This window comes from Conger conger, chromosome 4, assembly GCF_963514075.1.
Source record: "Conger conger chromosome 4, fConCon1.1, whole genome shotgun sequence".
Lineage (NCBI taxonomy): Eukaryota > Metazoa > Chordata > Actinopteri > Anguilliformes > Congridae > Conger > Conger conger.
This window is the reverse complement of record NC_083763.1, coordinates 31,514,406-31,586,494: the sequence shown is the minus strand read 5'-3', so window position 1 is coordinate 31,586,494 and position 72,089 is coordinate 31,514,406. Positions and strand designations below refer to the sequence as shown.

The following is a 72,089-nucleotide window of genomic DNA, read 5'->3' as shown; positions in this document are numbered from 1 at the left end:
TTTAGCCTTTTATAGAACGCCTCCATTGGGCAAAAGCATAATCAATCAGTCTGTCCTGATTTGATTCCAGTTAATCACTCAGCTTTTTCTCAGTGTTCCCAGCCAGGAAGTCACTTTTGAGTGCATACCAGAGGGTCCAGCTATATCAGACATATAACATTGAATTAAAAATGAATTGTATTGTTTAAAATGAATTTACAGCATTTTTCACTTGTATATTGCTCGCTAGTTGATTTGTGATTTGCTAATGCTAACCATTGATGCAATAATCGAATAAATCAAATGGGGTAACATCATGTATATGCTGATAAAACTGTCTGTTACTTCCTCCAGTAATAATGTAGGTGATGCACAGACGGATCATGATTCCAAGGGCCCCAGGGCATGAACTCCTTGAGTGCTTCTCCTTTACCAAAAAAAGCAGGGTTTATAAGAATTCAAAAAATGGTGTTTACTAAGACAGCAAGTGACTCCGGTCGGATATGCCCAGATTCTGGCCCTAAATCAGCTGGTACCGGCACAGATCCTGTTCGGAGTCACTTGCTATCCGGGTAAGAACTTGAGAAAAGATTGGGACATGGGCTTGTGATTATAGATGAGCCAATCAATTTCACTAGTGGGACATAACACTATACATTTATATATTTAGATTTTTTATGCAGAAAATGAACAATTTGGGTTATGCTAGGGTTACTGTCTGGATTAGGGAAATTGTACATATTAGAATTAAGAAAATTTCAGTGTTCAGAAGCTCTGGGAAAGGTTAGGATTAGATTAGTCAAAGGGTTAGTCTTTTGCTTGTTGTAAGCTATTCTTTTCACTAGTGGGATGTTACACTTTTGTAATTTGGTATTTTCTGTGAAATAGTTCTTACAAAATAAATGTACAGTGCTTTGTATTTATTTTATTCAACTGATATTTCAGTTATGGGCGGCATGGATGGTGCAGTGGGTAGCACTGCTACCTCACAGCAAGGAGGTCCTGGGTTCGAATCCCAGTCGGCCGGGGCCTCTCTGTGTGGAGTTCTCCCCTTGTTCGCACAGGTTTCCTCCCACAGTCCAAATACAGGTTAGGCTGATTAGTGAGTATAAATTCATATGAGTGTGTGTGTGTGCCCTCCATTGGACTGGCGACCGGTCCAGGGTGTATTCCTGCCTATCGCCCAACGTATGCTGCGATAGGCTCCAGTGACCCTGTTCAGGATAAGCAGGTTAAGATAAGATAATATTTCAGTTATTCTTCATTGATTTTAATTCAAGAATCAGATGATAACTCCAAGAGCTATACAGTAATTAGGTTTTTGGTTTCACCTGGAATTGGCTGGAAGTATCAATACTACAATTCACGTTCATGTTAAACCAAGGCCCTGACTCACTGTGGGCTTTAAGATCCTATGGTATTTCTTGAAAGACTTGCAGTGTTTATACCATGTCTAGGTCAAATGTCCACATCTGGCCATGTAATCATGGAGGCACAAGCCCTGGCATTCCCTTCCCACTTTGAATAGTCGGGTTGTCACTGTAAATGAGATTTGAGCTATCTGTTTACATACATAGCAGGCAATAAAGAAACAATAATCTTTTTTAATTTAATCTTACCACCTAAATGTTTACTAGCTGTGACGCACTTCTGGCCACAATATTGTTGAAGATATGAGCCATGAAAATTAAACTTAAGAGGCAGTTTGCTCTCTGTAATGCGGAGAATACCACACCATTACGATTGTTAATGTTAACCACTTTCTCTATTGCATTGGACAGAGCATGCTAGCTTAATATTATCCTTGCAGAAAGGCAAAAAAAAACTTGAAACTAGCAGTTTATACCACTTAGTATTAACTGTCTGTCTGAGATTAAGCCCCTGCATTTAAATTAAAAGCCTTCTTGATCACATGGCACCATTTGTGTACGTGCTTTCACATGTGTATTCAAGCATATGGTAATTACTGCCAGCAAATAGTCAAGCTGCAGCAGGAAACAGTGGCCCACACCCAAACAATGACCTTCCTTGTACCCCGTAACATCATTGTCAGGAGACCCATAGCACCACTATCATCAGGGATGTGAACAAACATTCGACTCATTTATGATGGATTTACGGTGAATTTCGTTCAGCTCACATTTGATAAATGAGGCCCAGTATATTCTACACACATTTCCCATTTTTACTGGGGTAGAAATATGAGGTGTCACATATGCCAAACTCATCCATCAATATGAGAAAGGTGTTACATGGGCAGCAAGAAAGGACAGAAGCATGCAATGTAACATTATATATTGTACTGAAGCAAAATAAATACAGATAAATATTGGGCATAGTGTTGCTACAGCAGTGACCGACTTCGGAAAGTAAACTGAAACCTGATTACTTGCCCAGGTCCTTTTTTCGTGTTTGCAAAGTCTATATCTGATTTTTAACATTCTTCTGTGTGTAACATTGCCAATGCTCAGAACTCTATTTTAAAAGTGGTTTCCTGTTTTGAGTTAATTTTTTTATGGGGTGGGGATGCGGGGGCAGACATAGTTTTCCTGTGTCATCAGCAATTTCTTTGACAGAGATTCCACAGAGGGGGTGGATGAGATGTGTGTGCATGTTCCCCATGATTCCTTTGACAGGGGCTCGAAATCCCCACAGAGGGGTCAAGGTTTCCCATCTGCCTCTTTTAAACCAGGCCCACCTCATCTTTCACTCCACTTCCTGCGCAGACAGGAAGTAAGCCACATGTGTTTGCTGGGTAGGATTTCCATGGGTGAGTGACTTTTAGATCCCTGCCCTTCCCAGAAGGACAAATGACATCAGAACAGCCTCCATCCCCACTCCCACACGCTCCAAACCAAAATAACCAGCTGCAATATGCTGGTCCTCTATGGCTCTTTTCCAGGGCACAAATGTGAGCTTTTCCTGAGCTTCCAGGATAAACAGACATATACTTGGGTCTGTGTTCTCCACCAGTATGGAGATCAAAAAGCCCTGCATCTTGTCTTAATGATGAAGGCAATGAAATGGGGGGAGGGGGTGGAGGAATGGTTTGAGTCGGGGAGTTGTCTGTTCTTTGGCGGGTTGATCTTGGCCCTCACGCAGTGGAGTCTGTTTGATGCAGTTTGCTCCCACACGGAGCCGCTGTGTGAAGCTTCGACCTTTGCCGGAAAACAGGCTCCCAGTCACTTTGAGCTTCAGGGGAATAATTTCCAGGTTTGTTCTATCTAAAGCTGGGTGGGGCAGTAGTGAAGAAACACAGCTTGTAACCCTACCATTGGGGGTTTGAATCTCTGATTGGACACAGCTGCGACAGCCCTGAGCAGAAAACCTGAAGTGATATAGTAAATATAATATCTGTTTAAAGATAGTAAATATAAAGAAATCTGCTGAAAATGCTAATTTAGTAAATATATCTTCTTGTCATTAACCCTTCAGAGCATATAAAAATATCAGCTTTTCAGTATTTCTGTTTTCTGAGCACTGTTGAAGGTGAAATGTTCAGGTGGAATTTGGTCAGTTCTCTTCTGGTAATGTTTCTATTTTTCATCTATTTTTCATAATTTAATACCCTTGTCCCTTAAACCAAAAAAAAAGAGAATGAAAAGAAAAAATTACTAAAGTTACAGGGCTGATGTTCTAGGGAGATATGCACGTTTTCATTAGGAGGAGGGACAGGGTTTCTGTTATTCTTTCCTGCATTTTCAGCCATGCCGAAGCAGAGCCAAAGTAAAAACCAACACTGCTTTATAGAAAATATTTTTAGTCAAAAGATTTGAATTTCTCAGTACTGGATGGATTTCTGTGAAGGGCCTTGTTTCAGGGAAGCACCACGTAGGAAAGGAGGAAACACAAGGAGGGGGACAGAAAAATAATTGTGGGTTATAGAGTGGGATTGGAAAGCAGGAAGAAAAAAGAAAATAAAAAGGGGAGGAAAAGGGCACTTGCAACTGGATATGCTATAAGAAGCAGATGTGTTTCTGTGGAGGTCTACAAAACACTATCACTCATTCATTCACTGCTCACTCATTCATTCACTCAATCATCCATCTGACCACCTGCTTGCTTATTCTCTCATGCACTCACTTATACATTAATTCAGTCAAATATACCGTACCTTCACTTCTCATCATATACACTTGCTGAGCACTTTATTAGGAAGTGGCTGTACACCTACTCTTTCATGCGATTATCTAATCGGCCAATTGTGTGGTAGCAGTACAATGCATAAAATTATGCAGATGTGGGTCAGGAGCGTCAGTTCATGTACACATCAACCATCAAAATGGGGAAGAAATGTGATCTCAGTGATTCCGATCGTGGCATGATAGTTGGTGCCAGATGGGCTGGTTTGACTATTTCTTTAACTGCTGATCTAAAAACATCCAGTGATCGGCAGTTCTGAGGACGGAAACGTCTTGTTGATGAGAGGTCAACGGAGAATGGCCAGACTGGTTCGAGCTGACAGAAAAGCTACGATAACGCAGATAACCATTCTGTACAATTGTGGTGAGCGGAAAAGCATTTCAGGATGCACAACACATTGAACCTTGAGCAGATGATCGCGTCGTGTTCCACCTCCGTCAGCCAAGAACAGAAAGCTGAGGCTGGAGTGGGCACAGGCTCACCAAAACTTTACAGTTGAACACTGGAAAAATGTAGCCTGGTCTGATGAATCTCGATTTCTGCTGAGGCATACAGATGGTAGGGCCAGAATTTGGCACCAACAGCATGAATCCATGGACCCAACCTTCCTTGTGTCAACAATCCAGGCTGGTGGCGGTGGTGTAATGGTGTGGGAAATGCTTTCTTGGCACAATCATCGCTTGAATGCCACAGCCTATTTGAATACTGTTGCTGACCATATGCATCCCTTCATGGCCACAATGTGCCCATCTTCTAATGGCTACTGCCAGCATGATAATGCACCATGTCACAAAGCAAAAGTAATCTCAAACTGGTTTCATGAACATGACAATGTTTTTCAGTGGCCTTCCCAGTCACTTGATCTGAATTTAATAGAACACCTTTGGGATGTGGTAGAATGGGAGATTTGCAGCATGAATGTGCAGCTGACAAATCTGCAGAAATTGTGTGCTGCAATCATGTCAACGTGGAACGGAATCTCAAAGGAATGTTTTCAACATCTTGTGGAATCCATGCCACAAAGAATTGAAGCTGGTTTGAGAGCAAAGGGAGTCTCTACCCAGTATTAGTATAGTGTTCCTAATAAAGTGTACCTGCATGCTTTTGCACTTATTTACTGTCTTACTTTCATTTATATACACCCTAAGTTACTTAGCTTTGTGCATGTATGCATGAGTGCGAGTGTGCGTGTGTGTGTGTGTTTGTGAGTGTGTGTGTGTGTGTGTGTGCGTGTGTGTGCATTCATGTTTGCAACTGTGCAAGCTCATCTGTGCAAGGACATGTGTTTGTGTGTGCGTGTGTGTGTGTGTGTGCATTCATGTTTGCAACTGTGCAAGCTCATCTGTGTGTGTGTGTGTGTGCGTGTCTGTGTGTGTGTGCACATATGTGTGTGCGTGTGTGTCTGTGTGTGTGCGTGTCTGTGTGTGAGAGAGCTTGTAGACCTTCACTAATCAGGTAGCATTCCGTGTCAAATTGGCAAAAAATCCTGAACATTCCAGCCCTCCCAATGGGCATTAGGTAGGGATTGCCATGACAAATGAGCCAAGACCTAACACAAAGACTAGCAGGCACTCAGCAGGCCCAATTCCTCTTGAGCCCGCTGCATCACAAAATCATAAAGTATAATTTTGCCAACAAAAGAAGATCGAATTAGTGTCCACTCGGGGATGCACACTCATGTATAGTACAATCATTTCAGTACCATCAAACACAAAAAGCATGCATAGAGTATATTGTAGTTATTTTGATCAAGTGGGAATTTAGTGTTTATGTAATAGTAGAAGTGTGTATGTTTGCATTGAGACAAACAAAAGTTGTTTTTTGCTCAGCTATCTGAGAGAGAATGTGCTTCCCTGAGAATTATAAGAATAAGAATGAGGCCAATTAAATTACATCAAGTTGTGTGCATATTTCCCTGTAGTGCCCATGAAAAAACGCTGCATTTAAATTCAATTAATTACTAAAAGAATGTCTGCTGAAAGCTGGAAGCACTAACATGTGTTTCTGCACCAACATCAGGGGCCTTCCTGCAAGGCCATGAAAGTGTCTCATATTACAGTCATACTCAGGTTAATTTCAGCTGGACACACTTGATGGGTGAATCAAATGCTGTCCCACAAAGCAGGAACTGTGAAGCATAGGGAAATGATGGCATCATTGTTTGAGTAGGAATAGGAGTCATGAGAACAACTGGAGTTAAGTCATAGTTGTTTCCACAGCAACAACTTGGAGCCAATTGGGTTCTATGAAAAACATTCATGGCCTGAGGGCAGCTAAAGGAAATGAAGCCAAGTCAAGTACAATCAGAACTGGGAGAAATAGTTCATTGCTTTGGATTCAAGTACCATCTGCACTCGACTGATCTCGCGTGGTGCAATTGAGTCAACCAAGAGGAGCAGAAGGTGAGATTTAGACTTTTTGATAGTATCCTCGGGTTCTAATACACCAGCTCAGTAAGGCATAGAAAAGTATTTGAATCCAAAACAATTCTATGAGTGCTGTATCAAGATACCTGTCTTTATTATGACTATAGACTATTGGTACAGTTCAAGGATATTCCTGGCTATTAGAGTTCAGTGGGAGTGAAACTGTTCCAAAATGTTCTGACTATGAGGCTGTCAGGATTCAGAACAGAGGAACCAATAGCAACCAGGAAGTAGACTGAATGAGAGTCTTTATTAAGCAGGCTTGTGGACAATGATACAAGCAAAAGGGTCACAGGCCAAAGTTTGTAAACAGGAAGGCAATCAGAACAGGCAGAGGTACAGAATGTTAATCCAATCAAAGTTTGGTGAAAACAGATCAAAACACAAGCAGAAGGATAATCCAAGAGGGGGAGGTCAGGGTTCACGAAACGGGTCAATACACAGAACAGAAAGGCAGAAAATGCTGGAAAGAATGGCAAAATCACATTACAATCTGGCCAAAGGAGAGAGGAAAACAGGGGGGTATATATACACAGACAAAATAAGCTGAAATGATGAACAGGTGTGAAAGCAAAGAACAGTTAACGAGACAAAGGTGAAACGAATAACAATATGACAACACTATGTAAAGAGAACAGGGACAAGAAATACAAAATACCCAAAGACAGGTGAATACAGAACATGGCAGGGGCAAGTTTAAACAGCTCTGGGGCACGTTTATACAGTGTCCAAAATGTTGGAAAACTGACTTGAAAAATGTGTGTCAATTAAATTGTTGAATCCATGATTTCTTACCATTTACATTTTTCATCTGATAATTGTCCTGTAGAAATGGTCTATATTGTCTCTATCGCTAATAATTGCATATGACAACATTAATATGTAATGAATGTCTCGAAATTCTTGTCAAAAGGGTTCAAGAATAGTAATCTTTTTTATTTTGCATATGACATTTTCAAGCTTGTGTTAAGAAAAGGGGGCAATAATTCAGGGGTTAATACATACCATAAAAACACCATACAATGTTGTCTGAATCCATTCACTGATTTACCTTTATAATCACCTTAATCACTCTACCAACCTTATCCTGTGGGAGTTTTAGTCTCCGGAAATCATCGTGAGGACCCCACCTTCTACATCATGAAGTCCCCTCAAGTTCCTGTGGTGTTGGGCAGACCCTGGCTTCTCTGACACAACCCTTAGATCGATTGAATTAAAGGGAGGTGGCACCCACCGACCTGACCAATGTTCCATCCCTGCGCCAAGTATTCAGCAAATGCTGAGCCTACTCCCTACAACTTCCTACAACTGCCTCATCAACCTGCTCCCGGGTACCACGCCCCCAGAGGTTGACTCTACTCCTTATCAGCACGTGAATCTGCCTCCATGGAGAAATATATTGTTGAATCCTTGGTCACCAGTCTCATCCGCCCCTATTCATTGTCCACCAGGGGTTTTTTTCATGGATAAGAAGGACAAATCACTCCATCCTCACATTGACTATTGTGGACTCACCACCAAAAGTTGTTATCCTCTGCCATTGATTTCCTCTGCCTTCTCCACCCTTCAGAAGAGCCTAACTACACCAAAACTCAACCTTTGAAATGCCTACCACCTGGTCAGAATCAAAGAAGGGGACGAATGGAAGATGGTCTTTAACACCCCCAGCGGTCACTACGAGTATCTCGTCATGCCTTTGGGCTGACTTCAGTCCACGGTCAACGACATTCTGTGGGACATGGTCTCTAGATTTATGTTTATGTGTACAATAGTCTGATCTTCTCCCCTTCCCTTGAAGAACTTGTTATTTAATGCCTGCTGGAAAATCGGCACAGGCAAGAAGTGTGAGTACAATTCCTTGGTTTTGTGGTCTCTAGGGGGCAGCTCAAGATGGATCCAGAAAAGACCAAAGCAGTGGTCGACTAGCCTGAACCCACCAATCGCAAGGAGCTGCAGCGGTTCCTCAGTTTTGCCAACTTCCACCAGAGGTTCATGCGCGGATACAGTTTGGTTTCCACCCCACTCACGTCCCTCACCTCTAAAGTCATCAGTCTGCTGTTTGCATGTCCCTGCCTCTTCCCCTATGCCTACCCCTATAGGTCGAGCCCTACATTGTGTCTCGTCTCAACCCTCCGGGCTGACCCCCACCTCCCCCACAGCTTATTGACGGTGGTTGACCCCCCTTACGCCGCCTTCTGAATGTTCAACGCCAAGGATAGGGTCACCAGATCCTTGTGGATTGGGAGGGTTATCAGAAGAACATTCTCTGATTCTCAAGAGTCACATCCTGCACCCCTAACTCATCTGTGATTTCCTCTGCCAGCACCCCTACCGGGCATCTAAGGCACAGGGCAACACCCCTGCTCCTGTCATATAGCCCATTACTCACCTGTGTCACATTATCTGTTTGCTATCACTCACACTTGTTTATCATTTGGTTAATTTGTCTGTGTATTTAAACCTGCCTGTTTGTTCAGTTCTTTGCCAGATTGTTATGTGTCTCAACTATACTGTTTGGGGTTCTTTCATGTTTTCATGTTCTGACCCGGTTTGTGTACCCTGACTTTGCTTTGTGGATTTCCACTTTCATTCATGTTTGAATTACCTGCTATCGGACCTTCTTCGACTTCCTGGATTACAGTATTTGGACTGTTTGTTTGGCCTGCTACCTGTGTTTGACTACTGCCTCTTCGACTATGAACTTGCTTATCTGCATTCTTTCTGTTTGCCGGTATTTAACCTTTGCCTGTATTGACCACAAAGTGTTTAATGAAAATACCTGCTTTGCCAAGAATTGGGTTCTGATTGGTTCCTTTCTCCATGTTCCTGACAATTACAGTTATTTACATTACTTTGAATATATATTTGGTTGGGCACCAATCAACTTGTCAAGTCTAGCAGTTACTATTGTGAGCCTCAACCTAAACCTAGTTTGACACAGTAATGAAACCCTTATAGCACACTATCACTACCTGCTCACTTGCAAAATATAGCTACAGGAAAGTCGCCTACCTGGGAAGCGCAGATTGGTCAAGCATTTGAAATAAATGACATTCAAACGTAAATTCGGGAGGAACTTACATTGGTTCAGTGGTTCACTGTTTTGCACGATCATTGCCAATTTTGTATTTGATCACACATGAAGGTAATCAGGGGAGATGGCATAATTATCAGTTCATGAAAATAGCTGGTATAATTACCTGTTTATATTGTGGGGAAACATTGTCTGCAAATGCACGATGCAGTGAGGAAAAGGTGGAATAAATGTGGACAATTAAAACAGAAGATCATTTCAGTATACTTTATTATTGTCAAATATTTGGCTACCACACAGAGTAAGGTCAGTAAATTGTTAACTGTGAAATAGGCTACAAAATCAGCTCAATCTTCCTGAAATTATGCGTTGGCTAACTATTTTCATAAAATTTTCAACAACGTAGCAAACTACTTAGCATTAATACAACAAGCTATATTACAGGATTATTCAACGAGTCCAGCAGAAGGGGAAGTGCAACCAATATGTGACTGTTTGCTCCTGAGGTGTCTCCCTGTCAGAAGCAGCAGAGGTAGGAGAAGGTGACCCAAACTTATGGCGCTGCTTGCCTGCAAAACCTCCCCCGTGCTCTCTGCTGCTCCGTCTCCATGGAAACCCCCTCTGCCTCGAGCCGAACCCGAGATGCTCTGTGTTTGAGGAGTCCAGGGCCATTAAACATGAATTAGGTTTCACTCCCTTCTTTTGTCTGCCTCGGGTATGATACGTGAAACCTGATTCCTCTCTGTCAAATTGTTTTGGTTTTTTTGGCTCAGAAACAAAAAAAATTCTTAGTGGACATAATCTACAGCTGGTTTGTGTCATAACTATATTACCCCCTCAAGGAGTGATGCTATATACAGTATGCATATATTACTAAATGTGAAATTCAGATTATGGTTGATTAAGAAATTTGAGTTGTCTTGAATAACAGCTCACACTGTGTTTTGTGTTGAAACAAGAAAAACATTGGTCATGGATCAGGAAACTTAACACAAGACCTCCAGAATCTAGAAAGAAAACTAGAATTTGCAATTCCTTTCCCTGCTTAAACATTTCTCATAACAGTCTTATTAATCATATTTGACTATATATATGCAGTTATATATATTATTATATATGTATTTACTTATACTTTTTTCTGGTTATGGTGAGAATAATAATAATAATAATAATAATAATAATAATAATAATAATAATAATAATAATATTTGTTTAATGCATAATTAGTTTTTTAAACTGTTTGTATTAAGTGAAAAGAAATTACAATGAATGAATATTAAATACATTTTAAATACTACTATTACTACTACTACTGCTAATAATAATAATAATAATAATAATAATAATAATAATAATAATAATAATATTTGTTTAATGCATAATTAGTTTTTTAAACTGTTTGTATTAAGTGAAAAGAAATTACAATGAATGAATATTAAATACATTTTAAATACTACTATTACTACTGCTAATAATAATAATAATAATAATAATAATAATAATAATAATAATAATAATATTGATTATTATTATTATTATTATTAATATAGTTGCTGTTGAAATAAATGCTTAAAGAAATAAATGAATAAATCAGTCCATATTGAATGGTTAATGAAATTGGAGTGGTTGTTGCAGATGGATACAGTAGGAGACATGAGGGAACAGCTGCCATTCATATTCTGATTTCACACAGCAGTGTGTGTGTGTGTGTGTGTGTGTGTGCGTGTGTATGTGAAAGCTGTATGGCCGTATGCTCAGAGATCTCTGCTGTGAGCTGCTGGAGATAATAAGATAATGTAGCTCAGTGTAAGGCTTCAAAATCTGCTGCTGATTGAGCTGCTTTTACTCCTCTGTCATTATGCCATGGTACAATACTCCCAACACCCCCAAAACACACATGCACACACACACACACAGTTGAGGAAGGGAAAATATTCTTTGAAAAAGGCCACATGCTGGCCAGCAGGATAGAGAAGTGAATCAACATTTCAATTCCTGGTGTATTGTTACAGTAGCTTTATTCAAGTCCACTAGCTGATTATGAGCTCCAAGGCCACCCAGGAGAAGGTGGTTACCCAGCACAGCTGCATTAAAACACACAGTACAGGTTTAGTAATGTCAAAATCCGCATTCCGCTGTTGATCGCAGTGGAGATTATTGATGGGGGATGGGGGATAAAGGGTGATATTAATCATAGAGATTGTTGCGGTTCGCTGTTGACAATTACAAAGGTACCAGCAATTGCATTTGGGGGTCAAAGCACCTCCCAGATCCAACCCTGCTGGTCTTTGATGAAGTTATATTTGGTTTTGAATTTTAAATTAAACAAATCAACATTCACAATGACTTGGTCGTATTCTTATTAGTTGAAACCTACTCATGGGGAAAGTTGTCACAAATGTCGGAAAGAGTCAAAATATGCCCCACTCTCCCATACTCAAGATGGCTACATTAACAATACCCAGCACAGCTTGATTAAAACACACAGTTCAGCTTCAATAATGTTCTTAGGACAGATAGATTAAAAACACAAAGCACAGCTTCAATGACATAAATAAAACACCCGGCTCAAGCATACATATGCACAGATCCTCTAATTGCTTTGTTAAACACTGGAAGATACAATCATTTTGGAACACAATGTTTCATTTATGTCTCATTGAGGGTTGATGTACTTGTCTTCCAAGCTTTATTGAAACAGAAGCCCTTCCAGCATTCACTCTCAATGACTCAGTAATTTTACCCTGACGAAAAACACAGTGCATACTTTATAATGAGATTGACAAACTACTGGGTTCACTAATTCAACACTGGATATGACTACACACTGTGTTGCCATAACACCACCCATCGAATTACACTTGAGTCATTTACTGTAGCCAGAGGCTAGAAGCTCTGTTATTCTCTTCACTCTGTTGTTTTATGCGTTCAAACAGTCAGGGAGCCTATAGCCTAGGCCTCCTATTAGTGCTTGCCAGCGGAGGTCATGTAGCAGCACCGGGGCCCGTGGTTTAGGAGGGCCCATGACTCTCTGTGTCTTATATCAGTTTGTCCGTTTTTTCATAGGTCTTTATATTCTAACTACTCACCGCAAAATGACACAAAGACTACATTTGTTTGAGTAGTGATGTTTTCTTTATATATCCTTAAATAAGCAAACTCGTCTCGGTCCTGGTTATTAGCTACACATTCTTTGTACAATATGTGATTGTGCTAAATTTATACTGTGTCTATTTTACAGAAAAAAGTTATAATGTGTAACCTATTCAATTAAATAACTTGTGGCAGGCTAATTCATGTGGTGTTAGTATTATATTCTGATATGAAAATAATTTAAGAGTGCTGCCGGAAAATATGTTTTGTCTTGATCATGTGTGGATAGCTAGTCTAATACGTAAAATATGCAGCGCCATTTAGCTTCATAGTGTGAAAATGCCATTGAAGGACAGAAGTGGGTCGCAGAAAAGAAAGGATAAAAAGGACCAGGAGGAAAAGGTTGCAAAACTACCTAAACTGGATGACTTTTTGAAAAAATTATCGCTCAACTGCTACCCTGTTCCCAGTAGCAGTTGCCCATCGCAATCACTGCACCCGACGACGGCGAAACCTTGCAGGTAAGATAGCAAGCTAGATATAACGTTAGCCTACTGTACTTTTTCAAGAGAAAATCCGGCTACATTTGGCTGAAAGGTGAAATTTTTCTAGCAACTGGGACGTAGCCATGCTATATCCAGGTAAACCCTGAGCTGTATTGGAGTTAACCTAGTCCGTCTATATGTAAAAACGTCCCTAGACGTCTAGATTCCAGTTTTGCTCTACTCAGTAACGTTAATGTGAGCTAAATACATTGCTCAAGTTTGCAATGATGGATTAACATTAGTCAAAGTCCGTAAATGTACTTGCATTCAAATTAGCCAAGGAAGCTGCTAATTCTCCCGTGAATTAGTTTTGTTCGTTTACTGTTGTAAACTTAGCGTTCGACCAATGTTAAGGGCTGTTTTTTAAACCCTTATGATATAGAAAGTATAAATTATATCGCTTAACAAAGAGGAAGCGACCAAATAGGTGTGTGGACGTTTGATTGGCAAGTTTGGTCCTTTAGTTTTATCAACTGCAGGAGGAGTTACGTCCATAATAAGAATAAGTACCTGCAATAAATATAAAAATACTGTATGCATTATACATTCATTCATATTTTATTGTAAAAAATTAATTCAGTGAATTAGGCATAAGAACACAGTAACAGTGAATTTATTGTGTTGTGCTTTTCCTCTGATATTGAAACATGAGTAGAATATAGGGCTAAGCTTTATTTATTTAAACATCCCAGCCATCGTTAGTTGACTTTTTGACTGGATGATTTGATTCTATGACCATCCTCATTGGTCCATGGTTCTGACTTGATTTATACAAATGTGCTAAAGTATCGCAAGTTATGTAGCCTGTTTCCCAATAACTAAAGTTACTCATGAGCCAAATAAAATCCAAAGTATTGTCTGTGAAATATCTTTCTAATGATGCTGTGTGTGTGTGTGTGTGTGTGTGTGTGTGTGTGTGTGTGTGTGAGTGCGTGCGTGCGTGCGTGCCTGGCCTTAGAGGAAGGGCCCATAAAAAAATCTTGAATCTGTGCTTTATTCATTATTCATTTGCATTTGTTCCTAAAAAATACATAAAATAAACGAATGTCCTCATTCCAAATACTAAATTTAATTTTGATTGGAGGAAAGGAATTATTTCCCTATGGTACCTCCCCTTAAAACTAAACTGCTGCAGCTAACATAATTTTCCAAACAAATGCTCAACAACTATATATAATTATACTGTATATATTAAAATGTTTTATCCTCAAATCTATCATAACCCAAAACTAAATCAACCCAAAACTCCTTCTCTGATCTCTCCATCTCTGCCTCAACCTCTGTCTCTGCCTCTGGTGTGTCCTCATCTGATTCACCCTCATCTGTCCTCTGTGCCTCAGTCAGTGAGCTGTGTCCTATTGTGTGCAGAAGGTAGAAAATATAGTTAGTGAGCCCCACTGTAATCTGCAGAGGACATCATACTGTAGCGATTGTAGCTAGTGACAGACCAAGCAGCACATTTGATTCATTGCACTTATGTATTAAGCTTTTTTTAATCAATCTCTAAGCAATATTTAAGTGTCTTGGGCCCAATATAAATGCCTTCCTGAATAATGTATGTATGGCACTTATAGTGGAAAAACAGTGCACATATTTAAACACTCACATTTGTTTACCTACAGGAACTACTGCACTCAAAAATATCACAGCGGTATTGAAAATACATTCTGAGTGACATATTCAGAAACACATACATGAACAAACAGGCATGTTTTGGCATTATCAGTTCTTTTGCAATTGCAAGAAAACAGGTGGGTCAAGCACCTCAGTCAATTAATTGCATCCATTGAAAAGACAGGAATCTTTTTGACAGAGCGTTTTTGCGTGTGTTTTTCACTCAATCCTTTTTTGAGTCACCTTTCCCAGTGTTTATATGCATCCCAAACTGAATAAACACTTAATTGAAATCCTAGGACTTCCTGAGCTAAGACAGCACACAAATAATACACAATGATTGCTTAAGTTAAACTGCATGTTTATTTCTCCATTTCTTAGTTAAGCAAAACAATTACAAAAAGAGGCACTTTAAAATTATCTTTGAAATGCTCTTCCACAAATGGCTCTTCAACTAAGGTATCATGTGTGGGGAACTCAGGAGGGTGGAGCAAATTGCAGGAACACAAAGATGCCAGGAGTGAGATCAAAAAAAAATTATTAAATAACAATAATCTTGGGAACTCGGGAAAACAAAACCCATGGAAATCTAGAAAGCTGAATATGAGGGGCTAATGGCAAACTCGGGAAGTACAAAGACTCAGCAGGGAACATACACACATGCAGACAATAACCTGAATTAACTAAATAGGTGCAAAATGATAATAACCTGATAATCACAAATAAAGCGCCAGCAGCAGCGGGGAGGAGGAGCAGGGAGCTTCAGGTGACAGGTGCATCTCCCTGGAGAAGGCCTGATAGTTAGAGCATGCGGGGGGCTTGTTGATGCTTAGATGCCATATGGCTGTGACCCAAGAAAGTGCTTTGCCCACAAGAAGGGGGATTATAAATGCCCCGGGTGCACGGTGGGATACGACACTGGCTAACTCAAGAGCCTGGGAACACTATACGAGGAAGCCCCGACATTCGCGTTGTACCTTTCCAGGGCCGGCAGTCGGGGCTCAGCAGATAACGGACTAGGGACAGTGGGAGGCAATGCTGGTGTGGGGGCAGAGTCCCTGCACTGCTCCACTGGGTGGCCTGGGTGAACGATTGAAGATTCTCCAGTATCTGTTGGAGGGTCTTCAGTTTCTGTGGTACTTCCATCCTGGGGGCTGGCTCCCTGCTGGGTCTCTAGCATGGGAGGGAAACTCCCAATTGCAGGACCCAATTGCAGGAACACATGAGGCCAGGAGTGAAATCGAAAACAATGATCTTTAATACGGTCGAGCAGAATAACACAAAAAATCCACAAAGGCAAAAACCAATACATTCCGGAAGCCAGGGGAAATAAAACACTCAGAAACCTAGCCGCCTGACTACAAGGCCCTGATGACAAACTCAAACAAAGGAAGGAAAGGAAGAACAAACAAAGACTCAGAACAGCACAGCAGGAGCAGGGAACGTATATACATACCGACACACATGCAGACAATAATCTAAATTAACTAAACATGTGCAAAATGAGGTGAACTAATAACCTAATTAAGACAAACAATGAACTCTAATGAGACAGGGAGACATGAGGGAAGATAGGCAGGAAGGACTCAGATGAACCCTTTCATAAGGTCTCTATGATAATGTCAAACATCACATGCAATTTGTGAGAACTATGAGCTACAGCACCCACAAATCATTGGGAAAATCCTGTTGGGAGTTGGCTGGAAAAGTGGGGGTTTCTCTTTATGTTATTGCCAAGAATTATTATCTTAAGTCATCCATTCTGAAAGGGTTTCCACTTTTGGCAGACATTAGTAACAAAAATAAGGAACCCAAAATGTGCCAAATCTTGATCTACCGTGTTTCCACAAGATCGACAAAATCAATTGGAGACATACTGTGTAGTGCAGCCTGCAAGTATTTCAGCAGTGAAACATTTTTGCAGCTTTGGCTCTGTGCTCTAGTGCATTGAATTCAAAATAAAACAATAACTTTGAAGTTAAAATGCTGACTTTAACCTTTCATTTGAGTGTTCTTACATCCATATTGGGTGAACAGTGTAGGAATCTTTGTAGTTGTTTTTGTACACAGTCCCCCCAATTTTTGGGGATCAAAAGTAATTGGACAATTGGTTGCTGAAAAATGTTTCTTGGACAGGTTTGTTAATCTTCATCATTAGTTCAAGCATAAAAGAGCCACAAAAAGGTCTAGAGTTGATTCTAGGAGTGTCATCTACTTTTGGAGTCTGTGGCTGTTGTCTCTCAACATGAGGACCAAAGAAGTGTTAATGCCAATAAAGCAGGCCGTCATTCAGCTGAAAAATCTGAATAAATCAATCAGACATAGCCAAAAAATTAGGTGTGTCAAAATCAATTGTTTGGTACATTGTCAAGAAGCAATGGTGAGCTCAGCAAAGGCACCAAACCTGGTTCACCACGGAAGACCACTGAAGACCGCAATAAGATGAGAGTAGTGGATGACAGAACAATCCTTCAAATTGTGAAACAGATACTGTTCAACAGATCTAGAACACTCTTCAGGATGTAGGCGTAGATGTGTCAAAGATGACCATCAAAGATGACTATGCCAGCATAACCTAACAAGATGCGAACACAAATGGCCAGGTTACAGTTAGCAACAACGCATGTTAAAAGGCATGTCGACTTCTTGAACAAAGTGTTATGGGCAGGTGAAACAAAGATCAACCTGTACCAGAGTGATGGAAAGAAGAAAGTGTATAGAAAAAAGGAACAGCGTATGATCCAAAGCATACCACCTCATCTGTCAAGCGTGGTGGAGGTAGCTTGAGCCATGTATGGCTGCCACAGAATGCCTCCCTATACATGATGATGCATTGCTCTCATCCTTCAAAGGGGCAGAATGATTTTGTCAGGGAATTGCTGTTCTTGAGATGCACTGAGGAAAATGTAATGGCTTTGACGGAATTTACTCAAGTAGACAAGAAGTCACTTTACTAATCCATACAATGGTTTGCAGTGCTGCCAAGTAAATGCTTGATGAATTTATCGGTCCATTAATTCAAAAGCTAAAGCTATAGTGGAGTGCAAACATTTGGGCACCCGTGGTTTAAATGTCTATTACAATTCATCTGTATCTGATCAAAGGCAATTCTGTCTAAACTCTAAATGGTACGGAGTTAAACATGAGACTTTTCTGCAAATTTTTAAGCAAAATAGCATTTTATTTTATTTGACTGTTTTTAAAAACATTTTTTAAAAAAGGAAAAGGTCAAAGGTTTGGGAACCATTTTGGATTATTCTTTGTTACTTTAAAAAAAATGGTGATTACTAAGGCCCAGACGTAGGTGGTTTACTCGATACGGCTGAAATTTGTATTCTGAAGTAATTCCATGCCTTCTCATGTATCCAACTGCAGTGGTTGTTCTGTCTGGTGTTAACAATCATGGGTTCCTCCAAATAGTTGTCCAAGGATTTCACAATGACGATGGTTTATTTCCACCAAAAAAGAAAAGGCTACAAAAACTCTCTAAATGTTTCAAGCTACCTATTTCCACTATCCAAAATATTATTAGAAAATGGAAGATAAATGGAACAGTTGAAGTCAAGGCAAGGTCTGGAAGACCAACAAATATTTGCCGAGACCTTGTGAGAAATGCTCTGAAGAACCCACACATCAGTGCAAAAGAGCTGCAAAAAAGACAAAACCACCAAAGAAGAGAAAAGGAGTGAATCCTTTGTAGAGAATAACACCTTGCCAACTGTGAAGCATGGAGGTGGATCCATTCTGCTTTGAGGTTGTGTGGCAGCTGGAGGCACAGGATATATTGTGCAAGTGGAAGGAATAATTCCAGCAACTATCAAGAAATTCTAGAGCCTAATGTCCAAAGGTCAGTCCAGACATTGAAGTTGAAGAGAGGTATTGCAGCAAGACAATAAAGTTCCTCCAGGAAAGACAGATGTGGGGGGCCATCAGTCTCAAATGCCGTACATGGAAGGAGGCCAAAGAATATTTCAGCTAGAGGTGTTCTAATTGAAAGACTCTTAGTTGGCTACAAGAAGCGTTTACAAGCTGTTATAGTTATGTTATATGTTATACAGGAATTACAAAGTACCAACTGACAGGGTTCCAAAACTGTTGCACAGGGCCTTTTTCCTTTTTTATTATTTTGAAACTGTAAAAAAAAATTAAATAAGTAATCTTGCTTTAAAATTTGAAGAAATGTGTCATGTTTAACATCTAGAGGTTAGGTTCGCTTCTGTTCACTGAGATATTATTAAAGGCTTTTTGACCAGGGGTGCCAACATTTTTTCCACGCTACTGTATGCTCATCTTATGGGGTCTCGCTCTCTCTCGCTCGCTCACTCGCTCTCTCTCGCCATTCACCTCTCCCTCTCCGAACAATGCCCTGTACTCGAATTATACGGATAGCTTTAATAACCGGTATCACTGACATCATAACGTCATTGACGTAGTTTCTCTGTTGAATTGGGGCATGCTGTTAAATAATGAATTTTGCTCGGATCACGTGGTCAAGCCTCTAAATAATTCAAAACGTTTTTACATCACGATACCCCCTGTCTGTACTTGCCCGGCTGGGATGCTCGCAAATACAGCACCGGGAATGGAGATTTAGCAGGGCCCCAACGACACTAATCCGCGCGGGGCAAAAGCGTGAGTGATTTTCTCCCACTATCCCTCCCCCCTCTCTCTGTCTTTATCATGGATTTTATTTTTTGCCGAGAAAATGGCGCATATGGATGCTCGCGAGTGTTAATAATAACAGTAGTAATGGTTTCCCGTATGAAACTACCTGCAATTGTTACGTGGGCTCAGTTTCCCCGCTTCGTCCGACGACGTGTCTTCAACTCCAGCAGTTAAAGTGCAAGACCGGATTCCACTATTAACTAGCTCGGAAACTAGCTCGGCATTTAGATGTATGTGCAAACTGTATGGTTATTGTTTCTATATGAGGGTAGTCGTTTATAACTGATAAACTGAGATGTTGGTACTGTATTTCATGAGGGCGCACGGTTCTCTCGTATTTCGCGAATCACGAAATTAAGCTATCTGATTAGTGAGTGATACCCATCAGTATTTATATGTAATACCATTCAATTATCTACTAAGTTCTTTCCTTTTGTGTATCAGACAGGACTAGGTCGGGTCTGTATTCCATTGCTTTTTAACTTAGACAAAGCAGTGTCGGTCGGACTCTTATTGGGATTAAATTTGATAGTGCGTCTGGCTTATAAATATTTCAAAACGTTGGTATAGCTCTGGAAAACAATTAGCCTACTTCTGTTCGTTTACTTCTGTAGCCATTTAAGTAGCAATAGTCTCACAGATAAACTTTATGGGAAAATACAATTGATCTTCAAAATGTAAGTCAGGCGCATCGACTGGATTCGAGTCAATTAAAAAATATTTAGAGGTCTGTGGGGCGAGTTTAGAGGGGCGAGTTTGATATTATCACGTTATCATTCCTAATCGGTTCTCAGAAATGACATGCTGGTGCAGTGGAGTTCATAGTCAGTGAATGAAAGTTGTTTGGACCGTTTTTGTACATTTGTACACTGTAAAGCGCGCAGCATTCGATTTCACTGTTGCCTCCTTGCTTCGATTTAAGCATTGAAGGAGCTAGCCGCGGTGCTGAAATTCGCGTCTTTCATACCAATTAAAACTCGTTTTGACGCTATTAGTAGACTTTTCGTGATATTACGTTTAATAATGAATATATATTTAAACTGAAAAGTCACAAGAACTGGTCTTTGCATTTAATGAAATAATAATTTACATATAGGTTTGTTGATTAAATAGCAACACACTAGGTCTTTTAGAAAGTTTTTGTTTTAAATATGGGTTGCATTCATTTTGACTATGAAAATGAACATAAGAAAAGTCTAATTCATTCTTATAATAAGAAGCACAGCAAATTCTATTTAATATAATAGCCTAACTATACTCTATTATCCCATTGTTTTCCATCGGCATGATTACATGACTAGAAATTAGCTGTTTTGCTTATACCATCTCTTTTCAGTTTATTTTCTGGTTATTGTATAGAAGCCACCTGTTTGTTTTTTCTTTAACAAATTTTCATTTGTATACTTATTTGGTGGATGAAAACATGCTATAATTTCAAGAATCCATCCATTACGATAACAGAGAGAATCGATTCCATCATACCTCTCAAGGGAACGCAAAGGAGAAATGCTTTAAAACCTTGGAGAAACGTTTGTTTGCATCTAAATATGCAGTTACATTGATTTTTACCAAATCATGTCATCATAACACATTTAGTATTATTTACTATTTTTTACAACATTAGACGTTAAAACCTATGTATGAACAGCCCATATGAACAGAGCAGTATAGTGACCCAAACCATTAAAAAGCTCTCAGAGGATTGTGTGCCCTGCAGCTTATTGATGAAGGAATATATCTAATGATTCTCTTAAACCATAAACCATGAAACCATGGTATAATCCGGAAACTAGAAGAAGCTTGAAGAGATAGGTTGACATGGAGTTTTTGTCGAAAGCAACACAGGGAAAGGAAAACTTGGCAAGTAATTTCTGGGTGTTCGCCATTGACACTGTATGTATTGCGGCCAGAGTGTAGTGTACTACTATGGCAAGTTTTTCTGTACCCCAGTAAAGTGATCATGAAAAAATAGTGACCACTATTACTGTCAAGCAATGTGTACCCCCCTTAATAGCTACAATTAAGGAGGGTGTCTACCGCAGGTGCTTATCAGGCAGCTATCGAATGTAAGGATGAATGGCTGAAGATTTCAGGGGTGTCAGTGTTAGGGGCCTGTGCCATAGCACAGCTTTAAGTCTAGCAATGCCCCTGCTGTAGCAGCTAGACAAAAGGGCTCAAAAGTGCCATAAAGAATTCCACACTTTCTACACTTTTATCCTAACAAATTACAGCTGGTTAGAGTAAGCAGGGGATAGTCCCCCCTCGGGATTATGAGATTAAGGGCCCTGCTCAAAGGCCCAACAGATGTGTGGGTTTTATTGTGGCATGAACCACCGTCCTTGCGGGTCCCAGTCATGTGCCTTAACCACTAGAGTACAGATTGCCCTAACTTAACTCAACTTTCATTTTCTATTGAATGAGAAGCATCAATTGTACAGCACTTTGGATACAAAGCGCACTCACACACCAACAGCGATTGGCTGCCATGCAAGGCACCAACCAGCTCGTCAGGACCATTTGGGAGTTAGGTGTCTTGCTCAGGGACACTTCGACACAGCCAGGGCGGGATTGAACCGGCAACCTTCCGACTGCCAGACGACTGCTCTTGTCGCCTGAGCCAATGTCGCCTATTCCATGGTGCAACGATAGTCCCCATACACAGGCATTGAACCTGGGACTTGGAGTTTCAATCCCAGTTCCCAAACTGCGATTCCAAAACGCCACTTATTTGGTGTAGGCAGTTGGAGTGAATGCCTATTGTGGACATAAACAATATCTGTACATGTCCTATGATAAGATAAGACCCCCAAGGAATGGAGTCTGCCTCAGCATATCTGAAGCTGATATGCTTTTATCTGACAGTCTATTTGGTGTGATGATACAGCAGCTGGCAGTGACAGCACAGGTGCAGTAAAGGGGTGCAATGATTTACCATTAAAAATGTTTTGAAGTTATGGTGGTGCTGTAGCAAAGCTGTTAGAAAACAACACTCTAATAATGTCATAATTAATCAATGTTCCCGGAAATCTTATGGGGATTTTTTTTCATACGAGCAGTAATTAGTTCTAAGCATTTCATAATTAATATGATGCCAGTTGTTCTAAAGTTATTGCCAATGGGAAAGTCTTAAAAATGTTTCAGTTGAAGATGTGGTGCCTTGAGAGAGATTTAGGGAAAAAATACAAACATCAGGAACTCACAGGAGAGACTTCACTGACCTGAAGAGCACCCAATTAGTTCTATGTCCGAGATTAGGAGGGCCATTTTGATGATTCACGCTTCCGTTAGTTCTGTTGTATGTCCTGTCCTTCAGCCTCGACCATGCTGTGGACACCACTGCCAGTTGCTACAGCAGCAGAGCCTTTGCTTTGTATCTGACTAGTGATCCTATAACCCCCCCCCCCCCCCCCCCCCAGTTCTATTGTCAGATGCAGGCAGGGCTGAGGCTGAGTCACTGGCTGCTTTTTTGAAATATGACCGCCCACACCCTACCCCTCCCCTAAGCAATGACGTCAATACCTTGTGTGCACAGAAAGGGCTAATGCAATCAATGTCTCTTCATCAGTCAAGGCCATCTGCATTTCAATCAGTAGCCTATTAGACACCCAGGCCAGAGGGGAACAACTGCATCCCACGCATGCGGGACCACCCTGATTGGTTGCGCAGAACAGCGGTTGAGATGGATGACATGGGCATGTTTAGCACAAACCGTTTCCTTTTTTTATTTATTCTGTCAAGGACAATTATAATGGGAAGCTGTTGTGTTCGTTGAATAATGTTTGGCAACAACAGTGTCAGGCTTTGATATACACATTTTGAATGCTGCTTTGGTTTGAATGGGGAGCTTTGTTTTTTGAGAGTAATTTTGCTGTTGACGAATACAGTATGTGTTTGTTTTGATTCTATTGAAGACCACAGTGGAAATTCATATTTTCAACATGCTTTTTTTGTATACAGTTCAAGTATACAGTGGGCTCAAGAAATACAGAATATGCACAAAATGTGCTGTAAAATAATACAGTTATTGACATAAGCTTTATTTTCCAACATGTGTAAAGTAGTACGATCCTTGGGCTACTTATGGCCTCCCTCACTATCTTCCTTACCATCCTTGGGGATTATATGTACTTGTATCCTCTTCCTGGCGTCCTCTTCCTTATGTTCCTTCCTCCATGTTGTTTATTATATGCAGCCTTTTTTCTTCATTTTTATTAAGGGTGCAAATAATTCTGGAGTTCACTGTACAAGTCCAATCCAGTGTGGCCTTTTGGGAATGCTGGCTTAAACAGACACAGGCAAGCATTGGTGTTTTTGCATGTCAGATGTGACTGTTTTGCATCTAGTGGATGCCATATTTTAAGTTAAAAATATTCCACTGGGGCAATTATATTGGTCTATCAAGCTTTATGAACCAATATAAATGTTTATGAATGGTGTCCTTGACTTTCAATGTTGTGGAAACTACACAGAAGGCAGGTTTATTTCTGTGCTGAGTCAGTCTACTCATTCTGGGATTCATTCTGCCTCAGATTTCCAAAACAACATCCATCTTACTATATCTTGGATATTTCATAGACAATTGTCCTCAGTAATTTACTGAATACAGTATAGACTTTCATTTGAGTAAATCCTGAAATTTGTGTCAATGTAGACAAGGCATGGCGTAAGATGCCCCCAGAAATGAGGACCACCAGTGATTTCTGTCAGCTAAGGCTGTGTGGACTCTTTGTGTTCTACCCAAATGCTTTCCATTGTAGCTACAGTACAATTAGACATAGCTATTTACTTCTCTTTGTCACACATTAGGAGCTGAAATCTAACCACTGGCACACTGACATGATTAGACATCATGCTACTATTTCAGTAGATGTGGAAGTAGATTCAATGCATGGACATTTTTGCCAGTTTCTCATTAATTTGAATCCAAGTACATAGATTCTAATGTAATGGATTCCATCACGATTATGAAGTCTCAATGTATGCCAATATACATATGATACATCATTGTAAAGCTGATCTTGTGTTATTAAGCCTCATCTAGAGGCATTCCTTACTACACCACAAGAGGTCAAAAGGTCAAGTTCTATTGACTATAGGTAAATAACAAGGTTGGATAGACAGGATCGTAAGCTTTCCATACATATATGACTGCATTATGTACTACTTTGCTTAACTGCTATGAATTGAAAACAAATAATGATAGAGGGGTGAAAGCTACCATTGCCGCAATGCTATCATGCATTATCTAATACTAGGGACATAGACCATCCAAAAAATCATTGAGACATCATCCCTCCAAGTGGGCATGGTAGCCAAAATTTCACGGTCTGGCTCATGGACTAGGTGTTCTAGCTGCCAACTGTGTATTGCTACTTTGACAGTTATCTGACTATTCTACAAGGGTTCAAGTTTTTATCTATGTGACCAATCTAGCACTTGAAACCAAACTTCCCTCTAGGGTTTTCAGCACACTTGTCCCTGGTTATGATTTCCACTTTATTGTCCATCATTCTGGATAAGAGCGTCTGCTAAATGACTATAATGTAATGTAATCACATACACACATGCTTTTATACCATCTCCGGAATCCATGGCAACACCAAATTAACAGTGTTCAACTTACTCCAACATTAAGGCCTGTTTACTGATAGATGAGGGGTAGGACGAAGAGAGAGGGGATGTTTGCAGCCTAATTATGCAATTACAGTGTCCTGTGGGGCTTGAATGAGAGAGGTACTGCAGGCATGCTCTCTGCCCAACCCCCTGGGACCCCTCTCTGTTCAGTTGTGCGGGGGAATCAAGTTCCCCACGTGCCATACTGCATCATGCCAGTGGTGAGTGGGGGAAAAAACACAGTGACAGAAACAGGGTGGGGTTTTCACCTTCTCAAAGTTAAAGTCCCCATTCATCAGTGTTCTCTTCCTGGTTTTAGTAACTAAAATGCCCACAAAGCATTCACAAATATCAAGCGACGTAGGTTCTTTTGAAAAGTCCCTAACCATGCTCGCAGAGCCCAATTTCTGCCTCCTGGTGGTCATCGCTCTGTGTTAACATTTAGTAATGTAACCTGGAAATATTCACACTTCTACCAAAATTGCAATGGTCTTACTTGGATCAGTATGGAACACAAATCGAAAGCTTCAGGATGATATGCGAAGCCTGAAAACATGAAATTGCTTTTGTGGAGACCTTTCTGAAATATAAACTTGCTGGATTTACAAAAAATGTTTTTAATAGTTTGTTTTAAAGGACATGCATACAAATTAAAATTACTACACCAAAGCGAAGCAAATAAGCAAGCAGAGGTCAAGAGCATCTTGGACTTTTTTAGTAAACAACAATCAGTAATTAGCTTGATTATAGAATATGCGTATGTACGTAGCTTCTAATGGCCTGGCATAAATAAAAGTGTACTCATAACAGGTAGTGGCGGACCACCAGAATGGGAAGACTTAATACAGTTCACATACAATCTTCCATGGACAAGACATGGGCTCTAACATGTGCTTACTGTACATATTACCCTGAAAGTTATTTAATGTATTTTCATTATTTCATGCCTGTTACCTATTTTGTTTTTTGTTTTGCTAAGAATCTTTTAGTACCAAATATTTCAACTTAAAACAAAAAAAAAAATAAAAAAAATAAAACCTATTTTAACCTATTTTAAAGGTCCTTATTCAAGGTTTGTTGGATAAGATGGTACTTGGTCAGCCTATTTATTTTATCAGTGACAGGCCTTGCTATAAAACAGTAACACTTCTTTAGGAAAAGCCTTGAGTTCAGATCGTAGCATTCATTTGCACACTTTTTTATTAAAAAGCTACACATTCATAGACAGAGTAAATAAACAGTGATTGGGGTCCTTTAAACTCCAATATGGATGAATAGGTACATTTAAATGACTTGAGTTTTGTAAGAGACAGTGACATTTTAATGATCTACTGTACATGCCTCTTCTTTAAATCCATACGCTTTAATGTAAGCACAATCTCTTTGTATTGCTATAATATTATGAACTTTTCTTGTTAAAAAGACTAGTAGGTTAGATGCTTATCAGCCTCTTATTTGCAAAACAGGACAATAAAACTCCAGCCTCCCCCTCATACAATAAAATGCATATTCTAAAAATCCTTGTTCCTATTTCTCTATGTCAAAAAATCATGTTCCAATATAAGAACAAAAATATACAATTCAGAAGTTGCATGAATAAACACATCGGTTTTTCTTTTCTTAGCTCTCTTTTATTGCACATCCTGCCTACATATTTCCAGTTTGGTAGAAGTATAAGTTTGTTTTGCAAATTATTCAATACTGATATATTTTCTGACTAACAGTTTTCCATTCAGCCATTTTCAAGAAAACTTTCTATTTGCCAGGACTATACCTAAGCTAATGCCGTCTTGAACTGTTTCTTCTTGTTGCGTAAAGGCATTGCTCGGTCATTTCAGTACTGACCTAATGTAAAACAGGGTAAGCTTCTTGTACAGGTTTTCCTATCCTTTCCAACAAGGTATAATGTGTCATATTTAGTTGACACAGTTTAGGAATATTGCTGCGTTCGCATAGCAGAATTAATATTCAGATGTGTGTAAAACATGATATGAGCACTTGCGTTGCAGGCAAATCTTTGTCCATCATAAATCTGTGCAGAATACGCTAAGCTTTCATCACAGGGATGGGCTATATTGTTGTAAAACTGTTTTTAGCTTATCCTGGGGGTATTTATCCAGCTGTTAAGCATATATGCCTGTAGGATACGTCAATATCAGAGGACAGTTTATTTTAGTGCGTGTGTGGGTTGAACTTTTTTGGTGAACTTTTTTTTTCATATTGCTTTCATTCTGTGTATATTGGATATTGTATTCTTGAAAATTGTTTGTTTGCCTTCTAAAATCCATCCCAAGTCCATGTTGTATGAGGTGGTAATAGACTATTTGGACTTGCTATAAATAAACCTGTAATTGTACTGGCTAACGGGGCTAACAGGACTCTGGTTAACCTTACTTTAAATAAAGTTCCATTTTAAATGTGATGCAAGTTGGTTTATATGTTGTATATATCTATTTTAATAGAAAAATAAGCTTTTCTGGTCGTTAATGTGTCTGGACAAAAATATATGCAGATGTTTTGTATTTGGAGAGATTGGAGACACTTGAGGACATCTATGTGCAGTTTTGGGTAAACTCATGTGCAATCTGAATGCTTGTCAATATCTGGGCCAAATTATTGTCTTCAACAATGTGTGCGCAGTGCAGTTTTTTTTAGATTTTGACACTTTATAGGACTAGTACAAAATAGGTGGAAATAGCCCTCTAGGGGGGCAAAGTGGAAAGTGGTTGTTTACGTTACTGTCGCCTTCCTGTCAGCTTCAAGCAGTCGGGCCATTCTCCTCTAACCTCCCTCATTAACAGCGTGTGGTTTGCCCACAGAACTGCTGCTCAGTAGATGTTTTTTGTTTTTCGCACCATTCTCTGCAAACTGTAGAGACTGTTGTGTGTGAAAATCACAGTAGTTCAGCAGTTTCTGAGATACTCAAACCACCCTGTCTGGCACCAACAATAATTTCTCGGTCAAAGTCACTGAGATCACATTTCTTCCCCATTCTGACATTGGCCTGAAAAACAGCTGAAACTCTTGACCACATCTGCATGCTTTTATGCATTGCATTGCTGCCACATGATTGGCTGATTAAATATTAGCATTTAACAAGCTGGTGTACTGGTCTACCTAATAAAGTGGTAAATAATGTGTAGATGCTTGAACTTCTTTCAAAGGATATCTAAGGATATCTTTAAACTGTGATTATTCATAGGGTGCTATGCCAACCTAAGTGTTGTACCAATATTTTATACAACTAATTTGTGCAGTGCCTACAGTATCATGCTATGCTTGCCATTTGAACTCAGCTGTAAAATCCAGCTTGACCAGCTTGGTCATGAAGCTGGTTTAGCTGGGTAGTGCTGGTAGCTTGGTCAACCAGCTACCAGCGGTTTCAAAACTTAGCTTGAGCTGGGAACATACTTGGTTTGCAGCTCTTGCTTTGGTTTCCTCTGGAAAACAAACTTGGAACACAATGTGGATCATGAGAGGGTATTTATTTTGACCAGTAAAACCTGTCGATATGAAATACTTTTTTTAATGGTAATTAGGCCAAGAACAACAATAGCAGTTGCAACAGGTACTATACAAATAAAATGAGAAAAAAGAACACCACGGAAATACTCATACAGATGCACCTCAAAACTATAGTGCATCTAATACAGTTCATTTTGATACAGTTTAAAACATTTCATTATCGTTTTGTTGATTACACATACAACATGTATTAATTACTTACAAGAACATGTTTAAAATGATCTGTTTCTGTTACATTACATTTTCGAATGGAACAATTTTTTTGAATGTAGTTCAATTGTATGAAATCCAGAACAAAAGAGTATTGGTCAGGGGTGTTCCTAAAATAACCTGTGCATAAAGAGGTACCAATGAATTAAACTATTTAAACCTATCATGCAGTATAGCATTTTTTTTAATGTATACATTTGGTGGTCGATGTGGTGTTGACGATGTCCCACCCTAATATGGAATGGGCAATTATCTGCAATTGTTAGAACAACAGAGCCTGCAACCTTCTGTGTACCTATCTAGCTCCTAAACCACATCGCTGCCAGAGGACATGGTCTGTAGTTCCTGTTTCCAGATACACAGTGGCTCAGTGGTTTTCTGGCTCATAGCTGTGATATTTACAGGTATTCGTCAAGGAGAGACATTTTGCTGTCAGCATTACATCTCTCCTGCTGAGTTCTCTTGAGCCATGAGCTGGGCGTGCTCATTAAAAACTCCCCTCCACCTGATACTGCCACGCTTCTGCTCTTTACAGGGCTCCAGCTGCTAATCTCCCTCTCTTTCTTGACCACTCTCTCTCTTGCTTTCTTTCTCACTCTCTCTCTCACGTACTTGCACTTTGTCCCTCTCCATTTCACACTCTCTCCCACTGTTTCTCTAGGTTCTAATGAAATCAGTCTAATTTTCAGAAGGGACAGAAAGAGCAGGGGAGAGTGTTTATGCGTGAGAGAGAGAGAGAGATGACTTTTGCTGGATTTTGCTATAACCTCTTACCATGTATGACATATCTGCCTCTCTCATACCAATGGCACAAAGGAATCTTTAAAGGAATTATCAGTTCTTCTCTTGATTACATCTCATTACCTGTACCCGATCACAGTTCAGTGAGGCAATGCAGTATTTAGAAAACTGTGTGGTCCAAATCAAAATGACAATCTGACATTTTTAACCAGTATCCAAGGTGTTTATGCAAGCCCTCAAATTCCTAAAGATTTTGGCTACCAGGAACCTCTCACTGGAGGTCTACTCCCCCACTCTGGAAAAATATATTTGTGTTTCGTTCAAGTGAACATGTCCTGGTAATTACTGAAGCACTGAAAAATGACATATGGTCTTGTTTGCCTTTCATCTGGTGTGGATACTGAGTAAATAGAGTGGGACTGTGTGGCCTTGCCTCATGCAGAGTGACATCATTCTTTGGATTTGTATCCCGTGTGTGTTTATGGAAATGATGATATTTAGAATGTATTTTGTTTCTCAGTCTATGGGTTTCTGAGTCATAGTGTGTTATAATGGTTTGAATGCTAAGCTTGCAGGTTTGATTATAACATAATGCATTGTCACTGTACCCTTGTGCTGGATACTTTATGTACTTAAAATAACATAACATAACATAACATAGTGACGAGAACAAGCCATTCAGCCCAGCAATGCTTGCCTTTACCTACTGCTTAGTTTGCCTAAAAGCAAAACAGTTTTCACCTTATCAAGCCTGCTCTTGAAAAATTCCAGTGTTCCTGCCTCCATTACATGGCCTGGCAAGCTATTTCACACAATGACCACTCTGTGTGAATTAATGCTTCCTACTGTCTGTGTGTAATTTTTCTCCAATTACTTCAATTGCTTCAGTGCTTACTGTACCTAACTGCATACATGGATCCTATCTAAAAATGGAAGTTGTGTTCATCCCTGTGGATAAGAGAGTCTGCGAAATACCTAATATACAATGTACACTCACTGAGCACTTTATTAGGAACACCTCTACACCTACTGATTCATCTAATCAACCAATCGTGTGGCAGCTGTGCAATGCATAAAATCATGCAGATACGGATCAGGAGCTTCAGTTAATGTTCACATCAACCATCAGAATGGGGAGGAAATGTGATCTCAGTGATTTTGACCGTGGCATGATTATTGGTGCCAGATGGGCTAGTTTGAGTATCTCTGTAACTGCTGATCTCCTGGGACTTTCCAGAGAATGGTGAGAAAAACATCCAGTGAGCATCAAGTTTTTATCTGGGCAAGTTCCTGCAGCATCCAGAATGTTACATGATTGGTGTTTGTGCGTGACATCATTTCTTGTTGACATCATCTGTGCCTTTGTGGTTCTGGGAATGATGTAATGGGCAATCCGATTTCTCCCAGTGGGCCTTTTCAGCCTCTCTTCTGCTGATATCACTGGAGACAGATACATCTGCCGTGACAAACATGGCAGAATCCTGAGCCTGAAATTTTCTGTTGTGTTAGGAGCTTTAAAAATCTGATAGAGACCCAACGAATTGCAGCACACCTATTCCTGCTCTCCCTGTGGCTCAATACAGATCCCCCACCAAACCCCCACTCCTCCCCTACACCCACAACACCCTGCTTACTCAGGCGCTCTTTAAACTGGTTGTACGATATTTGACCATAAATAAAAATTTTTATCAACATCCGCTGCAGTCCTCCTTTATGAGATAGAACCCATGACCCCATTTATTTCTATAAATAGTCATTCTCCCTTTCCAGCAGTATATATATATGGGTCTGTTTTTAAGAACAGCACTATTGATGCCCCACCCCTGCCAGTCTGGAGAACATGGAAACAAGACCAAGCGAAATCTGCCTGCCACATCATCAGCAAATAGGGGAAGAGATGCGAAGAGCCCAGTAGCCACTAATGAGGGGAGCTGCCATATGCTGTCAATCACTGAGCCTGAAGAGAATACCAAGGTGCTTGAAATAAACTACATGACAGCTTCATTCAATCTTGTTGAGAAATATATTAAGCGTGACTGTACAGAATGATTGATTGAAATATGTTGTGGAGAAAAAAAAGCAAGAGGTACTTGATTGGAAGTCACTGACAAAACACAAATTCACCACCAATTTTGGAGTCTGGTTGCTCTTGCTTCACAAGGCAAATCAATGGCTTGGGACCTTAATTGCTATTTAGCTGTAAGTGTATCATCAAGGTATGGTTTTAAATAAAATGCACTGAGCCAATCCCTCCTGTATACACTCCTGTGCTGTCTGGAACAGAATACTGTCCGACAGATTAATATACCCTATGGCCTAAGGCCGTTTTAAAGATTTACTGATCTGTCTGTGACGCCAGCGGGTTACTGTACGGCAGACACTTGTGACTAGAAATGGAACAAATGAACAGTGTGTCATTTTAGTTGGCCTGTTGCTTTCCAGAAAAAAGAAAACATAGCAAAACATGCAGAAAGCCATATCTAAAAAATAGTGTTATGAATCATAATATGAAGGCTGTGCTGTTGCTCATGGGAGCAATACGTCTTGTTTATTAAACACTGTTTATTAGAGCCTGCACCATAAATCACCTGGTATTGTCTGGCTTGGTATAAATATGCACTCTGCTTCTACTTTGGAAAGGGGGCTGGGTTTCTCAAACTGCACATGTGATGTGGTGCAGCAAGATTGCTCTGGGCAACCCTTCTTCCTTCAAGATTTGTTACATGCTTTCTTAGTCATTATTAATGCTGGAGTATAGCATTACTGTCATAACTTCTTGCTGGTACATTTTGTGGCACACAAAAATGAAAGGCACAGTACTTCACATAATGACCATAGGTTTATGATACCACTGTTGGCAAATTGTGTTTGGTGTAAATCAGGGGCATCAAACTCCAGTCCTGGAGGGCCGCAGTGTCTGTGTGTTTCAGCACGAAAGATGCATTTCGAAGTCTTTAATTGACTAAAGAGTCCACACACCTTGCTCTCAAGGCCTTAATTTGCTGCTGAAAGGAAGGAAAGGAAAGGAAACCACAAATACCAGACACTGCAGCCCTCCAGGACTAGAGTTTGACACCCCTGGTGTAAATAGTGTTATTATACTGGCCTAAAGGCACTGGTGTGGAATTAACCACTTCATCTTGTTTTAAAAATTTGGCTTTGTGGAACCCTTTGGTGGCCTTTGAATGAAATAAAAGGTTAACTGAGATAAATGAATAACTACTACTACATTAAATATATATATTAAAGGCCCACATGCATCACCATTCTCTTCCTGGTTTTAGTATCTAAGACACCCACAAAATGTCTCTTTATACAGAAGAAACAGCTCAACCTAAGTTTTGAAACAGCTGGTAGCTGGTAATTTCAAGGTGGTCATAGCTGGATTTTACACCAGGGTCCACCTGTCATTTCCAGTGCTGCCCAAAAAAACTTATATTTTCTAGGTTTTTATTGTTCCTTTCTTGCCTTTTATTCAGGTCTATTCTTTTATCTGTTTTTCTTCAGCATTGTTTGTTCAGTTGCTGCCTCCCCAACCCCCTGTGCATATGAACAGAACCTTAATAAAGAAACAGCTGGTCTGGTATTGTTCGGCATGCAGGCTGCAGAGTCAGGTAATGACAGTGAAACAATGATAGCACTTCCTGTTTGCAGAAGAGGCCACTTCCAGAAGAGGCCTCCTGGTTAGAGGCCACTCTGACAGGAGAGCCGCACCTGGGGTTTCGTCTCCAGATTTAATGGAAGGGTGTTGTGTGGAAAAAAATGTCACGCTAGATTTTGAAGCAGCTGGTAGCTGATTGACCAGTTCAGGCCAGCTCCCAGCAAAACAACTGCTACCAGCACTAGCTGCACTAGTTCGACCAGCTTGGCCATGCTGGTTAACCAGCTCATACTGTGCCCAGCTAAACCAGCTTATGACCATCTTGACCAGCTCAATTTTAAAGATGGTCAAGCTGGCATTTCTGGATTTTACAGCAGGGCTGTGTTTGTTTCTGGTACTGTGGGCTCCCTTTCTGTCATACTTTCTCTCCTTTCCTCATGTTCCTGTATTGTCTCTCTTCCTTTTCCCTTTCCTCTTCCTCCAATTCCTCTGCACACTGAATCATATGTCTGTCAACATTCTCTAATTACTTTTCTGTCTATGAGAGGCAAGTATGATAGAGAGTAGAGGAAAAAAAGTAGTTGTGGGACGTATGTGCAGAGGAAATGGAGAAAGGAGAGGGGAAAGATAAAAAAGGAACAGGAGATGAGAAACCCGAACAAAAAACAGTGCAAGCACGGACATTTCAATGCTTGTGATTTTCCTATTCAAGCCTGTGTGGTTCGTCCTCTTCAGCGTCAGTCAGCTGTTAGCATGATGTTTGGAGTGATGATGGAGATATTCTGAAAGCATAAGCTAGTTGAAACTGAAAACTTGTCACGTATGTTTTTCCTGGCGCATGGCTCCCAGTTGTTATTTATTGGAGCTTCAATGCCATGCACCCTCCTCCCCAGTAACACTACTTCAGAATCCTTTCATCTTTTATTTTATCTTTGTTGTCGATAAAGTAGGCTGGATGCCATGGCAACCCCACACCTGTGCAAGAGGAACTCTGAAGAGCATTTTTTTTTAAATTACTATTTTTACCTGACGGTTAGTGTTGCTGGCTGAATTTTGTGCTTGGTTTTAGGAGCTAGCAACATAGGGCCTACTTAGACCTGCAATACATGTGCATGAAGTCAGGTGAAGGGGTTAGTGCCTTTTAGTAAAGGGGTGAGTGCCTTTCATCCAAGTGCATCCAAGTCAAATATCTTAGGTGTGCCAACAGCGAATGTTGCGTAACTACAGGTGGGTGCAGTAAAATGCTTTTTTAAAATATAACTTAATTTCAGATTCTTCCCCTTTTCTCCAAATCTGCTTGCCAATTGTACCTTATCTATAGCAATTACCCGTGCTATCTAGGATACAACGCATACATAGAACCACGTCCCCCAGCAGGACGAATGCATCTAACGATCCAGAGAGTGTATTATCCCAAGCCATATTATCTCCAACCGTGACTGTGACTCCAAGGCAATCGGGTCATGCTATTGTATGCGGCAAGCATCCCCCTACTGAGCCATCCCCCCTCCCTCGGAGCGGCGAGCCAATTATATCGCTCTACGTGAGCCGGTCAAACTCAGCCTTTGGCAGAGAATCCAAATTAAAAACATTTTTAAATATACAATGGCCTCCAGAATTATTGGCAAAATGACTGGTAATGCACAAAAAATACTTCAGAATATAAACAATATGATTACTCAAAATGTTGAACATTCTTGTGTTTGTGCTTATAAACTGCATAATGCATTTGGCTGTGTCCAAAATGCGTCACTATTCACTAGTTAGCCTACTAATCCCTATCAAGTGAGTGTCAATATAGTGCGCTATATAGTCTACTAAATAAACTGTGAATTCGGACAGCAGACATTGTCTTTTGCAATCGATCCTCTTTATTTGTCCTCCACTTCAGAACACATTGCAGCAAATTGCCAGTCTCTATTAAAGTAAAAAAAATCACTGAATGTGTAACATCTCTATTTTTTTTTGTGCTACAGAATCTTGTGCTTACTGCATGTGAGTATACGTATATGTTATAGCCTTCCATATGGACCTGCTTTGGTTCCATTGAGAAGTGTCTGCTGTGATTTTGCAAAACAGTTCTACAAAGCGGCTGCCTGGTTCCAGATTAAAGCTCATCTGAAAATAATTGGATGCCTATATCACCCCTCTATGTATTCAAAATGTTCAAAGTAGAGGGAGATAAAGACCTTTTCCAAAGTGGCTTGCGGCTTCAGTATTGAATAATACATTTTCAACACACAAGCCTTCCACAGGGAGAGCCAGATGCACATACTATTTGGTCATTATGATGAAAGTGACAAAATACGGACTGTAAAACAATGCCACAGGTAAGCAGGTAAAAGCCGGGTTTGAATACTTGCTTGAAAATACATATGTGGTCCCAAAGAGGACACATTGGACATAACAAACTCACGATAACATTGCTGAACATAATGGTTGTTTAGAACTTTTTAATTTATTTATTTATTTATTTTAATTTTTTTAGTTTTTTAGTTTTTGAGAGCAAAGGGAGGCATACCCAGTATTAGAGTATACGTATAAGTGCTCAGTGAGTGTATATTGATGTTAATTCTAGGCATTATATTAAAAAGAAAAACCACTTATCATTTTTCAGAAGTAAAATCTTTTTTCATGCCTCACAGAAAAATATGTTTTTATTTTTTAATATAAATCCCTGTCATATTGTCCACGACCAAGTTGGAGAGCCATATGATTCAATGGATAGGACACAGGGTTTAGAAATAAAATCCATAGTCTGTTCGTTTCTAAGACGCCTGGCTGAAGGTTACGAAAACATACATGGCTAATGGTCAAAGCACAGACTTAAAGTGTTTTCTATTAAAGGTCATTTCGGTTTCCCCATGTAGTAATTACAGCTCTTTTTATATGTAGTCGTCCATTTCAATGTTTGAGACAAATTAACATAATGTCAAATGAAAGAGTCATGTTTTCTATTTGGTTGCTTATCCTTTGATTATCATGACATCCTGCGAATGTAAGTTTTAATGAGACAGCTTTGTTTTATGTGATCCAAAAATAATTTTCTCACTGTCGTAGTGTTAACTGCTGATCTCCTGGGATTTTCACAGACAATTGTCTCTAGAATTTGCAGAGAATGGTGCAAAAAAAAAAAAAAAAACAATAACGCAAATAATGACACATCACAACAGTGGTATGCAGAAGAGCACCTCTGAACACACAGCATGTTGAGTCGCAGATACAGATTAAGCCTAGTCCTAGACTAAATTTAATTGGAGATTATCCATACAAAACTGCATTTACTCCAGTTTAATCTGTGTTCATGTAACCAGCCCCTATTCTGTTATTGACCATCAACTTATATTACAGCCCATGGTAATGCTTACATTATGTCACATGAGTCACACAGAGTTCTTAAAAAATAGAATGGCTATTTATTGTATCTTATTTATTGATAATCAATTACCTACCATCTTCAGAAAGGCTTTGCCAAAACATTGGCTCAGGCCGGTAGTTCATTGATACATGAATAAATAGATGAAATAACCACTATATTTTTGTGTGTCCTGATACTACTGCTTCTTCAATTGTCACACACTTGATGTCATATACAAAATATGTCTTCTACACATAGGAATCGTGATGCATTTCTATAGCCATACTGTTGTTTAGGCTGCACCATTCTGGAGACTTGAGATTTGACTTGGACTCTAGCTCAAAGACTTGAGACTTGACTCGGGCTCTAGCTCAGAGACATGAGAGTTGACTCGGACTTGCATTTGATGACTTTTGCACATCTCTGCTCTACATATTAGCTGCGTCTCAAACCGCGTACTTCCATGATCTGAGTGCACATAGCGAGTGCGAGCACGGATGAAGTTCCTGGATGCGCACTCCGTTTGTTCAGTATTTGGAGTGCACATCATTGCAATTTGCTGTTGCTAACTGAGCTAGCTAGCTACCGTTAGCTATTTTAGCCAATATTCATATTTGTAATCTTAATTACAAATGTATTCATGTGTGCTGTCGAGAACTTGTTACCTGGATGGCAGGATTACTACAACAGCTAGTGTGCATATAACTTGTCCATAACATACAAAATGACAGCTAGCAAACGTGTCTTATTTGTTCCCTGCTGCAAAATCCTGCTATGAACTATTACAAACTTATGGGAAAGATGGTACATGATGAGAATTTCCATATGAATAACGTGGTACAATGTCAATAAATAACACAATATGTGACCTAAAACAACACTCAATTTCATCCATCCATCCATCCATCCATCCATTATCTGAACCCGCTTATCCTGGTCAGAGTCGCAGGGGGGCTGGAGCCTATCCCAGCATACATTGGGCGAAAGGCTGGAATGGACAGGTCGCCAGTCCATCGCAGGGCACACGCACCATTCACTCACACACGGGCAATTTAGACTCTCCAATCAGCCTAACCTGCATGTCTTTGGACTGTGGGAGGAAACTGGAGTACCCAGAGAAAACCCACGCAGACACGGGGAGAACATGCAAACTCCGCACAGAGAGGCCCCGGCCGACAGGGATTCGAACCCAGGACCTCCTTGCTGTGAGGCGGCAGTGCTACCCACTGCACCATCCGTGCCGCCACCACTCAATTTCAAGCATATGAAATATGATCATCTAAAGCAGTGTAGCGAAGTAGCGCAGCTATCTGGTGAAGTACTGCTCTCTTCGTCACCGCAGCTCTCCGGTCTTAGCAAGGATCCTCGCCCACAGCCCATCTTTCATTTCACCGCAAATCACACCACATAATAACTTAGCATAGCATAACATCACAAACAATCTCCACAGGGCAGGAGAGAAGGTATCTCAACGAACCGTTTGAAGAAGACTTAGAGAGCAGCAATATAGAGGCTATACCACAAGATGCAAACCACTCATCAGTATTAAGAATTAGAAGATGAGATTACAATTTGCAAAGAAGTACAGAAATGATGCACGAAAGTTCAGGAACAAAGTTTTATGGACTGATGAGACCAAGATTAACCTCTACCAAAGTGATGGAGAGCCCACTGTGTGGAGAGAGAAGGGATCTGCTCATGATCCAAAACGTTCAAGCTCATCTGTGAAGCACAGTGGAGGACGTGTCATGGCTTGGGCTTGCATGGCTGCTTTGGGAGTGGGCTCACCATGTCGCAAAATAGGTCAATCAGTCAACTCATCACTTAGCTAATGATTGCAGCAGAATACATTGATATGAAGGAGAAGCATTGTTTTTGTACAGCAGGATAGGGGTAACACATGACTACAATAAATGCCGCAACAATAGCCTATAGTAGCTTAGAAAAATCTAAAATGTAACATTACTGTACGCGATTTGCAATTAGAAACTGGCTCTGCACAGTTACATAAGTCACTATTTAATCATTGACAGTGATATGTGCATTGCAAAAAAAAACATGCCTATACGATAAATTCAGTCACTCTTGGTCTTGGTCGCTCTTTTACTCCCACTTGAGAATTGCCTATAGCCCTCTCCTCTTGTCTGTTAGTATGAGTGCAGTTTTTTCATAGCCTGCTGTAGTCTACTGACCTGTTTTATGACATGATGCTTCTAAGGTAAACTAGCCTAAATATTTCCTTAATTACCTTAACATTAATATGTTCCTCAGTTCCATAGGGTAGTTCACACGCTGTCATAGTTGAGAATGCCATGTTTGCTTTGTTGGACAAGGCCTTAACGAAGGGTCAGATTGCATATCTAGCTCAATGGTATAACAACAATGCCCCTAATAGGGATTGAATCTGCAGGTTTTACGTAGGCTTCAGGCTCAGCTTTTAACCAGTACAACCACACTGCCACACCATCCTGGCACCATCCACACACCCACTAACCTTTTCTCATTCTCTGTATTTTTCCGCTTGCAGGACCAGCATCCATGAGCCACCAACCTCTTCTGAGATGAGGACAGGAGTTATCATGGACTGTCTGTGAGGAGTGGTGAAAAATAGAGTGAGAGACTGAGGGAGAGAGAACAAGAGAGAGAGGGGGAAGGAGTGATAAATCCTGTTTTGTACCCATCCACCCTTCAGGCACTACATTGGTTAGTGAGTTCCTCCCTCCCCTAATCTGCAAGACCCTGTCACTAACACGAGGAGACAAAGCATTTCTCCCTTCCTCCGCCTGGCTGAGTTTGCCTGCCTTCCCTGACTCTGCCCCTTCCCACAAGTCTGAGGATTTAGCCCTGTAACTGTAGGACCACTCCCAAAATGAATGCAATCTTCACCGCACTGGACCCCCGACAGGTCCACTGGCAGTCAACATGGTACGCCTTTCACTCTCGCATCCTGCGGACGAAGCCGGTTGAGACCATGTTGGATGGATCAGGGGGAGCGACCAGCTCCCATGGCACCAAGCTGGCTCGGGTTCTGACCACCGTGGACCTGGTGTCACTAGGTGTTGGCAGCTGTGTAGGCACTGGCATGTATGTGGTGGCCGGGCTTGTCGCCAAGGAGATGGCAGGCCCCGGGGTTATCATGTCCTTCATCATTGCAGCAGTGGCCTCTATTCTCTCAGGTGATTCATCCGCCACCATTTTCATTTCCTCTCTCCAACGAAGGGCTTCCTATCTGTTTACTGGCACTTACAGTGGTCACGCTGTGTTATCACGACCTTTATTAAAATTATTATGTTACCCTTGCAACCTGGACATGGTGTTACGATGGCTTTGCAAGAATAATACCTGTTAGTTTGTCCCCTGTTTTAGTAATGGTACAGGCCATTGAACCCAGTGTTTTGCAACCAGCTTCCATTTTCTGTACAGCTCCCTGTAAATCTGCTAGAATTTACAGTAATTCCAGCTACAGATTAATATTTGTAAAAGGTGTGGCAACACCCCCGATTACAAGGCCATAGCTGCAGTGCCACTGGCTGTGTCTCTGTCCTCTCTACAGTACATCAGTAGGTCTGGCTTTCAATCTCAAACCCGATCCGAGTCTCTCGGGCCTGTTGTGGGGTTGGGTTTCCGTTGCTGGAAAAAGTGACACTCGCCAGCTCTCTGCCTGGTGAAAGGAGGAGAGCTCACGGCCGCTGTGCAGTGTCTTCTGTTGAGGCTCAAATTGTGTGTCAGCCACCTTAAAAGTAATGTGATACACACAGTGATGGAGAAAAGATAAACTACCGAAGATCACCCATACTGTATCTGTAAAACTATCTGTGTGGAAATACTCTGTAGTGACAGGAACTAGAGTATGTAGAGGCATTTCATAAAAAATGCATTAATATTTTATTTTGATTTAGAGTGGCAAAAATTATTTTAATAGGCCAATTGAATATGATCATTATTCATATCATATTAAAAACACAACTGGATTCAACATTACAGTGGGTGATGTTTCATTCAGGTAATCCTGATTAATTCATGCTTAATTTGAGTTGAACATAAATTCCATAAAACTCACAGACAAAGTTTGCTATAAACAGGGCGAACAAGTCATAGCTTAGACCTTGTTGCTATGGCTGACCTCTCTTTACATTACATTTACATTTAATGCGGTACTAGAAGATTTGGTTCGTGGCTTAGGCTACTACGGAGAGAGCATCTTCAAAGACCAAGCCGATTTCTTTGGAGAGGCTTACAAGTTGATTTCAGCCATAGACTGTATAAAAAATGGTTTTGACTGCCCAGACACCTCCCTCTCAACTCAGAATATCCACACACCAGTTCCTGTCCAATTCCAGAACATGTTCAGGTGCTTTCCGTCCTCAGCTTCTTGGGGACTGGCACAGCATAACACTGTCGCGCTCTTGGGTAATTCCAGACAGCAATTTCTCTCCTATAATTGTATATCTTTGCATCCAGTTTAATGTCATACCATGTTTATTTTATCTGTTCCATATTACGTGGAACTGGATGCAGAGTTTACAACAACAGCAATATCTTTTCGTCCTTCCAAACCCATTTTACACCAGTTACGTTTGTTTTTATTCCAGTCCCATGTGGGGCATACGTACATAGTTCATGTAGCATATATAAACAAAAGTAAGCTAATTAGCTACAAACTATGTCTAGATATTAGTTTGGCGCAGTGAAGCCACAGCTAATCTGTGACAGTGACGGTGCTCCAAATAGCATATTTTTCAATGTTGTCTTTATACAGCTGGTTCTGTGGTCATAGTTATATCTCTTTATGTTTTTCCACTAGGACAATCAGCTTTTCCTTGTCCATTTTCATCCAACAAATAATAACAACGAAAGACATTTTAATATACATTTCAATGCTCGCAAAGACAAGATGTTACAGAGTAGCTGTAGCACACACAGTCAAATAATGGTTGTAAAAGATCATATCATGTGTAGGCTACACAACATTTAAGTGCCTTCACATTTTATTGGTATTTATCAACATATTACATTACATTACATTACATTATTGGCATTTGGCAGACGCTCTTATCCAGAGCGACGTACAACAAAGTGCATACCCATAACCAGGGATAAGTTCGCTGAAAGACCCTAGAGGGAAGTACAATTTCAACTGCTACCTGTACAACAAAGATAAGGACAAGGGCCATTTATACAGTACTGTGCAAAAGTTTTAGGCAGGTGTGAAAAAATTCTGTAAAGTAAGAATGCTTTCAAAAATATAAATGTTAATGGTTTATTTTTATCAATTAACAAAATGCTAAGTGAGTGAACAAAAGAAAAATCTAAATCAAATCAATATTTGGTGTGACAACTGTTCAGGAAAAATGCCCTTTTTAACATTTCACAGGTGAGCATAGTCTGATGAAACAGATCCAATAAAAACACAACAATAGCTATTCTTCTCTTTAACTTTCGTATTTATTTGCAAAGAAATGACAGAAAGTGAGAAAGCTTACCGGCTTTCCGATTTGCATCAGACACAGTAAGACTCTTATACACACTTTTCCCAAAGGGGGGGGCTTTACCAAAACAAAAAGACATGAAGCTGGCCACGAACATTTATCAGTATTTTGTCTTCTGAATACCCCTTGTTGACCTTGCTGTAAGACCAGAATGTGCTAGCTGAGAAGCAGAGACATTAAGGTCAAAGGCTGTCTGTCTGCTGGAGAGAGACAGAGAAAGACTGATAGTAAGCAGTTAATTCAGAAAGTGGTCTAATAGTAATAAGGATTATCACTGAAAGGTTATTTGTAATCACGTGATTGTCTTTATGTTAACACACATTGTCAATAAAGAATCAATTAAGAAAATTTCCCTTACACCACCCTCTGCCATCAAACCAATTTAATATGTAGGTTGAAACACAAACATTAACTGAAACAGAAACAGCTGTGCAGGAGGGTTAATACTGGATGAGGAACAGCCAAACTCTGCTTCCAAGGCTCTGCTGAAGACAGTTTCATGTCAGAAGTCATACACCATGGCAAGACTGAGCACAGCAACAAAACAGAAGGTAGTTATATTGCATCAGCAAGGTCTCTCCCAGGCAGAAATTTTGAGGCAAACAGGGGTTTCCAGATGTGCTGTCCAAGCTCTGTTGAAGAAGCACAAAGAAACGGGCAACAGCATAGATGCAGTGGTCAGCCAAGGACACAACATGCTTACTTCCCTTTGCAATCAGAAGATGTCCAGCAGTGTCATCAGCACAGAATTGGCAGAAACCAGTGGGACCCAGATATACCCATTTACTGTGCAGAGAAGTCTGGTCAAAAGTGGTCTTTATGGAAGAATTGCGGCCAAAAATCCATTCCTCCGAAGTGGAAACCAAGTGACTCAACTATACACGAAAACACAGGAACTGAGGTGCAGCAGGCAGCAGGTTCTCTGGACTGATGAGTAAAATATGAAATGTTTGGCTGTATCAGAAGGCAGTTTGTTCGGCAAAGGGCTGGAGAGCGGTATAAGAATCAGTGTCTGCAGGCAACAGTGAAGCATGGTGGAGGTTCCTTGCAAGTTTGGGGCTGCATTTCTGCAAATTGAGTTGGGGATTTGGTCAGAATTAATGGTCACCTCAATGCTGAGAAGTACAGGCAGATACTTATCCATCATGCAATACCATCAGGGAGGCCCCAAATTTATTCTGCCACAGGACAACGACCCCAATGTCATTAAGAACTATCTTCAGTGTAAAGAAGAATCTTGAAGTCCTGGAAGTGATGGTATGGCCCCCACAGAGCCCTGATCTGAACATCATCAAGTCTGTCTGGGATTACATGAAGAGACAGAAGCATTTGAGGCTGCTTAAATCCACAGAATTTCTCCAAGATGTTTGGAACCACCTACCTGCCGAGTTCCTTCAAAAACTGTGTATATTGTAATGTCTCATTACTACAATGCCGACTCTCAAGGCCCACCATAAAGCATACACACAATACACACAAGCATATGCTCACCACCAAAGCACCAGGCAGCCTTCCATATGCCATTACAATAAATGTGCTTGAAGGAAGACCAGTACACAAAAGTAAGGTCAGCTAGCCCTTGAGGTTATTTATTACAATAGAAAACATAACGGAAATATTACTATGTCTGCGTTGGTTGGCACTTACATTTAAAATAGCACATTTTGAACCTCAATATCTCACCCATTTTAAAACCAATCTCAGTGCCCTTTTGCAGGTCTACTACAACCACAAAAAAATGTGTTTCAGGAAATGTTTGCAAGCCTCAAAAGGCAGGAAATTAAGTTGACCTGACCTAATGCTAACATCAGCCTGCTGTCCATCAAGGCATCAGAACAGAACTTTGACAACATCTCACAGCTTATATTTAAGTTTGTGCAGAACAAGACTTTCTAATTTATACCTAATTATTTGCATAGCATTAATATGGCAACATATTATTATTTAGATTTTCAATAAATAAATTCAACAGATACAAAAATAATTGTATTAATTGTATATATTACATACAACATTATATTATTTATTTCTACAGTGATAATGAAGGTGATTTGTGGGTGACACTATCATTGAGTGACTATGAATGCACAGTTGTTAGCCATGACTTGATTAATTGGTCAATTACTTTTGGACAAATGTTAACAATTATGTATAGGCCCATATACGTACATACTGTAAGCTATATATCTGCTGCTACACTTTTATCCAGAAGGACATAGGCCTATATGAATGAGATCATAGCAATATACACTCTCAGTAGCGGCAGCTATTTAGGATGGGCCCCGGTGCAAGATTTTATTTCATGAGCCCTTCCTCTAAGATGCAGGCACACACACACGCACACACACAGCACGATTAGACAGATATTTTACAGACAATACTTTGGATTTTATTTGGCTCATGAGTAACTTTGGTTATTGGGACACAGGCTACATCCTTTGCGATACTTTAGAACATTCGTATAAATCAAGTCAGAACCATGGACCAACGAAGATGGTCATAGAATCAAATCAAGAAGTCAACAAATCAACTATCGATAGCTCCGATGTTTACATTAATAAAGCTTAGGCCTATAGGCTACTCATGTGTCAGTATCAGAGGACAATATAATAAATTCTCTGTTCACTGTGTTCTTACACCTGAATGCATTTTTTACAATAAAATATGAATTAATGTATGAAAATCAGTTCATTTGTTAGCTTTGGTTTTATCTATCAATTTGTCATTATTATTTTAAAAATTAACAGTTTGAATGCAATGCGAGTGAAGTACATTGATGGACTTTGATTAATGTTAATTAATCATCAGAATGAAGTTTGCTCACATTAACGTTACTGCATTGAGCAAAACTGGAGTGTTTTTTTTGTTTTGTTTTTTTAAATTTAAAGCCGTCGAGTTTAGATCGTTTCGCTACCTTTTCCTCCTGGTTCTTTTTTATTCTTTCTTTTCTGCGACCCACTTTTGTGCTTCAAGGGCATTTTTATAGTAGGCAGCTAAAAGGCTCTCAATATTTTACACAGGCTAATATCAACACACAATCAAGACAGTTCACATTGGAATAGAGCCAACATATTTCCCAGCAGCACTCTTTGCATATCAGAAAATAATACTAACACCAAATGAATTAGCCTGCCACAAGGTATTTAATTGAATAGTTTATACATTATAGCCTTTTTTCTGTAAAATAGACACAGTATACATTTAGCATGCTCACATATTGTACAAAGAAAGTGTAGCTAATAACCATGACCGAGACGAGTTTGCTTATTTAAGGATATATAAATACAAATCACTATTAAATCAAATGTAGTCTTCATGTTATTTTGCAGAGAATAGTTACAATATAAAGATCTGTAAAAAAATGGACGAACTGATATAAAACAGGGAGAATCATGGCCCCCGCTGTACCGCCTATATGACCACCACTGTACACTCTATAGTCTACAATATAAATGCACAGTTAGTTAAAAAATGATATGCTATTTACCGACAGTTTGTGCACAAACCATGTTGAAAGAGTGATACAAGATATGTGGTCCCAAAGAGGACACATTGGGCATTGGAAATAAATCATGCTTTAGAAAAGTGCTAAATAAGTATATTGCCTATAACTTTAATATGCAAAACTGCCAATACACTTTACAGTGCACTACTCTGAGATTATGGTTTGAATCTTAAACAGTCTGCCCAGTGTTGAACACCTGTTGTATGACATAGAGTAGGCATTATACATGGCTGTAGCAGTTCTCAGAGATCTGTGCGGATATCTTGATGGAGAGCAGCCTGGTATTAGCGTTAGGGCTGATCAATTTAATTTTGAGGCTTTCAGTAAATTCAAACATTTCACTTAAAACATAGTTTTTTAGATTAATAGCATATACTATTACATAAGATACATTTACATTACTATTACATTTAGATACAGCCTAAAACCTTTGAATCCTTTGCTTACAGACAGCATCATTTTAACTTGTTTCACTTCCTTCCTCTCCCCCTGGCCTCCGCCCCCACACCTGCAGGAGTGTGTTATGCAGAGTTTGGCGTGCGCGTGCCGAAGACAACAGGCTCAGCCTACACGTATAGCTATGTGACCGTGGGCGAGTTCGTGGCCTTCTTCATTGGATGGAACCTCATCCTGGAGTACCTGATTGGCACGGCGGCTGGGGCCAGCGCGCTCAGCAGTATGTTCGACTCCCTGGCCAACCACACCATCAGCCGCTTCATGATCAGCAATATTGGAACTCTCAACGGCCTGGGTGAGTGACGGGGTCTGGAAAAATGCTGCCCTTGAGTAGATGAGCAGTAGGGTCTTGGATCTAAACATTGCCCTTGATTATGCCTCCTAACAGCAGTGAACAGTAAAAACCTGTGCATGTAACATAGCGCAGGGATCCTGGGACAAACTTAACAAGCATTTAGTATGTTTCCTGTGACTCTACACTGATTCAAAAAGGAAAACCAGATGTGGTCAAACATGGAATTTGTATGAATTTAAATTAATTCACCTTACCTGTGTGGGTAGGAGAAAAATGATGTTGAAGTCCAGATGAAAACACAAATCACAAGTTCCTCAGTGACATGCCATTCTTTATTGTTATTGTTATTGTGAAACTGAGAGCCAGTCTGAACTGGTCAATCAGCGATCAGCTTTTTCAAAACCAAGCTTGAGCTGTTATTTTCAGCAGGGTTTACACTTATTGATTGTACAGTAAATAGGCCTTCTGTGACTTTTTGGAGGAATACACTGTTTTTGTATTCCTGAGACTAACACTTAACACATAATGCTTTACAACACAAGTTTTTTGTGGAAAAGAATGTCTGTGAAATGACTGTAATGCATATTTGCTCTCCTCCTCACCCCAGTCTGGTCTTTCCTTGAGCTCCTGGCTCCGCATGTGACCTGCTGTCGTGATGAAAGTGCATTCCACAGGCGCTTAAATCACAACTGATCCCTCTGTGACACTCAAGAGGATGGGGGATGAGTCATATTCCACCCTTAGCCCATCCATCCAACACAATACCATTTATGCTAATGTTGACTTTTACCTTTTTTATTTTTTCATACTTTTAAACAGTATTTTTGTATAAAACTTACTTCACACATATTTATTGCCCTATAAACAACATATTTATGACACTAACTCATTTAAAGAAATGTCAGTTAGAACCTTAGAATTCTCCACTCATTAATCACTGTGTGAATAGCCCCATGGGTCATAGTTTTGAATTCAAGTCTTTTCTTTTCCTCACAAATACAACAGATCATTTTGTTTGCTATGATGATCACTGAACATCAAAAAGTGAAAACATGCACACAATAGAAGCAATAGAATCATGAGTAATCAATGGAATCATGGCGATAGTAACTTGGATAGGGCAGAGGGGTAAACAGACTGCTTTTATCTAGTGCTTTTATACAAAACAATGTACAATTAATGCCTCTCATTCACCCATCCACACACACTCACACACCAACAGCAATAGGCTGCCAAGCAAGGTAGCTATTGGGGATTAGGTGTCTTGCTCAGGGACTCTTCAACACACCCAGGGTGGGGGATCGCACCAGTAATTTGCCAGATGACTGCTCTTACCTCCATTACACCCCATTAGCTCAGGAGGTAAGGTGGTCACAGACACCATTATTTATTGCCTCCATAATTATTGCTGAGCTGCAGTGGCATGTGAGGAAATCATGAGCTTGCCACAGCTTTCTGTTTGCCTGGAAAACACCTGCAGCCGCTGCATAAAGGGTAGAAGACTTGTCAACATCTCTGGAGGGGACAAGAGAAATAGAAGAGAGAAGGAAGAAGGGTGAAAGAAAAGGGAAAAGGTGTGCACATGAGCGATGGAGAAGAATATGAGAGTGGAGGTCAGTGGAGGGGCAGGAGATGATGCTGCATTGAGTATGCTGAGTAAAATCGGTTTAGTCTATCGGTTTAGAAACTCCACACACAGCACAGAGCCAAGGCCTGAAAGCCCTGAATCCAGTTCAGCTTCTCATGTCCCAGAACCATGCTTGAGTAACCTGCAACCCCTGACCTATGACCTGTTGTGGGGCTGGTTATGGTAAAAGGAAGAATATTGCTGATATCGTATAGGTACAGTATATTGCTGGATGAATTTGAAAGGCATCTTTGTTTTGACTGTTTAAAAAGGAACAACAGAACACATTAGGTACTCCTGTTATAGTAGCGCAGCCTGGGTTCTTTTGGGGGGGGCAGGCTCAAATTTCAACCTTCACTGTAACTTGCTTTTAATAAATCAGTCGTCAAAAGAAGTTGGATGATAGCAGTAACCCAAGAAGCCAAATTACTGTGTCATATTTTTACACAGAAGCTAGGTGAGGGGGCAAAATGTCTGCAGATTCTACACATGGCATTGCTCTCTGCGGCTTCTGGTGGCAGAGGAAAACAGATGCTGCTCATTTACCGTGATAAAAGCTTTGACTGTCTGTGCACGGACAAGCCGGCCACTAGGAAATGACACTACATACTGTAATAGTTATTTTACGCTCTTCAGGAAGGTCTGTGACTACAATTGTCTCTTTGTCACAGTACGTAATGAGTCTTTCTTTTTTTTCATGACCATATTATCAAATGGAAATTTCCAGTATTTTTTTCAATTTCAAACTGAAACAAAAGCAGTGTGATTTGGCCTGCTGCCTGTAAGTCTCTGCTCGGAGGGACTTGGGCTCCCAGCTCATTAGTGTCTGAGTTTTGTGAATATTCACCACGGCTATGTAGGTTTTCAAGCTATTTCTGTTTGGCATATGACGATGGGTGTTGGAGCCAGTCCTGGGAGAACCTAAACAGCTGTACATTGAGAGCCCAGCAGGGTGTTTAGCCAATTTTATCTGCGGTGTGTTATTTCAATTCCATAATTGTAATTTGCTGTAGTAAATAGGTTCTGACTGGTTGGGGGGATAGAGGTTGTTTCTGCTGATCCTGGACCAGTTTCTCTTTCACATTAAATGGTTGGATTTATTTCTAAATGAGGGGTGGTAAAATTGTCCTGGATCAGTTGTGTGTGTGTAGGTGGTGTGTGCATGTGTGTATGTGTATGTGTGTGTCTTGTGGTGTGTGCATGTTTGTGTGTGTGTGTGTGTGTGTGTGTGGTGTGTGCATGTGTGTGTGTCTGTGTGTGTGTGTACGTGTTTGTGTGCGTATGTGAGTGCCAGGGGGGAAGAGAGGGAAATCATGTGACTGCTGCCCCAGGTGTCAGTGAGCCATCATTTCCTTTTCCTGTTGGAATGGAACAATCATCAACTCAGAACAGCAACTCCCTCCACAGCTGGGTCTTATTTTTGTCCAAAATACTAGCAGAATGATGTGCATTAATACACAGGAATGCATGAAATGGGAGGTATAAACATGGACAGGGTTAACAGGGTTAACTCGGGCAACTATCTGAGTCTATAAATACAGTACTTCTTTCATGAATCAAAATAACACGGAACAGATCTCTTCTACTAGGTTTAAAATCTGAAACCCCCACCCACCCATCTCCTGAGGGGGGTTATCCTCAGGCAGCAAATGGAGGCTAGAACTGGGGGAAGGAATCAAGGGCTCAGACAAGAAAACAGGACAAGACGAACTAGCAGCGTGCAACTGAAAAGGACAGGTATAAATACACAGGGTAATGAGACAAACTAGGCGGGGCATGGGTGGTCTAACAAATAAACATCAGGTGAGACACATGAAAGGGTAATAGGACAATAACGAGGAAACGAAAACGCGGATTGGATTTACAATCACACACATGTAATACAAACGGCTCCGGACTAGAGAGTAGACAGTTGCAGAGAATCAGGAGATGCCGAGATAGAGAGAGACAGGTGAGAACTAAGCAAGTAATCAGTGATAGAATAGGGAGGCGGAGTTACGGAACAGAATTGAAACTGGAGATGCATTAGTAAGTTAGTTAAGTGATTGAAATTACAAATACCCAAAACTAGTGAATGTTAGTTTGTTAGTTTGACAAACATATTAGTGTGTTAGTATAATTAGTACTGTACAAATTCTATGTTAGTTGGGATTAGTATATTAGTGCTATGTACAAACATGAAATGGAGAGAAAGCAGGAAGTAAGGAATGCAAGATTGGAAGGAAGATTGAACCCTGGAATTACCGTAAACACCCGAATAGTGGGGCACGCAGACAAGGGAGTGACTGGGCTAGTAAACATTCAGACTCAAACATCACAGGGGAAGACGAGTGCAAAGACTAATGAATATAAACAGAACACCAGACATGAATATGAAAAATAATAAATTACAAGAATAGTGATAGACTAACACACAGAACACAGGAACATAACACCATCAGCATGGGAAAAGCCAAAGAACTCAATTCAGAAGACACAGATGTTAATTGACAGATAATGGGTACAAAAACATACATGAATGGTTAAAAATACCAGTTAGCACTGTAAGTGCAATAATAAAAAGGTGTGAAATATATGGAATGGTTGCAATCTTGCCAGGAGGAGGATGCATATTATCTTCACGGACTGTTAGGAAGATGGTGAGGGAGGTCAGAAGTAACCCACCATTTAGGAATTTCAGAGATTGCTTGTGTCTTGTGATCACCAAGTCTTTTTTGTACCATTCATTGCAAACTCTAGAGACTAGTGTGCGTGAAAATCCCAGGAGATACTCAAACCACCCTGTCTGCTGCCAACAACCATTCCATGGTTGATGTGAACATTACCTGAAGCTCCTGACCCGTATCTACATGACTGTATGCATTGCACTGCTGCCACGCAATTGGCTGATTGGATAATCACATGAATAAGTAGGTGTAGTAATAAAGTAACACCGGAGTTAGACCCCAGTATGGACTGCATTTAGTATCCTACGGAGCCTCTCAGTATTGGCCTTGTGGCTGTGGAGGCATCTGCCTGACCGCAGCCACTGAAAGAGTCCTTGGTTGGGATGACGGGGGTGCTTCATAATCCTACCAGCTCTGGTGCTGCACCACCTGGGATGGAAGTCCGGGGAGTTAGTACAGTCCCTGTGGTGCGCTCCGCTAACCGCACCACCCTCTGTGAAGAACAGTTCCCATATCATGCAGTGATGCATTATGCCAGAAAGCTCTCGATGACACCAGAGTAGAAGGTTTTTAAAATCCGTTTTGCCAATCTGATTTTCTTTACCTGTCTGAGGTGAAAAAGGCGGGGTGGTAGTGTGGTCATTGTCAGGTCCTTGGTGATTTGTACGCTGAGGTGATGGAAGCTGCTCACCCTCTCCACTGGGCACCGTCGCGTCTTGCAGAAGTAAATTACCAGCTCCTTTGCTTTGTTGACATTGAGGGAAAGGCTGTTGACCTGGCACCATTTTGTCAGGTCCTCCACCTCTTCTAGGTAGGCCATCTCACTGTTGTTGGTGATCAGGTCCACCACCACAGTATCATCTGCAAACTTTATGATGGTAGTGGAGCTACTCTTTGTTGCACTTTATTTCTGATATGAGGACTACAGGGCGGTAGGCATTTAAATTGTCTGGGAGGGCTTTTTGGGAATAGGAATAATGACAGATCTTTTAAAACATGTGGGTACTACGGACTGGGCCAGGGAGAGGTTAAAGATGGTCATTACCACAGGGGTTAGCAGATCTAAGTTTTTAAATTCTTAATGTTTACTCATCTCAGAGTTCCCCCCCCTCCCCCGCAGCAAGGCTCAATTCGAGTGCTAGTCTCTATGCCAACACTAGTGGCATTAGCATCAAACTGCACAAAGAAAGAGTTAAAGTTGTTAGCGAGGGAAGCGTAAGCACTCACCATAGTAGAAACATTACCTTAATAGCACTTAGTTTGTATGACGCCGCTTTTTAGTCATCCATATTCCCATTCAGAAGTTGTTAAAGGCAGCAGTGCATGCATTCAGTGCTTCGCGTATGGATTTGTCCACCTGTGGTTTCTTTCAACATAGGGACTACATCATCCACAAGCTTGCCGATGAAGCTTGTCACAACTTCCACATACACGTTGACGTCGTCGGAGGTGGAGTGGAACATGTCCCAGTCCACATCCGCCAGCACATCTTGTAGCGTGTCCTCTGATTGGCCGGTCCAGCGACCATGTTCCAGGTTACATATTACAATACATTACAGGCATTTAGTAGACGCTCTTATTCAGAGTGACGTACAACGAAGTGCAGATCGAACACATGGACAAGTGTGAAGAGGACCTGAGAGGACAGCACGGTTCCAAGTCCTAGCATGACCATACAGATACAATCGGAACACTTGATGAATACATCAACTTACAAGCTAGCATACCATGATTGGCAGCTAGAATACACCGAGTACAACAATACAATACAACAATGTCTATGTATAACTATATATAAGTGCCATTTATAAATTAATATTTAATTTTCTACCAGGGAAGGGTGAGGAGTCATACCCAGATCTCCTGGCCCTGGTCATCGCCATCCTGGTGACAGTGATCGTAGCATTGGGGGTGAAGAACTCTGTGGGCTTCAACAACGTGCTGAACGTCATCAACTTGGTGGTGTGGGTCTTCATGATTTTGGCCGGCCTCTTCTTTGTCAGTGGATCCAATTGGGACAATGGAAGGTTTCTGCCCTATGGCTGGTCTGGGGTAAGCACTGTTATGTGAGGAAGTCCATCAGCTGCTCATATCACCTCACCACCCACCACCTTTAGGAGTGCAATTTGTTCCTTTAACTGGGGCCGTTAGTCTTTAAGCCAATGTAATGAATTTGAATAAATCCAGGTCAGATTCTGTTTCTTTTGTGTGCTCAATGCTGCTTGCTGTGAGTTCTTACTGCTGGATTAGTAAGGATTGACAATAACCATTATAACTATTGTAAGGTCATGCAAGGTGCTGCTACCTGCTTCTATGCCTTCATTGGGTTTGACATCATCGCCACTACGGGTGAGGAAGCCAAGAGTCCCAACACTTCCATACCCTACGCCATCACTGCCTCCCTAGTGACCTGCCTGACTGCTTATGTCTCTGTGAGTACCCAGCAGCCACTGCTGCCAGACCTGGGCAAGATCTCCACCACATTTCATGTTCAGGGTTCCGCTTCACTCGATAATTTATTTTTTTTCTAGCCCCATTTTCTGCCAATTTTGAAAGCCCAGTTACTCTGTGACCACTTCATTAGGTAGACATATACACCAGCTTGTTAATGCAATATTTAATCAGCCATATTTAATCTGGCAGAAACGAAATGCATAAAAGCATGCAGACATGGTCCAGAGGTTCAGCTGTTTTCTCAGACCAAATGACAGAATGCAAAAAACAAAAAACATCCAGTGAGCATCCAGTGAACAAGAAGGCTTGTTAATGAGAGAGGCCAGAGGAGAAGGGCCAGACTGGTCAAAGCTGACAGGAGGGTGACAGTAACACAATGAACTACACATTACACTGTGGCATGCAGAAGAGCATCGCTGAACACACAACCCATCAAACCTCAAAGTGGATAGGCTACAGCAGCAGAAGACCAACAAGTCTAATAAAAATACAAAAAATAAGTCTAATAAATACATAATAAAGTACTCACTGAGTGTATATTTGTATGCCAAGCTCAACCTTGCTGAGAGAAACAGCTGAAGCTATGTTCTGAAACAGCTGGTAGCTGGTAGACCAGTTCAGACCAACTCCCAGCTCAACACAGTTTAGCTGGATGACCAGTTCAGACTAGCTCTTTGACATGGTTTGACCAACTCAAGCTATGTATTGAAACAGCACAGCATTGAAGCAGTTGACCAGCTACCATCAGACAAGCTACCAGCACTAGCTGGATTTTGGATGAGTACATTGTTTTTACCAACACTCCTCCTAACTGAATCCTCAAGGGTAACTGTCTTGCCTGTCAATATTTTTGGAGAAAGCCAATACTCTCAAAGCAGCAGTATGTTTAGAGTTCCTTTCGTAGGAAATTATACCATGTTTATATCCACCAGCAAATGCTTCTCTATTTTACACTGATTCATAGAGGGGTGGATTGTTGGTAATGGTTCTGCCCTGTGACTGCCGAACATCTTTCAGATGTTATTCCACCGCACATTACACAAATCAGAGGATAAGCTTTGACCCTATATCCCAATCTGGATTTGGCACCCACTCCATCTTGTGACATTAAAAGCAAAGCCATTTCCACAAGTAGTTTGCTAAAAAAAAAAACACTTTGTGTGTGCATCATTTCACACACCACAGGCTGCTGTTTTCCAACAGCCACAGAACATATAATGTTTTTTGAAATGTTTGTGGGAGTTGTTTTTAATGAAATATGGATCTTACCTTTTTTTAGCAAGCAGTAAAACTTATAAATGAAGAATGCTAAACAATGCTAATAATGGAGGCTAAGCAAAAATGATAGGACTATTATTTATTATATTATTTATTAATGAAAGTAGAGGATTAATAATACAGGGTTCCTCTGGTCCCTGGAAAGATGGAAAAGCAATGGAAAGTGGTTAGATACTGCAATGGTCTTGAAAAGTCATTAAAAATGTCCTCAATAAAAACATTGTAATAAAATATATTTTACAGCATTCACAATGTTAGAATTTTTATTGTTAGTTCTGGCTTCATGTGTATAAGAACATTGTTGATTCATTCCCCAATGTGTACCCACCACCAGAATTTAGTGGTGGCTGGCATTCACTGCAAAGATTAGCAAGAGTGTTCATACCCCCCCTTCTGAACAGGACACTACACAATGCTGCAATATCATGGGAATTTTACTATAACTACAGCATACATATATGTGATTTATTGTCTTCTCGAAACCTTACACAATTCCATCGAATCTCATTGGAAAGTTACAGAAAATATAAAAACCACAAAGATTCTAAACATTGCAGTTGAATGGAACCATGATAATAATAAGAATCAGATTTCAGAGGATCGTTTTGGAGGAGGTTGAGAGAAGGGGGTATGGGGTGTTACTGCTTGATGGACCTGACTGATCACAAACCAATGCCCCACAGGTCAGTGTCATCCTGACCCTGTTGGTTCCCTATAACGACATTGACGGCGACGCACCGCTGATGGAGATGTTTGCGGTGCACGGGTTCCGAGCGGCCAAGTACATCGTGGCAATTGGCTCCATCGCAGGGCTGACGGTCAGCTTGCTGGGCTCCCTCTTCCCCATGCCCCGGGTCATCTATGCCATGGCAGGGGATGGTCTGCTTTTCAGGTGAGTGCCCCTGAACAAGGCCCTCACCCACCCAGAAAAGCGAGGGTCTTCAACTGTTCTCAGTTGAAAATGTGATGAAAATATTAATATCAAGAAGAATGTTATGCCTCATAACTGTCATGATGGAGGTAATGACCCTTGGTGACCACCAGAGGACTGGGTCTCATTGGTTTCACCTGGACCTCATTAGCGCCAGAGGATTTCTCCTCCTAAAGGGTATTTAAGACCAGTGCGGACAGTCCTTCAACGCCTTTGTGTTCAACTGTTTGCTCTTGCGCAAAGCCGGTAAAAGCACAAGGTAGACTCGCTTACGAGTCAGGTACTGTGCTGGTGTGTAATTCCCATTTGTTGAAAAGATTAAAAAAGGTAAGGAAGGTGTTCAGCTGGCTAGTGTTGCGATTCGCTGACGCCTTCCTCAAGGGTCTTAGTTTTCTTTTTCTTTTTCTTTTGGGCTCGTGTGAGCCGGTGGTAGAGGGACGTTGTCCCCGGTATTGTATTTTGGTTTGTATTTTATTTTTGATCCCAAATTTGCTACTGTCAGTGCTCATCTACAAGCACTTGTTTTGGTTGAGTGGTTCGCCCTGGTTTTCGAAGGGTTGTTTTATTTTAATGAACTAATATCACATGTGAAGCAGTTGGAAGTGAGTTGCTTGTCCGTAGTGACAGTAACTGAAGTTTAAGAAAATTGAATTGCTGCTAATAATGAAATATTAGTAGGCTAAATGCAATGATATGCTGCTTGTAGTCACTTTTGCGGAAAGTGCGTGTTTGTTTTGATTAGTTATCCTCCAAAACATTGAGGAACATTGAGGGACTGCCAAAAAAGAGAAAATCACCTACGACTTCTGTGACAAACACCGGGCCATACAAAGGATTACGCTTCTGGGAGAAATAAAACATGTATGCCTACTGGAAACTCCCACTTGCCATGCTCATTATATCCCTGCAAGCTCATTGCAACTTTACATCTTGCATTTAATTTAAACGGCGCTACGGCTGGAATATGTACACATTTTGTCCAGCACTGGATACACTTTTACGTTGCAGCCACAACATGGATATATTCAATGCAGTAAAAACATGTTTTAACTGCGCTGTTTAAGATCTGTCTCTTTGCAAAATGCGGTTTGAATGCAGTCCCGTTCGCTGATTGCATAATGAGCTGCTGGTGCTTCATCAGATCATTGCAAAAGAGAATTAGGTATTCAGTTCAACCTGGCTCCAGAATTTTGGCACCCTTATAAATATGCACAAAATGCTGTAAACTAAAAAATAATAGTTATTCACATAAGTTTTATTTTCCAACATGTGTAAAGCAGTGTGCTTTATTAATGATTCAATGGAATCAAAAAAAGTCTTACATTTTTCGAATAAAAAAACTTGAATTGTCTTCGAATAAAAAAACAATTATTAGCATCCCTGGTTTAATACTTTGTGCAAATACCCCTAACAGAGATGATAACCACTAGTCTTCCTATAATTTGTGATAAGGTTAGACTAGAGAACACATTTGGAGGGATTTTAGACCATTTCAGATCATTGATATCCTTGGGATACCCCCCTCTTCAGTTCAGACCACAGGTTTTTCATGGGATTTAAGTCTGGAGACTGAGATGTACTTCGCAGAACATGGTTGTTGTCACAACTAATCTCTTTAAATCTGTTTGTTAGGTTTTACAATTTTTCAATTTCCCCCCCCTCCTTCCCTCCCGTCCCCACAGCAGAGCTAAACAGGAAAAAGAAAGGAAATAAGCGGAGGGGAGGTCATTGGCATTAGGAGATCATCAAATACAAATGGGTAATGGGCATGTTACACAGATGTCATATGGCATACTCAGATCAAAGAAAACATTGCCATTGTGTAAAGATGATGTGTATAGATAGCACCATCAGGCAAAAGCTGAATTGATAGCAAATAAGTCTGTTATACTGCTGACAAGACCTGAACCCCGGTCACCACAAGGTACTGGGTCCCAAATGAAGGCAGGTGCTTATGTTGTTGAGCTACAAGGCCACACATGAATATCACGTTTTGGCAAAATAAAGGCATACAACCCTATGTAAACCCCCAAGTCATGCCATTGCAATAACAATAAGGTTGCTGCACTCCATGCACGGACCCCTAAGAATAATAAAATACATTTTTAAAATGTATATGTGTGTATGCGGAAGTGTGTATGTATGCGGAGCGTCTAACATTCTATGGCTTTAGTTATCCCCATCCTCTGGAACAACAGTTAAGGTCTTTACTTAGTTCAGAAAATGTGTCCAAGTTTCTTAGTGAACCTTTCAGGGAAAATCTTCTCAAGCTTGATGTAATATAATACATACTTAATCCATCTACTGCGGGTAGGTGGTGAAATCAATGTTTCCATTTAAGAAGTATGAGGCATCTAGCTAGAAGATACAGGGGAGTAAGTATTAGTCCTGGGAGGAGCACCAAGCAGGAGGAGCGACTAGCAACTAGACTAGACTAGACCTATCGACAGCAGCTACTGGCTACAGGTCAGTGTTTCTCCTGACTTTATGATTCACACAATCACAAGGATTACAAAGTAAATTCGTAAGGGGCAACACAACATCGGAGAAGTTCCGGCAGAAACTACCAGCAGAAGAGCACGGACACACAAGTTTATTTTCCACCAACCTTCTTGCTCCAAAAAGGCCTTCGGTACTCCAGTCCGAGGCTCGGGCGGCCTGCCCCGCGGCGAGAGACGTATTACCGTATTACAGAATAATAAAATGTCAATCCTGACCTCTTTACACTGCGAAAGTTGTAAAAGTTTAAATGAGAGGATTGCAGTTCTGGAAGGACGGATCTCTGTCATGCACTCCATTAAAGAGGACGAGCTGTTCATTTATGGAACCTCGTTGAACTGATGCTGCTGTTTCGCTGCTTCGCCCCGAGGCCGAGCTCCCCGTGGCGGGGGCGGCTTCGAAGGATTGGTCACAGCTAGGGGCTAAGCCAAAGAACTGCAGCACTCCAGCTTCCACAGCTAATACTGCTTGGGTTACTGTCCCGACGGGCAGCCGACAAGGAAGGCGCACCTCCTTACCCCCAGTCCCAGAAGAGTTGCGGCTGACGAACACCTTCCAAGTGCTGGACGGACTCACTCAGCCCTGGGAAGACCCCCAAGAAAACAATACTTCGGACCTACATGTTGCTCGCGGTTTGAGCGAGCCTGGCTCCGCTCGAGTGACACTCCCCTCCACTCAGAAACCAGACCGGCGGTCTTCGCACCAGGCAGCGACCTCTGCTTCCCGATGAAGGATCCTCAGGGAGGCGGTGATCAGCCGCTCTGGTGGTTCTCCTGACCCTGGTCCAATGCGGAGTCCTCCCAGGTCTGATGTTGCAGCCTCTGCCTGCCCGGACACGCTCCCCAGGGTCGCCGACGCGATCGCGTAGATCCCTCGCCCCTTCATCTCGTCAGTGCCCCTCTCCCGGGGAGATGATCTCTACTTCCCATTGCAGGCCTATGAAGGAGCCTGTCCCTTCTCAACCTCGTCCCCTTTTCTCTCCAACAACCCTTATAGTGGGTGATTCGATTACCCGGAAACTTCGGTTTGCGAATGCAGCTACACACTGCTTTCCTGGAGCAACGGTCCCCATCATCCTGGGTAAGCTACCGGGCCTGATGCTATCGCTCCCGTCATCTATTAGCCGGATTATTGTACACGTTGGGACAACGTTTCAGCCGAATCCTCGGTCTTAATACCTGGCTCCAGTCCGCTTGCAGAACAAATAACATACAATTTTAACCTATTTTGGAATCGGTTCTCCTTTTTTACGGTGGACGGAATCCATCCAAACAAGCTGGGCTCACGTGTGCTTGCTGCAAACATTCTACATGCTGTGCACTGTGCCAATGATTAAGCCCCACGTGACTGACAATCAAATCGGGACAATCCTTTCCCTTCCAGGGTCAAAACACAGCCTATTGATGTGATCCCCCCCTTCTGTTCTAATGTGTTTACTGCAGGTATCCCTATTCCTGTTCGTGTGACCAATAGGCCTAGATTGTCTGACCCCTACCGTCGTGATAGTCAGGCTTGCCGTGGTATGCGAGTGCTCTGTCCAGTTGCACATATCTTAAATTCTCCCTCCCCCAGTGTCGATTCAACTGTTACTCAACAGGTAAACCTTCGCATGGCTCTAATAAATGCAAGGTCAATAGTAAATAAAACATTTTTATTAAATGACTTTTTTATCTCCCGGGGATTGGATTTTATGTTTATTACGGAAACCTGGCTCCATGCTGACGAATATGCACCTTTCTCTGAACTCCTTCCCCCTGACTGTTCATTCCTCAGCTCCCCTCGCCTCACTGGTAACGGTGGAGGCATAGCCTCAGTGTTTAGATCTAATCTCATGTGCCGACTGTGTCATTCCACACCTAGTTACTCTAGTTTTGAGTTGCAGCTCTTTGAAATGAACCTGTCCTCCCCGGTGCTCTGCGCTGTTGCTTATCGTCCGCCAAAATGTAACACGGACTTCATTAATGATTTTGCTGACTTTTTGTCGGGGATCATGGTTAAATATGACCATATTTTAATTTTAGGTGATTTTAATGTCCATGTGTGCTGTGAATCAAGACCAGGGAATTTCTGCACTTAATTGATTCTTTTAATCTCATCCAATCTGTATCTGGCCCGACACATGAAAAGGGACACACATTGGATCTTGTCTTATCGTTTGGTCTATCTGTTTCTGTAAATGAAATCTGTACAACAGCATGTATCTCAGACCATTTACCTGTCCTGTTTACATCTTCTATCCCTTGCTCGGGAATCAAATCACGTGCCTCCACACGCCGTTTGCGCTCGATCAACCAGTCGACCGCATCACAGTTCTCCGATATTTTCAGCGTCTCCTCGATTTGTGCGCTGGATGCGAACTGTGCTCTCAGTGCTGAGGAGCTTATCTCCATGTTCTGAAATACTGGATTCTGTTGCTCCTTTTAGGCTTAGACGCACCAAAGCACTTTCAGAGCCGTGGCTTAATGATTCCACTCGTTCTCTCAGGCACGCTTGCAGGCGCGCTGAGAGAAAGTGGAAAAAGGATAAACTCCATGTCTCTCTAGAAATCCTGCGTAGTTGCCTATCAGACTACCAGAGAGCTGTTAAAACTGCCAAAACAGAGTATATATCTACCTTAGTCTCCAAAAACACCCACAAGCCTCGGGTTCTTTTTAATGTTTTTAATTCCCTTATTAACCCCCGTGATGTATCCCCCATCATATCTTCACCCACACTCTGTGAAAATTTTCTTTAATTTTTCATTGAGAAGGTCTCTACTCTTAGGCTAGCCCACACGAGTGTTAACACATTGAGTGTTACCATTGACCCTCCTCCATCTCTGTGCTCTGCCATTTTTGACCAGTTTGAGCCTATATCCCTCCCTTCGCTCTCAGATATAATTAAGCATCTGCGGCCTACATATTGCTCCTCAGACAGCATCCCCTCTCGTCTTCTCAAAGAAGTTTTTGATTCAGTTGGTGCTAGCGTATTATTGCTAATCAATACCTGTCTCAGTTCAGGATGTGTCCCAGCTGCATTCAAACATGCTGTAGTGCAACCACTGCTCAAAAAGAAAAACCTTGACCCCTCGGTTCTCTCTAACTTTAGGCCTATCTCCAAGTTACCTTTTTTGTCTAAAGTATTGGAGAAAGCAGTTTTTATTCAGTTACAATCATTTCTAGATAAAAATGACATCTGTGAAAAGTTTCAGTCTGGTTTTAAACCTCGGCACAGTACTGAAACTGCCCTTTTACGAGTTTTTAATGATCTGATAATAACTACAGACTCTGGTGAGCCTGCTATCCTGGTGCTCTTAGACTTGACAGCGGCATTTGACTGTGTGGGTATTAAGGGGGCTGCCTTGGAGTGGTTTCGGTCGTACCTATTGGACAGGAGTTTCTCTGTCCATGTGGGAGATTACTCCTCAGATACAGCCCCACTCACTTGTGGAGTCCCCCAGGGCTCTATTCTAGGTCCTATATTATTTTCTTTATATATGCTGCCCCTGGGGTCAATTTTCAGGAAGCATAACCTTTCTTTCCATTGCTATGCTGATGATGTACAGATTTACTTACCTGTAAAATCTCAATGCAAGAAATCACTGCAGCCTTTACTTGCATGTCTTAAAGACTTAAAAAAAACTGGATGGATGCTAACTTCCTGCATTTAAATGAAAATAAGACAGAGGTCATTATGTTTGGACATCCAGCTCAATTGGAGGACATTGTTGGTGCTTTGGGCCCCCTGGCCCCCAAAAATGTTCCTGCTGCGAAAAGCCTTGGTTTCACCTTTGACAGTGCCTTTAAACTTGAGAAGCAAATTAGTGCTGTTGTCAAAGCTGCCTTTTTTCAGTTAAGACAAATAGCCAATGTCAAGGCCTATCTTTCTCAAAAAGATTTGGAAAGAGTGGTCCATGCTTTTATAACATCTCGGCTGGACTACTGCAATTCTCTGTATATAGGCTTAGACCAGTCCTCTCTCTGCCGTCTGCAGCTAGTGCAGAACGCTGCTGCCCGCCTTCTGCCTGGCAAAAAGAAACAGGAACATATTACACCAGCACTGTCATCCCTACATTGGCTTCCTGTCCGTTACAGAATAAATTTTAAAATTTTATTATTTGTTTTTAAGACAATGAATGGAGTGCTAGGAGGGGTGACCGGGCCTTAGAGGTAGCTGGCCCCAAGTTGTGGAACAGCCTACCGCCACATATTAAATCTGCCCAAAACATAGATGTTTTTAAATCCTTGTTAAAAACCCACCTTTTTAGTGAGGCCTTTATGTCAGACATAAATGGGGAATCCAGATAATGTACATGCATTTCATTTCATTTCATTTCATTTCATTTCATTTATTGATTAACCGTTAACATACCCAGTGTAATGTATTTGTACATATTTCTCTCAGGTTCCTGGCCCATGTGAGCGCATACACGGAGACGCCGGTGGTGGCCTGCGTGGTTTCTGGGTTCATGGCGTCCCTGCTAGCCCTGCTGGTCAGCCTGCGGGACCTGATTGAGATGATGTCCATCGGCACGCTCCTGGCCTACACCCTGGTGTCCGTCTGCGTCCTCCTCCTGCGGTACCAGCCTGAGAGCGACATCCATGGCTTCGTCGACTTCCTGTCCGAGGAGGGCGGCAAAAACAAGGAGGGCGTGCTGGCCGAGTGTGAGAAGGACGCGTGCTCTCCGGCCAGCGATGGCGAGGAGTACGGAGGCCCGCCCGGCAACACCTGCGGGGCCAAGAACCTGCCCTCGCTGGACGACAACGAGATGCTCATCGGAAAGCCCGACAAGTCGGCCTACCCCGTCGGCCACAACTACGGCACGGTGGAGGACTCAGGCGTGGAGGCGGACGAGTCGGAGAGCATGTACGTGATGCAGCTGAAGAAGCTCCTGGGCCCGCGGTACTACACTCTGCGCATCCGCCTGGGCCTCCCCAGCAAGATGGACCGGCCCACGGCCACCACCGGCCGCACCGTCACCACCTGTGTCATGCTCCTCTTCGTCCTCATCTCCCTCTTCTGCTCGTTCGTCATCTTTGGAGCCGAGCACATCTCCAGGAGCACCTGGTGGGCCGTACTGCTGGTGGCCTTCATGCTGGCGCTTATGGGCGCCCTGGTCTTCGTCATCCTGCAGCAGCCCGAGAACCCCAAGAAGCTGCCATACATGGCACCCTGCGTGCCGTTCGTCCCTGCCTTCGCCATGCTCGTCAACATTTACCTCATGCTGAAGCTTTCCAGCATCACCTGGATCCGATTCGCTGTCTGGTGCTTTGTGGGTAAGTGAGTCTTCTGTCTCAATGCTGTAATGCTCACTCAATCCAGACAGAGTAGCTGTAGGAGCATATGCCAAAACAAAAATCAAATTAAAATGGCAATCGGATCGTCTGTGGAATTACACATTAAAGTATTATTACACATTATGATTAAATAATTAGAACTTCAAGTAGCTGTAGAGTAGAATGGAAATGGAAGTATCAGGTATTTAGTTAGAGGAATGTGCTTATCAGTAAACAGCATCCCAAGACCTTCAAATATCTCTCAAAGCCTTCATGGTCAAATATTCCCTCACAACTTGGGATAATACAGCACAGTTCTCTATAATAACTATTCATAGTGACAAAGGAATACTTCATGACGGCGGGAAACTATTGGAAGAGGGATGCTCCTATTTCAAATTAACTGAATTTAGACCTATTAGTAAGACAAAAAACCTTGATCCATACTCTGCCCGCAGGACTTTGACTAGTCAAGACTGTCCCAATGATTATCATTTAGGTTGACTGTGAGTACAGAATACAGAGTAGTAACTGTTTTTGTAACAGTGAAGCCAAGAGCTCACGGCATCAGACATAGCATGTTGTGTACAGTGTATGTGGGACTTAAATTTGATTGTTTGACTATATCTCTACACCACACTTTCACACACATATGCCTGCATTTCTGTATACTGTCTACACATAGTGCGTGTATGTACCGCATGTGTGTGTCCCACAGGCCTGCTGATCTACTTTGGTTACGGCATGTGGAACAGCACCCTGGAGGTCACAGCCAGGCAGGAGGAGGCTCACGCTAGCACTTACCAGCGCTATGACACGGGGGTGGATGACAGCTTCGCCATGGACGAAGATCTATACCCGCAGGACGACGGGAGCCAATACCAGGGCTGGAATGCCCCAGAAGAGAGGGGCTACCAGTACCAGCAACAGCCCGCAGCCGATGAGCTAGATCACAACAGAGCCTCACAGGGCAGGAGACCCAAAAGCAAAGGCAAAGCCAATAAGGGCTTTGAGGCCCTGGTTGCAGACGATGACATGGACTACTCACCGGAATGATACCGTGGAGAAAGTTTTCACCAAGGCTCCTTAGTCTAGAATGATATCTTCCTGATTTTGTCATATTCCTTTCATGCGATTTAGTAATTCTCTTTTTTTCTCTTTCTTTCATTCTTCTGTATTTCCCTGTTTATTTCCTCAGTTTTTTTATTTATTTGTCATTCTTTAGTAGACAGCTTCATTTGGTTGAGGTGGCTTGACATTTTTACCTTGTTGTTTATGATGGCCCTCCTTTCTAATGCACCCAACTATGCTGTTATTTTCACAATGCTTTAGAGAGCATGGCCTTGTGGATGGCCACTTCTCACTTTCTCTCTTGCTCTCTCCAGGTAGCGATGGAGAGAAATAAATTGTGCACCAGCGTTGTCTTCTGCAATGTTGATTTCTTGACAGTGCCACAGATTATAGAGGCTAACCCAGTCAGTTACATTTGAACATGGTTTATCTCTGTTCAAGCTGAAATGATTTGATGCATCTTATGAATGCTTATAAATAGACATGCGAACAGGCTGCGGACAGTTCTGGTGGTGATCAATGTTCTGTTCCATGGATGTTGGCTTTGTACATTTAAAAAAATTTATATATAAAACTTCTGTTCTAACTGGAACCTGTTGAACAGGAGTGGCTAACCCTGTTCCTGAAGAGCCACAGAGTCTACTGTATTTAATTGTAACACACCTCACGTGACTTTGAATGCAAGCATGCAAGAGCTGACACTGGTTACTGTGGTACTGTGGTCTCCAACCCTAGTCCAAGAGAGGTACAGGGTCTGCTATTTTTGTCAGATGGGATTTCACCTTACAATCCCACAATTTCACTTTACATGCACCCAGTTGAGACCCAAGTAACCAGGTGAGGTAACTGAGAGGGAGGGCGGCCTATTAGATAGTGGTTAAGGTACATGACTGGGACCCGCAAGGTTGGTGTTTCGATCCCCAGTGTAGCCACAATAAGATCCGCACAGCCTTTGGGCCCTTGAGCCTGCATTGCTCCAGGGGAGGATTGTCTCCTGCTTAGTCTAAGATAAGAGCATCTACCAAATGACATTAATGTAATGTAAAAATAGAGGAATTGCAGCAACAAACACCCTGAAACCACAAAAGTCTCACAGTCTATGATTACAACATGTAATATGAAGCGTTATGATACAGTTCAGTGTTCTCATACACTCTTCTGGAAAATTGACAGTGACAAACGCACTCCAGACAAGCGATCACTGAAACTTTGTGTACTATAGCGTCTTCTCCAAGCGAAGAATACATATCTAGTTATAAAACTATGCCAGTTGGTTATCAGTAGCAACAAGCAAATTAGCTATTAGTTAGCTTGCCGAATTTACAAATATCCACCTGAGGCACAATGCTTGTGCAACTATGCTCGCAACGCTCACTACTATGTCTACTTTGGCTAATATGCTTGTTGCTACCGATAACCAACTGATATTGTTTTATAAGTAGATATGTAGTCTTAGCTTGGATAATAAGCAATAGTATACAGAGTTTCAGTGATCGCTTGTCTGGAGTGCAATTTTGGCAGCTACACAAAGGATCAGAATAAGCCCCATGCCATTGGCTTTGGCAATTAGAACCTATTTTCAACCAATGAGCTTGAATTGGCCCGTCAACTATATATTTTGAAACCCAAATTTAAGAACATGTCAGTGAGCCTTTTTTCAATGATAGGAAGAGATTTAAAATGGTCTTGTAACAATGTTTTAGCACAAAAATCTTACCGATTATACCTTTAGGTGCATAGTAACAATGAAAACCAGCAGACCCTGTGGCTCTCTAGGCGTCAATGCTCCAAAGTATTCCTCTGGTTGTTCACTTGCAGAGTACTGACCGGTGATCAGTTTTGCATGGCATAACAAACTATGAGATTTTCATCCATCAACACTACAAAGCTTGGCCAGATGTCACAGTCTTTACACAACCCCCTTCAAAGCCCGAGCATGTGTCTAAACATCTTTCAACCTTGTTTATATTGCATCTTTTCTCTTTTGTTCAGTGTGTTTGCTGTTGGATGCTATTTTCTACGAAAGGACCTGATTATATCATTCAGCCTTCTGTTGCCTTGAACCTGTTTGTTTGAACCTGCACATATGAATGGCTTGTCAGAAAAATGAGACTGATTCCTGATTCCAAATCTTCACCATTAATGAGCTATTCTTTCTGAAAGGGTGATCAGTTATTTTCACTGCAGTCATAATTTAACCCCGTAATAATTGTAGTGAGGATTCAGGAAATTATTACGCATTTTACAGTGAAACCCAAGGAAAGTTTTCAGCTGGGCTTAAAATCATAAGGCAGCAGAAATAAAATCAAGAGGGCAACAGAATGTCGGTTGCCATTACTCATTCCTGTGGTTCTCCAGGACCAGGACTGGGGGTCTTCACAAATGCTGTATAAATGCTTTGTTTTGGCCAACAGTACACTTTACCTTTGGCATTTGTCTTACAACTTACATACTGCTCGTGAAGTCAAAATAAGGTGATATAAATGGTTCGGTGTGCTTTTTGGTTTGGTCCGGTCCGGTGTTTAGACATGCGGTGACATCATTGTTGATGTGAGGTGACCAGCACTTTCCTGTGTGAGTCACGATGTGTGTCACCTCTGTGTCACTTTGTGGCTTCTACCACCAGCCAAGGGTACAGGGGAGTGGGAGCAAGAAACAAATAGTCCACTGGACTATAATGAGAGAGAGGATGAGAGTGATGCCAGTGCTGAATGCTATTACTGTCACTGCTGAATCATTTTTCTGTATAGTGTAACAGTATGATTCAGATCATCTCCATAGTTTGCATACGGTACTGTAACTGGAGGTACAAAGTGTAGTAGAAAAGCAATGTGGGACGGGGCCCCAAAATCAACCTTGTTCCCTGGAATCGCCATTCTCTTCGTGATAAGAGAGGCCTTATCTTCGAAGTGCACTAAATTCAGTCCTCTATCCCATGGTACGTTCTCTCCATATAAACTTCCCCATACCCCACCAAGCTGACTGACTGTTTTGCTATATAAACACCAGAGTGCTTCCAGCAAGATTACAGTGATTATATGAGTGCATTTTATGTCAGCCACTTTTCATCCTAGTTAACCTCTGTGATTGCTGAAGATTGTGTTTGAAAATTGACAAGATTAATAACTTTGTTATTGGGGGTTATGGTGCAAGCAGCCATATAGGGTTATTGAGTGCATAATGTCCAGACATTATCGTATACCAAAGGTTTGGGAAAAATCTTGAAACGGTTTTAAATGCATTTTTTAAATGACCTGATTAGTGTCACTTAGATTCCAGTTGGGTACAACTAAGATTTTAACAAGCTTTTCATAACTCCAAAAAAAGGAAATATACAATATATGGTGGGTCCAGAAGTCTGAGACCACTAGTGAAAATGCTTCTATTTAACATTCTTTTCTAATTTAATACAACATTTTCATTACTAATTATTTTATCAGCATAACAATTTGAGTGAAAAGTTGAATCTTTGAAAAGACAACATTAATTTCAGAATTTCTTAGTATTTGGTATGTCTACCTTTTGCTTTAATGGCAAGGTACACTCAAGCTAGCATTGACTCCACAAGTTTGTGCAAAACCTGATGATTCATGTTATCCCAGCTTTACTTAACAATGTTCCAAAGAGCATCTTGTGATGTTACTGAATGCTTGTCTTCTGTCAGTCTTCAAGTGCCCCCTTAAATATTCAGTGGAGTTGTGGTCAGGTGAATGTGGATTGTCCAGCACTCCTTGCTCTTCTTTGGTCTTTGAGTAGTTCTTGCAAAGCTTTGAAGTAACTTTCATTTGTTAAAATTTTTTCAAAATCCTAAAACTTTGTTTATTTCCAGGATTACATGAAAAACCTCCCAGATTTTCAATGTGGTCTCAGACGTTTGGACCCCACTGTATGTATCTCCTACCATTGTGGTTTCTTTGGGAAAAGTGGAAATTGGCTTCCCCTGTGAAATTAATGCATTTCTGCTGTATATCTTTGCTCTATGCTGATTTTTTTTTCTTGTGTGAGTTTCTGCTGTAGTTCATATAAAGAAATGTTGAAGCTGCCTTCATACAACAATGACAATTATTTATTGCAGATATGTGATCATACATAAAGTGTGTCTTTTACTTTACCATTGTTTGATGACAATATATCATGACACTTGAAATAAATATTTCACAAAATGTGTATATTTTACCAAAGCAATCACCAGCCCAGTTCTCTTCCTTCCTGTGTGTCAGTGTGTGGATTTGCTATAAAAGGCAGCATCACCATTAAGAATTTTTTTAATAGAATCACTTCTTCATAAGCATGTTAATGCATAAGAGTTGTTTTTCATTCAAGTTACTGACAATGTTTCCTCAGTAACCTCGGCTGACTCAGTCGTTGTATCTTTTTCCAGTTCGGCATTTGGTTACCAGGGCTTTTTAGTTACTATGATTACTTGTATGCACTTTCAAATGTGCATCATTAAGATGAAAAACACTATGGGAAAAAAGCAGCTGCTACTATGTGGTCCAAGGCAGACTATTCATCAATTAAGAGCTTCATTCCATTTTCTAATTTTATATAACATTTTTATGAAAAGATAATTTCAGCTTTGTTGTTGCTCCATACAGACTTTTTCTTAAACCCTTGTGCTAGTGCAGGCATTTGTAACCATGCCAGATTGGTTACCTTGGCAATTACATCAAGTAATGACATCAGTAGGGTTGCGCATACACACTCAGCTTTGGCTCGCCTGTCAGATGGTAATTAGTGTATTCTGCTCCCTTTGTAGTTATCCAGCTCCAGCCCATCAGGTTTATTAAAAGAGGTGGCTGTATCCCATCAGGGAGACAAATGTAAGCCAACATCTCAGGTATAATGCTGAACAAAACCTTGGTGAATTGAATTTGCATGGGCTTGACTTTCATTATGTCAGAAATATGGAGAGAAGAACCAATCGCAACCCAGTTCTTGGCAAAGAGGGTGTCTTTATTAAAAAGGTTGGGGTTGATACAGGAAATGGGTGAATACCGGCAATTACTTGCAGATAATCAAGTTCATAGTCACCAAAGAGGCAGGCAGTGGGTCATACACAGGTAGGCAAACAAAACAAACTACAGTACCAAACACAGTCCGAAATCCGTAATCCAAGAAGTCAAGCAAAGTCCGATAACAGGTAATCAAAACACCAGTGAAAGGGCAAATTCACAAAGTGAAGTTGGGGTACACAAAACAGGCAGGCAGAAAACAGCTGGAAAGTATGGTCGGGACAAAACAATCAGCCTAAGAACTGGTAAAAAAATAACAAGCAACAAAACAAAAACAGGCAGGCTTAAATACAAGGATAATTATCCACAACGATGAACAGGTGTGAGTGATAGAAGTTGATAGGAGCTGATAGGAGCGACACAGGTGAGTAGTGGGTTATGGGATGTGAACAGAGACAAAAAACAAAGGAACAAAGGTAATACAAAAGGAAACTCTAGGAGACATAGGCACAGGATGTGACACGTTGGGATTACAATCTGTGACATGCTTCTCATAGACAGCATGTCCTAAGAGAATTACATTTGATAAATTCAGTTCAAGTCTGTTGAGAAATACCGTATGCATTAATTATGAGATGAATAATTATACACACTTCATGGCATAGGTTAAATCTGATACATTTGTTCATTAATTTGATATGCTATATTGCAAGGGAGACGCCAGAGACAGTGAGCATACGATATATTAATCATATTTATTAATTTCCAATTAAATGAATACTGACTGCCACAGAACTTCTAGAAAAATTGTGTAAAATCATTGGAAAATTGTGAATTATGTGTATTGACTTTTGGTGGGACAGGGACCAGCACTTTATAGTAATATCCAAATTAAACCTAACACTGTCATCTAGACGACATCCATTGGTAATGTCACCTGTGACGAAGCGGTGTCCCAAATCACAGTTGCTTTAAATGTCACTGCCTCCTTAGAGCAAGGAGGTCCTGTGTTCGAATCCCGGTTGGCCGGGGTCTCTCTGTGTGGAGTTTGTATGTTTTCCCCGTGTTTGCTTGGGTTTCCTCCGGGTACTCCGGTTTCCTCCCACAGTCCAAAGACATGCAGATTAGGCTGATTGGAGAGTCTAAATTGCCCATGGGTATGTGTGTGTGAGTGAATGGTGTGTGTGCCCTGTGATGGACTGGTGACCGGTCCAGGGTGAATTCCTGTCTTTCGCCCAATGTATGCTGGGATAGGCTCCAGCCCCCCTGCGACCCTGTTCAGGATAAGCGGGTTAAGATAATGGATGGATGGATCTAATAGCATACTCTGTAAGGGTATGACTTTTGTGATACCGATTTTTACAGAGTGGTAGCCTACCCATTTTTTTATTTTATACGTTTGCGCTTTACGGACGCATCTGGACGGAAGGTGATTGCTCCATTGCCTGAAAACCTCAAGAAACGGTTGCTTGGAGCTGTCAACCCTTACAATAAAGATAATTAGAAAAATATGCCTAAAGTACTTTTTCTGAACTAAATCCGAGAGAGATGCTATTTAAAATGCATTTTCTTTGTACTTTCCAGAAGTGAATATTCATAAGGTTGACAAGCTTCTGGCCATTTTGACAGATAAGCATGAAGATGTGGCTAGTCTCAGGAACTTGATTTTCTCTCCACAAACCACTAGAGTTTCTAGGTATTGATGGTTACACATTGTTTTTGAAATGCTGAACCACTGCTTGTGGCATCAGATGTTTGTAGAGGAAGGTGAGTTCCCAGAGACTCCCATGGCATACATCACAGTCCAATCATATAAGGAAGAGGTGGAGTCAGTATTAAACATGCCTGAAATACATGTGTCACTATGTCAAAGTGGTGGCCATTGCTTCCAGCTAATTTAGTATAGTGATTAGCATAATAGTCTCTGATGCAGGAGAACTGGGTTTGGGACTTGCCAGTTCATGTTCTCTTTGTTTCACTCACTGAAAAACAATTGAAAATATAATAACATGATATTTCAACTCAGTCCAGGGGATTTTGGGAAAGGCAATCTTAATTTATCTTGTTTTGTAATTTCTGTTCATTACTGTTCATTATTCTCGAACAAAAAAATAATAATTTGATTATAGCAATGAGCACCAATGATACAGCCAATGCCTTCTATAACAGCATCCTGCCTCAAATTGAAAGACACTTCCCTATGAAGACGAAAAGGACCTGTCCTTCAGATAAATCATGGATCACGCCGAGGATTAAGCACCAGATACACCAGAGACAGCACCAGAGACAATCAAAGCCAAAAACAGGGAAATTATTGACTGGCCAAGTTATTCATCTGATCTGAATCCAATTGAACATGCTTTTCATAAACTGAAGAGAAAACTTAAGGCAACTAACCCCTGAAGCTAGCAGGAGCCGAAAATTGCTGCGGTACAGTCCTTCAAGCAGTCAGTGATGTAAAGAATATACCACAAGCATCTAAACATGACTTAAATTCTTTCACATAATGAATATGTCCCAAACATTATGGTGCCCTGGAATGGTGGGACTATGTATAACAATTGCTGTAATTTCTACATGGTGAAACCAAAATGTATAAAAGTATCATAAAAGCTGAATATATGAGCACTTTAACCACATGTGAATTGTTTGATTACAAATATAAAATAGAAGTGTATACAATAAATAAGCAATTCATTATTATGATAGAACAAATAACCTGTTTGTACTAGAATGTGAATGGGTACAAAACGGGTAGTGTTTGTATATATACTGTATATATTTACCATAGCCACACACCTGGAATAAAAAAACACTGCTACTGCAGTTTTTTGAAGAAAAATATTTTTAATAAAAGAAACAACACACTGAGCATAACTGGACTAAACATATTGCAATAAATAAAGAAGACCACCCTTCTTGAATGTCAAATTCTGATTTTGAAGAGGAGAAGTAATTTGTAAGTGAGGTGCTCCAATAGATTATCTCCTGTGCAAAGCAGTGGCACCACACCCACTCAAGCAATGTGTCAGTCATAGATCAGTCAGTGCAGTCTAAGGTA

General features: G+C 41.0%; 2 protein-coding genes across 2 annotated transcripts in view; one reads left to right on the top strand and one right to left on the bottom strand.

The window, feature by feature from the left end:
• Positions 1-19,334: 19,334 nt before the first annotated feature.
• Positions 19,335-64,220, top strand: LOC133126794 (probable cationic amino acid transporter). Its single transcript, XM_061239178.1, has 8 exons — positions 19,335-19,466; positions 39,075-39,723; positions 46,056-46,292; positions 52,420-52,637; positions 52,871-53,017; positions 55,001-55,209; positions 62,131-63,002; positions 63,721-64,220. Exons 2-8 carry the CDS (start codon positions 39,417-39,419, stop codon positions 64,056-64,058), a joined length of 2,328 nt encoding a protein of 775 aa, XP_061095162.1. The 5' UTR covers positions 19,335-19,466; positions 39,075-39,416; the 3' UTR covers positions 64,059-64,220.
• A 7,641-nt stretch (positions 64,221-71,861) lies between these two features.
• The window catches only part of LOC133127343 (claudin-11-like), a 4,465-nt gene continuing 4,237 nt past the window's right edge, over positions 71,862-72,089 (bottom strand). Inside the window, exon 3 of the mRNA XM_061240146.1 lies at positions 71,862-72,089. This exon is cut by the window's right edge and continues 1,313 nt beyond it. The gene's annotated coding sequence lies outside the window, so the exon portion shown is untranslated.

Coding starts and splice junctions, on each gene's coding strand:
- LOC133126794 (XM_061239178.1), top strand. CDS start 39,417: ATGAATGCAATCTTCACCGCACTGGACCCCCGACAGGTCCACTGGCAG. Junction 39,724..46,055: donor AGTGGCCTCTATTCTCTCAG/GTGATTCATCCG, acceptor CCACACCTGCAG/GAGTGTGTTATGCAGAGTTT. Junction 63,003..63,720: donor CGCTGTCTGGTGCTTTGTGG/GTAAGTGAGTCT, acceptor TGTGTCCCACAG/GCCTGCTGATCTACTTTGGT.